We start from the raw sequence: 72,089 nt of genomic DNA on the forward strand, positions 1-72,089 counted from the left end.
TGAATTGTACTCGAAACATTGTGTGCAGTAAGTTAAGTGCTAGTAACCAATAATGTACAACTTCAGTAATGATAATGTACGTTAACAGATTAATAATGCAATAATATCATGTATAAAATGTTGACAGTGGTAATACTAATAAGACAAAGACAACGATGTAAATCATAAGACTAATCCGAAAAACAAAACCAAAAATGTTGTAAGGTGCAAAATACATCAACTTTTCCTCTTGCCCTTCTGCAGCTCATTCTCCATCGCCATCTCTTTAAGCATTGGACAATTTCTAGAGTCGTGATGGCCCATCTCATTGCACGCCTTACACCGTCTAAGAGGCCTAGTAGCCTCCTTTACAGCCTTTTCTCTGTTGGAAATCAGACGGCTCGCTGAGCTACTAGCGTGGCCCTTGGTCTTGACAACATCTGGAGGATGGACCTCAACTACTTCATGCCTTACTATACCGTAAAACTCTTCAATCATTCGCCTCTTTTCAGAGGCGGACGTTGTAGGAGTTCCAACTTGAAGAGAATTACCAAGTATAACCACCACCACTGTATAAAATCGCAAAAAAAGAGGCTAAGCAAACATTTACATTACAGATCATAAATCGTCCATTAGTGAAAATAAAAAAACCATTGCAGAGTAATATATGTGCATTATGTGTATCAATAAAAACTTCTCCCTAGGTGAATGACTGAAACTCGTGGACTTTGGCGACGGTTTTGTTACTTAATACATGCTACACCCTAGCCCCAAGGTTTCTAAACCCTTGGGGAATACATGAAACGTGCGCCGAACAATCAAACACGGTCAATCTTAAACTAAACTGCTCAGCAAACATTTACATTACAGATCATAAATCGTCCATTACTGAAAATAAAAAAACCATTACAGAGTAATATATGTACATTATGTGTATCAGTAAAAACTACTCCCTAGCCGAGATGATATCTAAACCCTAGATGAATGACTGAAACTCGTGGACTTTGCGACGGTTTTGTTACTGAATACATACTACACCCTAGCCCTAAGGATTGCTAAACCCTTGGGGAATACATGAAACGTATGCCGAACAATCAAACACGACCAATCTTAAACTAAACTGCTCAGTAAACATTTACATTACATATCATAAATCGTCCATTACTGAAAATAAAAAAACATTACAGAGTAATATATGTACATTATGTGTATCAGTAAAAACTACTCCCTAGCCGAGATGATATCTAAACCCTAGATGAATGACTGAAACTCGTGGACTTTGCGACGGTTTTGTTACTGAATACATACTACACCCTAGCCACAAGGACTACGCCCCTGCCTGGACACACACCTTCACAGACGCGCACATACACACATTGCATAATTTCTTTGAATTCAACTTCATATCAATTCTATCAATTTACCGACTAAGGATTTAGAATTGAACTCTTTCAAATTCAATTCCGTAGAATTCTAATTCAATTCAATTCCAATTCTATGTACCGAACGGACCCTAAAGGTCCTAATTAGACTTCCCTTCTCCTTGGATGTCCTAACGTACTTATTCGATTATTAGGTTATACTTCCTCTATACCATTAAAAATATATTTTTTCACAAATATTTTAGAAAAATGATAATTTACTTAAAATGGAAAAATGTAGAGTAAGAGAGAGAATAATGTAAAAGAGGTTTTTCTCTATATTATTCTCTCATCTATATTATTCTTTCTCTTACTTTACTTATTCTCTATTTTAACTACTTCCTCCGTTCCATAATAGTAGATTCATTTTGTCATTTTGGTACGTCTCATAGTAGTGGAGTCATTGCTTTTTTTACTAAAAGTCAACACATTTCTTGTCTCTACTTTTCTCTCTCTCCTACTTTCTTGTCTCTACTTTTCCCTCTGTCATACTTTATTATCTTTTTATTTAATATACATTACATACCTTTTTTTCTTAAATTTCGTATAGAAAAGAAATGTTTCCACTACTATGGAACGGAAGGAGTATTTATTATTATTTTTTTAAAAGATTTTAAAAAGAAATATTTCATTTTGCAGAGGACGTAGTTATTGCATAAAGAGGAATCGATACACGCACACATACCTACGCTTGATATACTTATTGAAAGTCAAAACTTTATCAGTAAGAACTATATTTTTCAAAATAGAAATGATGAGTTATGACTATTGTATGTCAATAATAGTTGCTCTTACAGTTTAATTATAGTCCCGCATTATTTTTTTGGATCCAATTCTTAAATACGCGAATTCTAGATTAAGCTTTGAAATCCATAATAAAAAATAATAATTTACTAAATGAATAACTTAGAGTAGTAGGCACAAAAGTTATAAGAGGAGTAAATATAAAAGAAGTAAGTGAAAGTTGTAAATTCAAATATTTAACATAATTACATAACAAAAAGTTATTGGATATATTGCAATTTTTGAAATACAATAAATTAGTATAGATCTTTATAATAGTCAGTTTATTTAACAACATAGATAGAATAAATAAAATTATACTTATAAATGAACGTTCAAGATTATAAATTTATATAATGTTTCAACATAGATAGAATAAATGATAGTACTACTTAAAAATGACGCTAAATTTGTAAAGTAAGTTTAGGCAGAAAAAAATATGTTAAAAAATTGAGAAATAATTTATCTTTTCATGTAGGTGTAGCCGTGTAGCAGAGGTGATATGCAAATGTCAATAAAAGCAAAAGGAGAAAGGTACAAAACACAAGAAAAAATTAATCGTCCACTAATTAGGGTTGAATAGATTGGGTAATATTGACTTTACCGTCTCAACACACATACTTCAAACTATAGGGTAGAATAGATGTGGTAATATTGACTTTACCGTCCCAACATAGATATTTGAAACTATAAAATTTGTTAGATGATAAATTGTCGTAACTCCTTATTATTCTCTCTCTTATTTTACTATTTTTCCATTTTAATTATTTATTATCATTTTTATAAAACGAGTACAGAAAAGTCAACAGAATTACTAAAGTAGGACGAAAAGAGTATAAAATTTGTCATTATATCCCTCAACTTTTCAAATTAGTACGAAAAATATTAAAATTTGAATTTGCCCACAATTATCCCCAATAATAATTTTTTATAATATTGTATCTGATATACCATCATAAAATTATATATAAATGTTACCTTCGATGAGTTAAACGATGCCATCTATTCATACATGAAAACGAAATTATTTGGTTGAAAAACTTCAATAATATATTACATGTTACAAACACATTAAAGTTAAGGAACAGAACATAATTTAACCAAATTTAAGAATTTTTTCTATCATTTCCCTATAATTTAAATCATTTAAATGAGGATCCGTAATAATATTGAATTTGTTGAAAATAACCAAAAGGCTTAAAAAGTTTTGGTCTTTATTAGACTTTGATCACAATCAAAGGTCATTAATTTTTCAGTTAGTTGTTACCAATATCAGTTGTATAATTAGCTTAATTTCACAATTCTATAAAGTTTATCAGTTTTTAATAAATTTGAAACGCTTCTACACTCTTTTAGCCGACGATGGGTATATAGGCTTGCGTGCAGAGTATTTCTCCTCTGACTTAAACTTGTTATTCTTTTGTTTAATTTGATTTTCATTATTGATTTGTTTTAAATGTTGTTTCATTCTACATTTGTTTCGTTAATTTGTCTACTAGAGAGCGATCCGTTTAAAAATGGAATTATTGATAATTTCTAATAATTTAATATTAAAAGATTTATCCAACAGTATATTCTGTTTTGTAAAAACAAAATTATGTGCCCTGTTACGCGTCAATATATCTAGAACTATCTTCTCACCTAAAATTACCTAGTTAGTCAACCATTGTGAGAAACATCGACAATTGAATTATGTAAATTAAGTATATATTCACATGCTGTAGTAAAATCTCTCCGCCAAAAAATTAAGGATATTTGTGACAATACGAGAATTAATGCATAACTGATAATGCAAGAGAGGTGAGGAGAATGGTAGTTAAAATAATATTAGTAAATAATATGCCCCATATTATTAATATTGTTTAATGGTGGGATCTAGTGATATTAGTTGTAAATAAATTGATGTATATGTGTAACGAGTTCAAGAGAACTTTTCATAAATGGAAATGAGATAAATTTATAGAATGGATAAAAAGGAAAATGTACTTATTTTATTTTTATTGGAAGGTGGGAAAGTTACTATAGAAACAACTTTTATGAATATACTAACATTTTACACATTTTTATTTGAACTCCTAAACTTTGAAATAAGATAGGTTTATGTCTCACACAACAAACAATACAACAATTAATTAAGACAAAACTTTAGATGAATACTAATATTTTATAATTTTATTTTTCATAAGTTAAAGTAGAAATGATAACATATTTGTTGTTAGACCAATAGTATCTCACCTCAAAAGGGTTAGATAATTAACTTTAAATTTTAAAGTTGTTTCATGCCCAAAAATGATACTCCCTCCGTCCACAAAAAGATAGACTAAGTTGTAAATGATACGAGTTTTGTTTCCAATTTAGAAACGTTTCATTTCTAATGAGACAACCCAAAAATGAAAGTGTTTCAATTTTAATGGGACAGATGGAGTATATAAAAGTGGGACTCACATTCCATTAACTTTTTCTACCCACTTTCCCATTATATTCCTAAAACTCGTGTCAAGTCAAACAGTGTCAGTTAATGGGGGACAAAGAGAGTAGTACTTAATTGATTAAAACTTTCCATATTAAGAAATTGGTCTAATTTTGATGGACGGCCCAAAATGTTAAACTAGTCTATTTTTTATGGATGGAGGGAGTACCACATTCTTCCACCAATAAGAGTCTCACTTGGACTTGACATGAGTATTAAAAAATGTAATAAAAAATGAGTGAAAAAATTAAAAAAAATTTAAATATTAAATTTACAATAAAATGTAAGTGAAATAAAGTTTTTTGAATGTGGAACCTATTACCAAATATATAGTAAAAAGTAAATGAGACAATTATTTGCATATATATGAAAATGACAAATTAGGATGATTAATGATGGATGGAGAAAGTAACACTTAAAAATATGGGGTATGTTTGGTATTATAAATGAAGTATCTCTATGAATATGTCTAAACAATGGAATCAATATCTCTTCCTTTTATTGGAATACCTCTTAAAATACTGCTACAAATCATCATGTTCTATGTTATAATTTGGTCAATTAAGGATATACATCTGAAACAAAATAGTTTTTACTTAACTGAAAGGAAACATCTATTTTAGCACCTTAGGACATGAAACAAAGGATGATGTGTTGACTTCATTACCCGAAATACTTACTGTATAGGAAGTGGGAAGACTAATATTTGTAAAGCAATGAATGGCATGAGTAGGTTTAATTCAATAAGAACACAAAACCTAATAAATTTTGATTTAATCCAATTAATGTCAAACGTGTTTTCATATCGCATAAAAAATTATTTTTCAAATCTATTGTACACGACGACTACTAAATTTGGTTGAAAAAACAACCTTTAATGTGGACGGAACAAGAAAATGCGAAAAACAAAATGTCTTTGTGCAATGGTGACAAGTACACGAAAATGTTGACTCTTAGAAATGATATTTGAAAATAACTCCCATTTGAATCAAATTTCACCACGCAATCTTCTACTCTTCCTTATTAAAAACACCTCATTCCATTTCCATTTCCACTTCCACTTCAACTCAAACCAAACAAACAAACAACCATGAAATCCAACCTCTTCTTCATCCTCCTCCCACTCTTCCTCCTCCTCCCTTCCTCCGCCATCCGCTTCGACATCGAAAACAACTGCTCCTACACCCTCTGGCCCGCCGTCCTCCCCCACGGGGGCGGCCGCCGCCTTGACAGCGGGCAGACCTGGACCCTCGACTTCCCCGACGGGCCCAGGCTGGCCAGAATCTGGGCCCGCACCAACTGCTCCTTCGACTCCTCCGGCCGCGGCTCCTGCCTCACCGGAGACTGCGCTGGCCAGCTCAACTGCACCTCCTACGGCGCCCCGCCGCTCTCCAAGGCAGAGTACGGCCTCAACAACTTCGCCCACGAGGACTACTACGACGTCTCCCTCATCGACGGCTTCAACGTCCCCCTTGAGATGACCCCGACCACCAACGGCTGCTCCAAGCCCGTCCGGTGCTCGGCCGACGTCGTCGCCCAGTGCCCCGCCGACCTCAGGGCCCCCGGCGGCTGCCACAACCCGTGCACCGTCTACAAGACGCCCGAGTACTGCTGCCGGGCTGGGAGGTGCCTCCCCACCGATAAGTCGAGGTACTTTAAGGGGCTGTGCCCCGAGACGTTCACCTACCCGGAGGACGACCCCACTAGCACCTTCACGTGCCCGGAGGGAACCAACTATCGGGTCGTCTTCTGTCCCTAAAGCTCCCTCCTCCGCACGTGAATAAATTAAAAGAGACATTTTGATTTGGCACGAGACTTATCTAATAATGGGAGTACTATTTTATGTACAATTCCAAAATATGTCTAGGACACATGTATTTTTCATTGATGAATATTTTAATTCGCGTATCTAGGATTTGTGTTACTCACTATTTCAGTAAAATATAAATTTAAGTAAAATTTTCTTCAATTTTATTGGATCTTAAATAGTGTTTTTATAAAATTTATCTGCGAGACTAATTTTCAATACTATACAATGTTTTAGAATGAAGAAAGGCGAAGAATGTAGAAGGTAATAAATAGTTTAGCATATTTCTACATGATGACTTTGGCACTTTGCTATTGGTGCCCCGCAACCACTACGCGAACTACAAATATACAAGTAGTGCAAAATAAAATAAAAAATTCGTTAATTTGGCTTTTGAAAATTCTACCATTCTCGAAACCGGAGCCATTAGATTTAAATTTTTAACTGCTTTTATATAAATTAATTATATAATTAACATATATAAAAATCAGTTTAATTCATAAAAATTATACTTTTAAATAATTAATAATGACAAAAATTTCACAATAGTCCAGAAGGGTGTTCCTTTTTATAGCTATATAGTACTTTATTCTTATTTTTTCAATGTGGGATATAAACCTTATTTTTGCATCACCTGTACCTTTTTTCCATCAATTCCACAATAATACTTTGTCTTTCATCTTCAATTTGTGTGGTTATTCTTTTACTGCATATATTAATCACACCTATAAATATATGAAATTATTGCATGCGTATATATTGTAAATTTTATAATTAAAATGTAATTCGTCTTAATTAGACACGCCATAAATTTCAAATAGAGTGAACTGCACCTTTAGGGTTGTTGCATCACAGACCCTATGATACGGCTCATTTCATGCATTGGATTAAGGGTAAAATGTACGTTGTTTGATCGGTTTATCGCGCAAAACAAGTGTTAAATGTGTAGGAATGCCACTTGACCAAGGCAGCAAGGTCAAACTGATCAAGCAAGTACAAAAGGCGATAAAAGGCCAAGAATCGGGGGAGTTGATCAAGGGGAGTGATCAAGCAATTAGGGGGGGACCGCTGGCTTCTAGAAGAAGAACACGTGAGGAAATGAGCTGGATGTGGCGCACCATTCTGTTATCAAGGACAACGTTCTAGAAGGGGACACGTGCTAGCTTATGAGACGCAAGGACGGGACCTGAGTCATGAATCTGTTACTCAAAAGCGTCGTCATTTTAGAAGAAAGGCACGTAGCAATCAATGAGTCGTTCATTCTCAGCATGAGCGAATATTCCCTGTCAGGATCGTTATCCAGCAGGAGGCCGAATCGAGCTTATAAATAGAGGGTGTGCCATCACAAGAAAGAGGAGATCCTTTACTTTCCGTCTAGTTTAGATTAGTTTAGCTTAGTCCAGTTCTCTAGAATAGCTTAGCTTAGATAAAGTAATGCGTAGTTAGAAAGGGGAATTAAAGAAGCGCTGCAGAATACTTGTTTTCTGTCGGCGTATTCCTAAATTACCCACCGAGATTCTTCTCAGTTTTACTTGCTTCTTATTTTCCGAAGTATTAGCTTAGTTCTAATTCCACGCTGTATTGCTCTCAGTTTAGTTTAATCAAAGTTATTTCATTTTCATCCTCGCATTTACTTTTCTGCTGTTACCTGCAATTTACTTGACCCAGTAGTTAAATCTTCGTTGATCAAGCTAGCTAGTTTAATTCTGCCCAGAGTAAAAACAGTAGTTAAAAACTCATAAGTTAAAGCGTGGCAGCAGCCAACCCCCCCCCCCCCCCCTCTGTTCACTACTCACACACTCAACACACCAACTTCTCTGTGGGATCGAGCCCGAACTTGCCGCTTTACTGTTAAAGTTGTGCAAAATTGGGAGTTTACAAATTACTTTGGTAAGGAAGAAAGAGCTAGAGCAAGACTGCATTGATTAAGTGGCAACGACATTTGCTAACTGATCCGACCGGTTCGGTTATCATTCCATATAACTTGATCCGCATTCTAATCGCGTTTTCGTCTCTTTACAAGTCCTTCCACCCTAACAAAAAAAAATCTCAGATAACCTTAACGTTTTATATGGTCACGAATGCGATTTTTTAGCCAGTTTTCAGATGGAAATGCCCAAATCTTGAAGGGCATTTTTGGTAATCCCTAAATTCGCCGACATATGAAATTTGTCACATTTATTTCAACAACTTCTTATGTGATTTCTAATAAGTTCTTATACTTTATACGTAATTAAAGTTTTATAATTTTTTGTACTGTAAAAGCATCTCATGTCCATCTATTTCTAGTTAATGATAACAATATACTATGGTCACAATAGAGGAATGATATGCTACATATCTTATGCAAGCTCCACTCTCATTTGACGCACGTTTAGCGTTATTCGTTTCGATTTATATATTTAGTTTATTCTAATACATTTTTTAATGTTATTGAAATTTTTAATTTCACAAAATTCATAAAAATCAAAGGTCGATTTGCTAGTTTTCTCTATAATTTCAAATAAATTAATAAAATAATAAAACACGCTTTGATTTCTATGAATTTTGTGAAATTAAAATTTTCAGCAACATTAAAAAATATATTAGAATCAAACTAAATATATAAATCGAAAAGAACAACGCTAAACGTGCTCAAACGAGAATAGTACTCACATAAGAGCTCAAATAATGTATGTAGCACATTATTCCTCGGTAACAATATAGTACTAGTTATATTATGTAGGGAAGTTGAGAAACAACAAAAATTATGGAAAAGTGAAGTTATTTATGCAACAAAATATGGATCAATACTACACAGAATCAAATATTTCACATTAATTAAATGATACAGTAATTATTTTCTTGAATACACTGACATTTAAAATATTATTTCATTATATATTACTACTAAACTAATTTGTTACTCTAAGCCTAACTTTAAGACGATTTTTACGATTGATATTTTGTTTGAAATTTTAATTTTGCTCAAACTGAAATTTTCAACATCATATACATTCAATATTTGGATATAAATTTGCATAGTTTCTTGCCATTCATGATAAAATTGAAACATGAGTAATATTTTAAAAATAGTATTTGAAATTAAGAGGCTGTAAATTCATAAATTAACACCGAAAAATTAGGATATTTTCATAATAAATAAAATTGATCATAAATCAAGGTAAAAAAAATTAAAAAAATTAGGGGAAATAGAAACACAGAAAAATACAAGAAAATGAGTTTTATAAGGAAGAAAGGGTTTTATGTTATTATCTTCATATTAGTAAATGCCCATAATGATATATCTTATATTATAAAAATTTACAAAGTGTGAATAATGACAAAACTTTAATCACGTATGGAGTACCGAACTTATTAGGAAATCATATAAGAAGTTGCTGACAAAAATGTGGCAAAAATTATATGTCAACTATATAATGGAGTGACAAAAATGCCCTTATAGTGTTTGAGGGTGTTTTAGTCCGAAAAATCCTCATTTGTGATTATATAAAATGTTAGGGTTATATGAGAATATTTTTTTTGTTAGGGATTTGTGCAACAACCCTAAAGATTGAGGACTAATAGCACAGTTCACCCTTTTAAATACAATAATATATCGTTCGCAAACTCTACATATAATTCAAAAATTGTACACCCTCCATCCCCATGTAGCTATATTGTATTTTTTTTTTGTCCCATTGTAGTTGAGTCATTTTTTTGGTAGAAAGCAGTACATTTCGTATCTCTTACTTTATTCTCTCTTCATCCTCTTTTTTCCATTTCTACTTTATTCTCTCTTTACTTAACTTACTTAAAATCATTTTTCTTAAATTATGTACTGAAAAGAAACGCCTCTACTACAGACGGATAGTGTTGTCCGTCCACGAAAAATAGTTTTAAATGGCCCACAAAAATTAGTCTATATCTTTATTACTCCCTTCGTCCTACGAAAATAAGCACTTTTGGTTGGGCAGGGATTTTAAGGCACAGTTGGTAAAGCAAGAGAGATAGAAAGAAAAAGTAAATAAATTATTGTTAGTGGAGAATGAGTCTCACCTTATTAAGAAATAAGTTTCGAAAATAAGAAAGTGCATATTCTTGTGGGACAGTGATAAGTCTCATTTTAAGCCTTGGTTACTGGTGCAGAAATAACGTGTGCAGGATGAGGTACTAGTCAGGAGGAAATGGTCGGAAGAAATTCAACTGGAAAGAATGTAGAAAGGGTGCTATACTGGTTAGAATGCAAGCCATGAAGCGTGAGCCCAAGAGGAGTGAATTGCCACAAGTGATCATCTATCTAGAAGGGGCAAAATCGTCAACTCAAAAGGAGGATCAGCCCTATGGAGTGGGGCAGACCTATCTATAAATAAAGGATCAACCTTGAAGAAAAATTGTCCATGCTTAGACCATTTCTTATATAATTTTACTGCACTCTCTTAGATAACTTACTGCACTCTCTTAGATAGCTTAGCCAGTTAGTTTCCAGTTGAAGTTTCCGACCACCCGCTGGGAGAAGGAGTCCACCATCCATTCCAGCCTGTTGCACAATTGTAATTCCGGAAGTTCCACCACTCCGAAGAGCACAGCAACACCCTTTACTTGCTTTCTTTTCATGCTTTCTTAAGTTTCAACACTTGTTTGGTCTGTATTCACATTGTTCTTAGTTAAACTCCTGTTGGAAACATCTTTTGGTTTGAAGATCTTGAGTGTTTCAGCTTGTCTTTGCCTTTCAATCTGCCTAGTTAGATAGATCTGGTAGTTTTACGTGAATTGTTGTTGGTCAAGCGTTTGGATATGTTTTGTTTAGTTAGATCTAGTGTTTCTTCAAGTTTCGTTAAGTTTAGTGGTTGTTTTCTTTGAAAATGCATAGATCTGAGTTTTCTGCCACCTTGCATGTTGACCTGTTGCACGCCTGCTTATTTATGCTTGATTAGCGTCCTAGCTTGCGTTTCTAGCATGGATCTGGACTTTGTGACATGCATTTGTGTTAGTTTTGAGTAGTTGGGTGTTGATTTCAAGCATTCATCAATGGAGTCTTGATTTTATGTCATTTTTCGTTGCTTGGTGAAGAAGAGAACGTCGCATTCCAATCTGGGACCACCTTGTTGCTTTTCTATTGCCCTTTCACTTTTTTCAGCTTTGTCTGCATGTTCAGGTAGTCGTTAGCCAGTGAGTTTATTATTCATTTTCCCTTGTCTAGCCATTTAGGGTAATATCTCACTTTTCACATGCACACACTAGTAGTCCAACCTTCACCTTTTCATGTACACATCCCACAGCATGCAACATTTAGTTACTTACTAGTCGGGATAGGTAGTGTCACGACCGCCCTTACTAAGGATAGTAAAGACGGGGAAATCGTGACTAGGGGAGGAACTAAGAACCGGGGAAGAAGTGGGGGAAATAATAAAGGACAATATTTAACTCGAAACCTAATTAAACTTCAAAAGGAATATTTCATACTATTAAATAGTCAAACAGCGGAATAATATCTCAAAGTAGTTAATGTCATAAAAGCAGTCTAGAGTAGAGCGGAAGACTTTAGGAAAACAATTCAAAACAAGACAGCGGAAATAAGGAATCTAGAGAGACATGGGGTAATGCCTATGTGTGACGACACGACGCATCCGGAAATTATCAAGGCTCGACTCAACATCCGCCGCAACATCACACTCAACCTGCACATAGGGAAAACACATGCAGGGCTGAGTACTTGATATACTCAGTGGCCTCATGCCGAAAACATTTGATAAAAGTTATGTCATCCATACCACGATGAACTCGAGTTTTAACTTGAGTAAAATAATCGAGAACACACAAAACAATAACATAGACTGGCCAGTCAAATAATCTCTTCCTTACCTTAACAACCAAATAATCACAACCTCTTACCATAGTGCGACGAAAGTGTGGCCACACTATTCGCCCACGAGACCGGCCGAGTAGCAAGGACGGCTCACGATCCCACATGTGTACACTAGCCTGATAGGGTTTGCGACCCTACTCATACCCGAATTCGTTTAACATAGCCCTGTAGCCTAATGGAACGAACTCACAAACTAAGCATCAGGCACAATCTCATCACCAAAACAAACATGGCATGACATAACAATTTAAACCACCCTTATTACACCATAATCATACTTTTGAAAGCGTAAAAGAGTTTAGTAAAAGAAAGCCCACCTCTCTTGCTTATAATTCACAGTTCACAACTTTATTGCAACCCTTGCTTCTTCGTACTCACGTACGCCCAATAACCCTTGTCATCACCATAAGCACATAACACAATCAGTTTTCCACCATCCCATTAAACATGCATGCCCTATCGTTCCTTTCATCGTTTTCTTATATTGTCCATCATAATCGCTCGCAATCATAAAAGAAACTATCACTTTAGCATACATCAACGTGCAAAACATAACCACTTCATAAGATCAGAGCCTTACCCATACATGTATCATGTACTTCATTCAAAACTCGTCATCAAGGACTATCACAACCATAACATGAATCTGACAAAATAGCGCAGTCCTTTTGTAAAAATCATCAAAATTCCATCCGATATCATTTGAAGCTAAAATTCGGTCACCACACAGTAGGCACATAAGGGTTTATCCAGTTAAAATTTCACGCCAAAATCATATCTTTTGGTCGGTCAAACCAAAGACGAAACTCACTTAACGAAACACAAATCTGGCAGGGCTGCGCAGTTCAATTGAAAAATTGTTAAAAATTCATCCGTCATCGATTGAAGCTGAAATTTGGACACAACACAGAAGACATCTAAAACTTCATCCAGTTAAAAATTCGTACCAAAATAAGATTGTTTAATTGGTCTAACAGACTTCGGAACCTACTGCCCGTACACAACAGTTTTCATACTCAACACCCACAAATAAGGAATCGCATTGGAGACCTTTTTTTCTCTAAGTTTGTCAGACTGCTACCTGGCCATCCAAGCCCGAACGAAGTCGGCCTAGAACGATCATCTACTGCACCATTAGTTAGAAACCCGACTCGAGGTTGTACGCGAAGTTTAGCGAGTGTGAGTTTTAGCTGAACAAAGTAAATTTTCTTGGACATATCGTAACAGTTGAATGAAGGGGTTGGCAGTGGAAGCGCATCATAAATCAATTACACGATAATTCTGATCTATTTAGCAGATTATTTAGACAAATTCTATTCGCGCAATTATCACATATATCATGCTCATAACTTGAATCAAATCATGCTTTAAGCGTAATTGAAACCTAAAACATGCTTTTCTACGGATTAGCCATTTTACCTTGATAATTCTCCAAAGAATCGAAGATAGCTCCCGCCTTCTCCTCGTGAAGATGTTGAATACTATGCACAGATCTTCTGACTGGTTCCTGAACTGTATGCTGATATCAGTGTGGGCTTATCTCACCAGGAGAAGACAGAATTCTCTCTCCCGGAGGAGAGAAATATCGCCCCTATGTGTATAAGGAGGGGGGCGAAAATTTTAGAGAAAATAATTAAGTTTTTCTATCTCCTTTATTCTCCTATTTATATTAATTTACATATTGGGCTCAGTCAGGGCTCTATGGAAGGTTTTGGATATAACCTCCCCCAATTAGTTTTTTACTAATTAAATTGAACACACAATTTAATACAAGCTTATATTGGAATATTATTAGCAGCCACTACAGAAATAATATTACACTGTCAATCCAAATCCGAAATTACAAGTAATCCGAGTTTCCGTTGTTTGTCGTTCATTTCCCGTGCTTAAGATAGAAATGTTCATTAATTAATTAGAGTCTGCTATGGACTTAATTAATTAACATCTTATTAATTCCAAGAGTGGACTTAGCAAGAAACGTTTATTTATTATCCATAGAATAATCAAACTCCAACTAACTAGGTTCCGGATAATATAGCCTTGTTTCGAGCTTCTCTTGAGGACATTATCAAATGAGACTCACCTCGCGCACGATTCAATATAATAGCCATCCTATCACCGCTAGATATTAATCACCACTACCCAATATACCAGGATTATTGGGTTGTGAAAAACCCGCACTATTTGGTAAGTCAAAGTAGTGCATAATCAATATCGTGTGGTCAATGCTAACTATATTGATTAAGAAATAAATAATTATCAAGACCTCGTCTTTCAGTAGATAGCATAAAGACTTGTCTTGCTGTTAGATTCAATTCAGTGCTCTACCACACCAATGTCATCTAATTTCAGTAAGGCTTAGAAATATGCAGACTAACATTGCAACCTTTCGCGACAGGTAGTCTGGGCCTATCTGGGTTGTGAAATTCTTATTTTCTTTGTTCAGAACTAACCGTGTTACCTTAAAGTGATCCACACCCACAACTGGTCTACTAAAATAAAGACTTAGACTTTGTTAAGTTTCTTATACATTTAAATATGGAATAAACATCCATTAAATGTAAAACATAACAACATTATGACAAAAATAATCTGTTTCATTCCTTCGAAAATAAAATCAGAGTTTTTACAGTATTCAATCACTCGAAAGGTGATTTCTAGTATACAAACTCTAACACTTAAGGCATCCAAGTAGACTCAAATTGGCAAAAACCCCGTACAAGATTCGTAGTTTCTTAAGGTTGGTTGGATACTACCGACGCTTTATCGAGGGATTCTCAAAGATTGCTAGACCCATGACGCAGTTGTTGAGGAAATAAGTCAAGGTAGATTGGATGTCCGAATGCGAGGCGAGTTTCTAAATACTGAAGGAAGTCACAGTGCCGGAACCCGACAAGGACTTCGCCATCTATACCGACGCTTTGAAGGTAGGACTTGTGCGTACTGATGCAAGATGGAAATGTGATATCATATGCGTCTGGACAATTGAGACCGAATGAGTTGAATTTTCCAATCCATGACTTGGATACGTTAAAGATTTAAAGAAATCATCTCTATGGAGTGAGATGTGAAAGCATTACGGGCCAAAAAAATCTCAAGTACTTCTTCGAGCAAAAAGGAACTGAACATGAGACAACAACATTGAATCGAGATCGTGAAGCATTACGACTGCGGTATTCACTACCACACAAGTGTTGGGTTAGGGCTCCCAACTAGTGGAAAAAAGACTCATATATTATTGGCCCATTTATTTACTTAAATAGGTCAGTGGAGAACTTATAAATACCTACCAAGAGTGTAGGAGCTGACACAATAGAGAAGAAAGAGAGAAAAACGTGTAGAATGAAAGAAGGGAGAAAAGAGTGTTCTCCAAGTTTCTGCACTGCGCAGTCTCGGTTTTTGTCTTGATCGGAGGTCCATACGTTGTCCAATCGACTTGAAATTTTAACTGGAGGTAGAAGACTAGTGGTTCTTCATTCTGACCGAAGGAATTTAAATTTGAACGGTTAGATCTTTAGTTATGAATTTCTGAAGTGACTGCAGTTTTTGAGATGTTTATTTCATCTATTTTGAAGTTGTATTGATTATCTAGTGCCTTAGTTGTGTTGTTAGGGGTTAGATATCATTGTAAACTTCTTGGTTGTATTCTCTCCTTGGTGATAGTGGATTTGGTAGACTAGTGGATCTCGTGGTTTTTATCTCTTCACATTGAAGAGAGTTTTCCACGTAAAATCTTGGTGTTGATATTTTTCATATCGTCTCTCATTATCATATTATTGATTCGTCCACATTAGGTGCTATTATATTGTGCTCCTATCATATTCTTGCAATTGAGGAGGTTTGTTTATCCGCTGCGTCTCAGAATTAGGTCATTCCTCCCAATAGACAGGAAAGGCGAACGTAGTAGCTTACTCTTTAAGTAGAAAGAACCAACCAGATGACTATTTCTCCAATGCAAGAGAGAGGAGTTGATACGCAAATTCAATATAATGCAATTAGAAATAATGAAAGTGCATGAGATGGTAGGAGGTAGAATAACAAGGCTAGTAATCAATCCGGACTTGAGAACTAGGATTGTAGAATCTCAACGACAAGATGAGAAGCTAGAGGAGATTCGTGTGAGAGTAAGGTCTGAGAGAAATGAGAATTTCCGAGAAGAGTTGGATAATGCTCTAACGTTTGATGGACGATTGTGTGTACCGAACGACAAAACGTTTAGGACCGAAATCTTGAATGAAGCGCACGATACGCCGTATAATTATCATCCTGGAACAACCAAGATGTATCATGATTTGAAGCAACGATTTTGGAGGAATGAAATGAAGGGCATAGCATTGTTCGTGGAGAGATGTTTAGTGTGCCAACAAGTGAAAGACTTACCTCAACAACCATATGAAAAGTTGCAACCGCTCGAAATTTCGAAATGGAAGTGGGAATATTATGGCTATGAACTTCGTGATGGGACTGTCAAAGTTGCAACGAGGAAATAATGCAATTTGGGTGATTATCGATCACCTCACCAAAAGCAATCATTTTTCTTACCAATTAGAATTACATATCGTTCAGATAGATTACTTGCGCTATACATGAGTGAGATTATACGTTCACATAGAGTGCCAAAGACGATAGTACCTGATAGATTCAAAGTTTACGTCTAGCCCTATCGTCTGTATTTTAGTTAAATCTTGGCTTGATTTCAGACTTGGGAAAACCATCTTACATTCCATATCACCTTTTGTTTTTCTCAACACACAACACATGTGGACTGAAATGTACAGTGATGAACCAAACACAAAACAAGGAATAAACACAGAGATAGTCATAATGCGTCATCATAACCATTCCAAATACGACTATCCAAACATAAACATACATTAAACATAGTCTACAACAACAGAGAGTTGGACTATTCTATTCACAGAGAAAACTATAGTACCAACCAGTTTAATTCAAATCATCAAATTCGACCATTTTTCTCCACATCCTAGTGGTTATGAGAAACGAAACGGTATTCTATTTATGCAACTTAGCCGTAAGCAAAAGCACTAGTCCAAAAAATTCAACACCAAACCTTCTGCTTAGACCCACAAAAGTTCTAGCAATTTAACCTTTGGTCCAGGTTGCTGTTTCTTCTAAGGGTTAAATTTGGTCTGTGAATCCTTCTTCCTGACCTCTGCACTCGGCTGCAAGTTGAAGCCACCGCTACAACTGGAGCCGAGGGCAGAGAATGAAGATGGTGCAGTGGCTGGCCCCGGATCAACAGCATTTTGTTTCTTTGAAGATTCAGATTGGCACGGAAATTCCCTTTGGAAGTTGACGGGAACATGAAACTGCGATTGCTTCAAGCATCCATCAATCTGGCTGAAAGTGGTGCCGAGCGGCTCCCTGAAGCAACTCGGAAATGTCAGGGCATCCTCAATTGGTAACTCCCCCTTGAGAGTCTTTAAGGCGAATTCCAACGGATCAGTCCAAGAGTCCCCAAAATCATAACAAAGCTGTGATGCATGTGATTGTTGACCATCAACGAGTGGATTTGTACTAGCTGTCGCTGTCGCACCTGACTGCTCTTCTGGAACAGTTGAACCCTCTGTAAGAGGAGGCTTTTCGACTTCTTTCGGTTGATTAACATCCTGACGAGTTTCCTCACCGCATATATCAGCTTTCTCTACCACCTCTTTCGCTGGCTGGATATTTGATGTCTCATGAATATATGAAGCCTCATTTGGAACAATTGGAGAAGCATCGACTTCTTTAGCAGTGGACCCTCTTAGCGGATGTTCATTCAAATCCAAGTTCAGTTGCATCTCAGGTTCAGAACCAGCAAGCCTTCTTGAAATCCGTAATGGCGTGCTCGGCTCCCTTCTTTTCTTGGATTTTCTTGAGCCGACCTTATTTCTACCCCTACTTTCTGGAAGCTGCTGATTTGTTAAGGGATCAGACCCAGCTGAGCTTGTAGATGCATCTACGATAACTTTAACTTCTGCTTCAGGGTTATTTCCCATTTCGGCACTCATGTTAGAATTTTCTTGGTCAACTTGCTCTCTTTTCATAGTATTGGTGCCCGATTCAGCTGGACTCTTCACACCCGAAATTTCTGCACAAGACAATTATACGAACCGTCAGAGCTACACAAGTTTGTTAAAAGGGTAACAAGAAGCATTATATATAATTTGGTCTTAAAGTAGATTATTCTTACCACCATTTGATTCTTCACCAAGAAGAGGCTGTCCCTTGAGCTTAGCTTGAGTTGAAGACTGGAGAGAAAATAGATAATTCAAAATTTTATAGGAAAAGGCATGAAAATATGGAAAAACCAACTCAAAGATGCACATAAAAAGCATATGACAATTTTAGCTTATTTTCTTGTTTTATAAAGTGGAGTATTATAACATCCTCTTCACTCTTTATTCATGCTGAAATGAAAAATAATGCACAATATGCAATATATGAAAATTTCAAATATAGCAAGAAAATATCAGAGGAAATATACAACAAAGAGTATGTGCACATTTGGTGCAGATTAAAATTAGTGTTATTTTTTAATTATAGTCTGAATTTTGACCTAATGATGAGTTTTTAGCTCAAACTTAAAATGTTACAAGTGTCGCATTTATCTTCGGTGTTACAAACATATTTCTTCAGCTGCAACTTATGATACTGACCAGTTTGACTATCAACAGGAAAACATTCATGCCAAAGAAAAACCATCACTTCATCACCAACTTTAAAACAGGTTCACAAAATGGTGAAACCACAATGTGCTTTGAAGGCTTTTTGATAAGCAGCACTAAAAGGTGACCTCCCCTTGGAGGCGGAGCTATGAACAATATTATTTAAAGCAAATTCAGCATGCGGCAAGGCATTATGTCACTGTTTTCGTCGACCCCCCGACCCCCAAAAAAAATGCATAAAACAAGTAAGGTAAAGGCTTGAAGAGGCCAGTATCCCCTTTAGCCCCATTTGACAGACATAACGGCTCATAAACCTCCTTACTTCACACTTTAATTGCGGCCAGTAATATCTCTTCTTCAAGCTTAGACTGTTTGCTCTCTAACCTAACCCCGCTTAAACCTCTACCATGCAGATGAACAAATTTCGTGGGTTGCACAGTCGATTTCAAGTCAATTTCCTTTTAAGTGGTATCCTGCATGCGCATAAAAATCCTCAAAAAGAAGTTTGGCTCATTCATGCAAAAAAAATGGAAGTGAAGTTTTGATCGATCCCGGTACTTGGGATCCTATGGATGAAGACATGGCCTCCCTTGATCCCATTGGATTTCATTTGGAAAGGTTCTTAAATAGCCTGCAACTCGTCCTTTCTTCCTTCACCACAAACAACTAGTTCATAAAACCTTGTTGCCAAGGCTTGAACTTTGCTAAACACATCATTGATCATAAAACCAAGGCTCTTAATACCAACTAATACAGGACGACTTAAGTAGAAGACAACAAATGCTCTTCAACAAAAAAATGGAATCTATTGAAAACTCAATTAACAAATAAATGAACTTTAATGAAAACTCAATTACTTATATCAAAGTGATGCAATGCCTGCCTCATAAAACATCTAAACCGGTGCTTAGACATAAAAGGGATCTTACTTGAAAAGAAATTAAAATCCTAACTGAAAGCAAGTTAAACAACTATAAGAAGGGCAGAAAAGGGCCTAAAACAATGGAATTTGGGCTTATAAGCCCATGTCAGGGTCAAGCCATGAGTCTTGTTTGTCTCATTGTTTGCTGTCGAAAACATCTTAGAATAGAGATTCCTAGCTCCACATCAGAATTTAAGCACATTTTAGATAGTGCCGGCAGCCGAACTTTGCTTTAGCCTTAGCTAGCCATCAAGTATGCATCAGCTAGATGCATTCCTAGAACTTTGCCTCATCAATACAAAATCGCCAATCAATACAAAATCGCCAATCGATACAAGCTCAATCAAAGCTAGAAACAAGATTCTCGTATCACAATTACATAAGCTCCTTCGGTATTTAACAGTTAACTTTTTTATTTGTTATGCTCTTACATTTCTAACCTTTTTGTATTTAGTGGTCAAATTTCATGGATCTATTTTTGGCATTTCAATGAAATCTGTATAGCTTTCTTCTTCATATATGACAGGTAATCTATTATGCAAGCACATACATCAATCCTTGTAATCCGTCATCACAAACTCACTTTGATTAACCTTGGAATACATACGAAAGCAGCTTGTAAAATATAGCCTCGACTGATTCCATTGATAAATGGGAGCAATTTGTCATGTATGTCAACATCAATCCATGTTCCTATAGATCTATATATGGACAGAGTGTACCATGTAACTGAAGAATGAACCAAGGAAATGCATTAAAAGGGTAAAATAGCTCTATAGAGGAGGATGGCCAAGCAAGAAAACTCACATGGTTTCTCTTCTCCATCGATTTGATGCCATCAAGTTCCCTTTTCAGTGGTTTGCAAGCACAGCTACGAATGTCATTGGTTTTCAGAAACCGCAAGGCATCTGGTTTAGAACGAAACATGTAACCACTGACTGGATCTGTATAAAACTGTGGCAACCACACAAGCCTTTTAAGATGGATGAGTAAATGCGGGAACTAATCCCAACTAAAATATGCGTAACAAATTCGATATAAGCATTAAAAGACACTATTTTCAAAATGCAAATAGGAAATCATAGAAAATAATTCCAAAATTCTCATAAAGAAGGATTTGAGCTTTTTTGTTAAAGCCCTAATTAAAGGATAAACAAATCAATTACCGGATCTTTTCTTATCTTATTCCCACATTTGCTTGTCCTGATTTCTTTTATCCAGCCCTTAGGCAGGTCATCATCAGTTGTGCACTCAACTGCCACCTACTTAACCTCGAAATGTCAAAAGCAAAATTCACCAGATAGTTTTATCAAATTTAGAACAAGAAATGAACTGAGCACAGTACAAACCGTCACAAAAGAGCTGATCTTCTTTTTCATTTTATGAATGCCGTCCTTATTGGTTGTGGATAGAACTTGTGGTGACATGTCTGGAAAAGGTTCAACCACATTGTCTATCTGAAAGAATGAGTATCAAAGAATCAGTACGACAAGAAGAATTTTCAAATGGAACATAAAATAAAGCTAAACAACCTCAAACTAAACTACTATCTCTTACCTCAAGTAACAATAACCAAAGAAAAATAAAATCATAAAAAAAACCATATTTTACATAAAAACAAATAATTTCACAACCGAGGCAGGTAACAGGCATTTGAGCTCCCAAAGTTAACCTTGAAATCTCTAATGCATCAGGAGCTAAACTGTAGTTAATGATTATATTAAATCTAGGATGCATATAGAGCTCATCAACGCACAAACCTTTTTTACAAGCGAGTTTCCGTTCGTTCTCTGTTCATGAGTGCCATCAGTATTTGTCGTGGACAGGATCTGTGGCAACTTCTCCGTGACTGTCTCATCCACGTTATTAATCTGAAAAAAGATGATCGCCCAAGCGGATATTATTAGAAGAGAACAGAGTAATACATATTCAATGCACTGAAAATATTACCAAAAGGAATCATAAAGCGAACACAACAATGAAGAATCCATCTAGTGCCTCTTAAGGATGTAACACTTAAAAACAGAACCGTCCACAGTCCATCATCTATCTTCTACTTCAAGTACAATAAATAAAGAAATAACTTTGATTTGAAACAAACTTTAAGTAAATCGGTTATAATCCAAAATGTTCAGTTCCCAGACGTTGAGCTTTCAAAGGCTAATCTGGAAATATAGAAATCTCAAAAGCTTATTATTTAATATACATGTTTCAGTCAGAACTATAGTATTTGAGGTATGACAGCACAAACCTTTATGGGAGAGTCGGCCTTCCTTTTCTTTAAAGAAATGCTACGAGTATTTCTCGTGGGTGATATCTGCAGGGACGTGTCTGGAAGCGGATCGCCCACTTTGTCAATCTGATGAGATTATTGCAATTTAGATGAAAACTATAAACATAAAGAATCAATACTTTACGAATTATGCATATATCTAGTGTCTCCTAAAATCAACTATAACCAAACAACTAATAAATCGAAAAATTGGGATGGTTTGAAAATAAATCAATAACATTTGCTATATTTTGCACATTTGACTTTTAAAGCATTGTAATATTGCAGCCTTTTGATTATTTTTAGCAAATTCAACATCTCCATTTTTTCAGAAAATTTTGTCCGTGAAACAACGTAGTTTTGGTCATGAAATGCCATAGTTCTAACGCATCCATTTTGCTTCCAATAGAAAGTTGGTGCAGGGGTGGGGTATTTTTTTAAACATTTTAAATGGGGTGTGAATTTACAGAATATGGAAAAGCTAATGATTTATTTAGCAACTATAAAAAAAAATAGTTATACATAAGCTTATTAGTTTGCCACTGTAAAGCAAATATATTATGTGTAACAACTTCATAGAGTAACATGAACTATATTTATCAAGGGCAACACCTTCAAAAAACATTTTGGGAGATTGGTCACCAAGATTGACCTTATCAAGTTATAAATTGTTCCCCCATGTTTTTGCTTATCTTTTTCGCAGAAGTGTAGGCAACAAATCCAATTCAATATTGACAAAATGGAAAATAGGATAAAATCAATTCAAGAGCAGTGATTTACTAAAAGATCCAGTGCATACACTATTTTGATTAGTAATGACGTCACTACGGGCTACGTCATCCAAGTATCGAGTGACAGATGCCTTAGAATAAAATTTGCTTCCAGTTGACATTTCAGTATATACCTGCAAGAGTACAAGAATGAGCAAAGAAAAATAGCATATGTATTATGTAACAGATTTAATGTTTATACTATAGTAAGTGATTAAAAGATAAAGATGAAAGATAAGTAGTAGCTGGACTTCATAACAAAACAGCAATTATATTAAGAAATCCTCAGAAGAATGCTTACAAAATAGCTTTACACCAGTAAGGGAAGGAGAGATGAAATCTAATAGAACAATAGAGCGATAGAAGGTGCAGGGTAGTCTAATTAATTGATCACAGTATAAAAAAATCGTAATCAAGAAGCTGGACATAAAGATTGTAAAATATTTTTTAGTTTAAATGATGCCCCTAGTCCAAAAAACTGCTGAGTTCATCAGATGCATATATTCAAAAAGAAACTTCAACCACACAGACACAGGAGTGGCAGCTAAATAAGGCATGTGACAAAGGAGATTTGACCAGTAGCTGTATTAACCAGAAAGCCAGCATTCTTTATAAATTTATACTAGTTTGTTGTGTGTGCCAACGGAGCATCACTATGTAGACATAGAAATCCAACCTTAGGTTTATTCAAAAGATATAAAATGACTAATTGCATAAATTTGGTAATTTGGTGACCTCAATTGTGTTCTTTCAAGAATCAGAGATTACATTATAGGGAATACACTGGTAATGATTGAAAAAAAGAATTACTCCTTATGTATATTACAGACCTTGTAAGATAATCCCGCTGCTGAGCCGCTCTTTCTTCTTCTTTCTTCCACTGTCCATCCATTAGGCAACCGTGCAGAATCATTTGTTTTTTCTGATACCTATAAAAGATAAACATTTTTTAACATTTAAGCACAAAACAAATGTGCAGAACAAGTGAACGAGAATAAATTAGAGTGAAATTTTACCGCATCAACTTTGTTAACTGAAGAGGGCCCATTGACATCAGCATTTTTCGTTAAAGGTGTAACAAGCGGATTTTTGTTGTTTTCTTCGGCACAACGAATGACCTCATTCTTGGAATTATATTTTTTACCAGTTGCAACATGGAGATAGTACTGCAGCAATAAGACACAAAATAAGTGAAGAGTTCTTTTATTTTTAATTTTGTTACTCCCTCCGTCCCATAAAAATATGGGCGGATGAGATGGCACGGGAATTAAGACAAAATTGGTAAAGTAAGAGAGAGGAGAGAATGGTGTGGTAAAGTAAGAGAGAGGAGGAGAATGGTAGTTAAAGTAGAGTTAGTAGATAGTGGGACCTACATTATTAAATTGATATAACTTTTCAAAAATGGAATGCACATATTTTTGTGGGACGGACGAAAATGGAAAGTGCACATATTTTTATGGGACGGAGGGAGTATTATGTTTTTCAAATATTTGAATCCTTATACAGTGGAAGAAGTGGATGGGTGAGGGTCCAAGCCCCCAGCCATCACATGACCCATCAGTTGTAATTGTTCAAATTGACATCACCTTTTCCTTCTTCAGGACTATGTGTACAATATGCCTAAAATATCTTTTCAAATTGATCATTTCTTGAATTTTTGTAATTTGGGGAACACACGATAAAAGAATAGCAGCAAATTCGTTCCAAGAGTCGTATCTAACTGAGAACAATTGATCTCATACTTATAATTCCTTCCTTTTAATCAGTCCTCTATTTTCTATGCTTTTATCGACTGTCAGTTGCACATCTTGAAGCTCCTTTAAAATTTAAATTATGTTTCATTGTATTCTTCTAGTTCAGTGTACTCGCATCCAAAAAAGGAGTTTTAAACACCAAGTTAAATGTACACTGATCTGAGTTTTAAAGCCTATTACTTCCACTTCTGTTTCGCGTCTCTCAGTTATCCACTCATTTAGGAAAATAAAAAACAAGTTTCTGTAGAAAGTACAATCTCATAAGGGAAAGGAATCACCAGATCTTGCTTCACGTCAGCTATTCATCCAAAATGCTAGTAAGAAGAATGATGTTGGTAGTGATTATTGAGTCCTAAATTTAATCCATTATTCGCTGATCGTATGAAGCAGGCACTCCATTTTGGGAAATAAGTTGCCATTAGTCCACTCCATATCCACCGACATTTAATGCAATTTTACAGTGCTGTTTGGCTAATCCAGAATCTTATGGGATCAATATGTTGCTAATGAGATTCTAATACACGATGCATATCCCAATGGCGTCCCTAAACTCGGATGTCATGGGATTCTCTAAGAGTCAAAGCCCACTTACAAATTAAACCACTCATTCTTCTGTGTTCATGGCCATCATCTTTAAAATAAAATACTAATGGTACCATAAGATTTTCAGCTCAAAGGAAGAGCCACCAACTTCCCAAACTCATACCAATCTATGATCACAACAGCTAAAAAATCTTTCTTAAATTACCCAATCCACCAATTATCTCTCAGCATGCAACCCCAACACAAGAGAAAACAGGATCAAAGTTTCGCCTTAACGCTCTACAATACGTACGAGCCCGTAAAAATCACAACATTACACAAAATGAAACATTCATATGTCCCCAGTCTTATCCCACTTCAACATGCAGTCATTCAATAAACAATACGAAACCCAATTTTGATCGGAAGATTCCAGAAGTCATCTAACGAGCACCACAGATTGAACAACCAAATTGCAAAATCCAAGATTCCTTTCTATTCATCAAGCAAATTCAGCAACTCAAAGTAAGAAATTAACTTTATTTCCTAAAGCAGCTGAGAACAGAAAAGGGAAATTAATTAAGCAAGTGATTACCTTAAGTTTCTTCCCAGACCTGTGCTTGATCTTCACCGCAAAGCCGGGAGGAAGCCACTCCGGCGAGACCACCATTTGATTGTCTGATTTTGAGAATTGGGCAAAATATTTTGTTTGTGTGCGAGAGAAAAGAGGAAATTCAATATTTATATCGGTTGAATTGAAAAAGAGTGTATGGGTACACGTGTTCACATATTCAACTACAGTTGGATCATCGGAAACACTAATTTTTTTTTTCTTTTTCTTTTGGCTTTTCAGATGAAGATTTGATAGGAATTATGCGTTGCTTCGTTCCACTTCGCATATTCTATCTCTGACTAGCAGACTTTATCTGTAATTATGATTTCTATTTGAGTTCTAAAATTGATGATTTCGAATATTTCCCTATAATATTTGCCCCTTTAATTTGGCCTAATATTTCTTTGAGCTTCCCCATCTAGAAATTTTTTTTTTTTTAATTCGGATTGGTGAGTACGTGTCTCTTGCATAAATATATTCAATCGGGCAGATTAGGCATACACAAACCGACCCTGCCCGGCGGTTAACCGCCGGTTCGGGCCCGCCGGTTCATGAACCGGAACCGGGCCCGGAACCGGCGGGTTGAACCGGCAGAAGGGTTGAAGGGTCGGAAGGGCCGGTTCAGGTTCGGCAATATATTGAACCTGAACCGGCGGTTCAAAACCGGCGGTTCGAACCGGCGGTTCAAAGGGTTAAATAGTGTTTCGTAGGTTAGGGGTTCGTAGGGTTCGCGTAGGGGTTTAGTATAGCCGTTGGAACCGGCGGTTCGCGGGGTAAACCGCCGGTTTGAGGGGTAAACCGCCGGTTCGGGAGCCGGTTTCTGACGGTTCCGGCAACTTTTCAGAGGCTAGGCCGTAGGGTCAGTGTGTAGGCCTGCAAAACCGGTCAGAAACCGCCGGTTTTCGGTCAGAAACCGGCGGTTTTCTGACGGAAAACCGTGGACAACCCGCCGGTTTAGGGTTGAACAGCCATATGTTTTTGTATATGCAAAAACAATTACATAATTGTATTTGTATATACTCTAGTCGATGAAATATATTTCTCTATACGGCTAAATGAGGGAAACTTTTGACAATTCTACTATATTTGTTGATTGTTAGACGAAACTCAACATTTAAAGTTGAATTGCTAAAGGTGTCCTTAATTTAGTTATGTAGAAAGATCTTCTTCGCCGGTTAAGAGTATATATATAATACACTTATACGTTTAAGAACTTCAACATCGTTTCTTGTCATTTGTAATTAGTTCTTCACTAGTAGTCTCATTTGTATTTAAATTTTGTTTAAGACTTCAAGACCGCCATATGTTTTCAATTTGTAATTGTTGTAACTTGTAACGTGTAATTTGTAATCATGCAATTTCAATAAAATTGCAACTTTATCCGTATTTTTTTCAATTTTATTTACTCACATTTAATAAAAAAACAAACTTGAAAAGTGTAAAGTAAGTTGATTAAAATTGAAAAGTTGAAAAATGAAAAAAAAAAAAAAAAAATTCGTCGAACCGGCCCGGAACCGGCGGTTCAAGCCGAAAACCGGCGGTTTTGAACCGCCCCGTAACCCGCCGGTTTTTTGAACCGGAACCGGAACCGCCGGGAGCTAGGCGGGCCGGTTCAGGTTCATACATTCCCCGACCCTTGAACCGCCGGTTCATGACCCTGAACCGGCGGTTTTCGACCCTTGTGCATGCCTAGGGCAGATGCAGCCGCATGCGAGAACACTTCTCCATTTTCATTCTCCTGTTCTTGGCAATTTTCTGATTCCAGCAACTTATCAGCGATTGTACTGTCTAATTGTTGTTTTTATTGATGTTTTTTTATGTAGAAATTAGAGCATCCACAACCGTGCTCTTGCCAGCGGCACGGTTGTGGGTCCGGCCCCACTTTTTCTGTCTGGTCTCTGGCAAGAGCACAACACTCATAGATGTGCTCTTGCGCAAGGACGAGCACAATTAATTTAAAATTCAATTAAACAATAACATTTCAATAATACTAAAATTCATTAAAAAAAACCTAAATAAGCCGATTCGTGGGCTCCCTCCCGGTCATGATGAATGTAGCGCCGATTTGATCTGGTTCGTTGAGGAGGAGGAGCGGGGGTATTCGCCGCGACATATGCTTCGTAAGCGGCACGATGTTGTTCGTAGTATTCTTGTTCTTCGCGTTCCGCTTCCGCCATAATATGGGTGAAATCCATTTGAGGTTTTGAATGAGGGATGAATGTGTTGATAGCTTGTATGAGAATTAAGAATGAGAGATGAATGAGAGATGAATGAATGTGATAAATGGATGATGAATGTGTGTATTTATAGATGATTTTGGGGAAAAAAAATAAAAAATATTCAGAAAAAATGGGAAAAAAACGGCCATATTTTTGGGATTTGGAAAAAAAAATTTAATCATTTTATATAACTTAAAAATGATTTTTAAAATAAAAAATAATAATTCAAAGGCAACGGCTATGCCGTTGCCCAATCATAAGCCGCCACGTCGCCTGCTCGCTGGCACGGAGCGAGCGCAGCGGCGGCGGTCCTCGTCCTCGCCGCTGGCACGGACAGCGGCCTTCACTCCCACCACCGTTGTGGATGCTCTTATGCTAATATTCGTGAGTTTATATTAAGCAGTAGTAAAATAGTTCTAATCTCTAGTTGGGTATTGGTTATGACCTACCCTCATGCCAGATATGACATTATATTGGATTCGTGTGTTTCATATTTTGAATAATAAGGTGAAAATAGCTATGAATCAACTCGTACATATCATGAAGGCATAGTCTAATCTATTAGAAATGGGCCACTCACCCCTTAAAAGGCCTTGTAAGGGGAGGGTTATCCATACTTGTAAGGGGGAGGGTTATCTGATAGGGCTCGTTACAAGCATGGTTTTATAGGGGTTTATTACACTAGCAGGGGTGATAATGTGCGAAAAAATGGTAAATTTGAGTGTGCAGAGGCTAAAAAGTGTTGAAGCGGCAGAATGCAGGAACAACTTGATCAACTCGGAAAAGGAGCAAGAAATAGCCAAATCTAAAGACAAACTGATCAGTTCCGGACAAGCAATGGAGCATGTCCAACCAGCAAGTTGATCAAGTGGAATTCACCACATGAGATATGAGTCATAGGAGAGAGAAAAGAAGATGATATCTCAAGGGCATTAATGTCAAGACAGGATGAGCTTAACCTAGGGATTTGGGCCCAATGTCATCCTATAAATAGTGGAGAGAATGCACAGCAGGAGAGTTTTTCGGTTGGGTATCATCATCTTCAGTCACTTCACTCTTTACACTTTAATTCGTAGCATGGAGCAAGGAAGCTAGGAGCCACCAGAGTCACCGTTCTACCTCAACTTTCCTCTCTTCTTCCTCACCAAGGAAGAAGAGATTCGGATCTGCCAAGAAGCCTTCGTAGTTTGTTTTTCTTTAAACCCCGAGGGGTCAAAACAATTGTTATTTCATTTGTAGTTCATGTTTTTCCGAAGTCTAGTTGTTCTTATGTTTTTTCTCTTAGTTGCTACTCTAGTTATTTTTCGTTGTTGATCGATTTTCAAATCTGAGTTGGGAATTCTGTTCTGTTTTGCCTGTTGAAGATCGTTTATGAAATGAAATTTTTAGTTCAAGTTGTTTTGGATTTGATGTTCTCTGATTTTGTTTCTTTTGTTTGGCTTAGTTCTGTTCTGATTTGGAAGGTAGTTCTGCATAGTTCAGTCGTTTGTGATTAGATCTGATGTTTAGATGGATTATGCGATGCATGTAGGTTTGAATTGATTGATCTCTGCATTAGATTATGTTCAGATAATCGTTCGTGGTTCTATTTTTGATTTCTCGTAGTTAGATCTAAGTTCTAGTTCGTCAACTTGCATGAAAATTAGGATAGCTGCTTTAGATCTGTTTTCCTCCCGTCTGAATTACATGAATCTGTGTTTTAATTTGTACGTTTCCTACTTTCATGTCATCTGCTCTGTTTTTATCTGTCGTGGGTGTTTTATTTAGTTGCTTAGCGAAGAAGAAGGCCGCAGTTCGTTAGAGTCGCAGTCTCTGTCACCTTTTTGTTGTTTACAGCTTTTTAGTAGTGCGTAGTGGTGTCAGTGGTCCCGGTCTCCTTTATGTTGTCGTGTTGTTTCCTATTTGAGTTGATCCGTTTGTGGCATACTATTTTTCATCATGTTTAGTTTAGTTGATCAAGTTAACTCTGTGACTTGAGTGGTCCAGATCTTAGTTGTAGTTAACCCACCTTAGTGAAGTGTGGCAGCAGCCAACCCCAAAACATGTCTCAAACACAACTCGGCACGCTTCTGTCCCTGTGGGATTCAACCCTTACTTCCATATACTAGTCTATAGTATTGTGGGTTAAGGTTTTGAAAGCCCTATGTCTCTCCGTTTACATAACCAACGACCGGATAGTTGCCTACTTGATCCATTCATCATCTAACTTGATCAGTTGCGCGAGCTCTGCATGTTTTTAATATGTATTGCAAACCAGAGTGCTTAGTCGTATGGCTTTCATTATCCATACTTATATAGACAAGCTAGGATCATCACCAAGTTGATGTGAGACAAGATTTAGAGTTTTAACATGCCCCCTCACGTGTGAGTCGGAATGACACATCGAACTTCCATCACGTGGGTAGGCAAGAGAAGAGATAAAGAGATAAATCCATCATCGACTTGGGCCCGCTCTGATACCATATTAGAAATGAGCCACTCACCCCTTAAAAGGCCTTGTAAGGGGAGGGTTATCCATACTTATATAGACAAGCTATGATAATCACCAAGTCGATGTGGGATAAGATTTAAGAGTGATAAGTTGATAAAGTGTTTGTTGAAGAGTAAACGGTGTTGAAATTAGAAAAATCAAATGTAATTAGTTAGGCATTTTATTAGTTAGTTATCCTTTTACTTAGCCTATATATACGATATATAAGGCTCTTAATTGTAATTTGCTGTAACTTCTTCCAAAATATAGTCATTAATGAAAATTTTCTTTTCTTTTGTTTTCTCATTGTCGATGGTTTCTCTCTACTTCCATGGCAGTTACTTCATCCTCCTTCAATGGAGTTTTCTCCATCCATTTCAATTCTTCATTTTTAACATGGTATCAAAGCGCAAATCCGGTGCGCGCCTCTGATTACCTCTATCTCTTTTTTATAAAATTTTTGTTTGGTTTCCGCTAGGGTTTGTCATTTTTGATTTGTGACTTGTGAGATGATTTTGCTTTACCGAGTGTTAATAAAGCAGATTTGTTGTTTTGTGCCGCAGTTTTACGAAAATTATCAGGTTCTATCCTCTTTCGGATCTCTTTATTTCCGATCTGAAAATCATCAGGTTATGTTCTCTCTCTGATATGTTTTTCTTCAATTCTGATTTTCAATCGGTCCTCTTGTTTTAAATTCTCTAGTTTTATTCGTCGAGTATCGATTGAATTCATCTCATTTTTTTATCTCTCTTCGGCGTTAATTTCCGCCGTTGAAATGTCAAATCTATTTTCTCTCTCGTTTTCCTTTGTTCATTGGATTTGTATGATCCAAGTCTGTATCATTTGTTCATTGGATTTGTATGATCCAAGTTTGTATCTCTCATTTTAGTCACCGATTAAATCGGTTGAATGTTTCAGTTTGAGATATTTGAAATCTCAAAATTGTTGTTGAATTTGAATATGTTTTCAGATCTGTCTCTATTTTCAGATTTGTCTTTGTTTTCCGATTGTATCAGATGAATTTTTTTGGGGGGGTTTTGTTGCCCCCTCGCTGTATACAGCTCATCTCAAGAGAGGTTTTAATTAGGCATCGCGGTGAAATTATATTTGTGTAGCAGATATCAGTCGATTGAACTTTCGTAGACGGCAATGTCATCATTTCACGGCGCCATAGCCGCCTTCGGTATCGAGTCACCGTTTGTCTCTGAGATTGAGACGTGAGTGTGGTAGGGTTTATGTGCTTGTAAGGAGTGATACTCAGAACCTTGGCTTTGTTTGATGCCTCTTGATTGGTGTTCTGGAAGAACATTTGTTTGTGTTTGATGAGGCTCGTTTCACGCATGTTTCCTACCTTAAAACTGCATCAAATTCTGTAAACTAACGTCTAATTTTGAGCCAGGTGTGTGTAAGTCCGCCATGTTCAGAAACTGAGTTGATCAACTGGGCGGACGAATGGATCGGGAGAAGGAGCCAAATTGCAGCACAAATGGATCAAGTTGAAGCAAATGACACGCACCGGAGCACCCAATGAGAAGACTAATGCGTCGCACAAGAAAAAATCCTCAAGGGTAAAGATGACCTTTCAAAGAACAAATGCCCTAAGGATCCAGACCTCAAGCCTTCCTATAAATGGACATAGAGAAGGAGGAATGAGAGAGCTCGGTGTCACTCATTAGTTTTCAGCTCTCTTCTAGAGTTGGAATTGGGAGCTCCAAACACTTCATCTTCCTGCTTTCGCACACACACTTGGTCCTATTCTACTTTAGTTTAGTTTAGTTTAGTTGGTTTTTGGTGGTAGTTTTCTGCACTGTTATCGTTCTGTTCTTGCAATTCCACTTCGAGAAGAAATGATGAAACAATTCCCTGCTTTCATAAACTTGCTTTCATAGTTTATCTTCAGTTTACTTTTGGGATGTTATCGACTTTTGATGTTTTGATTTAGTATATTTGAAGTTATGCTTTCATTTCTAGCCGATGTGTTCTGTTTCATGCATGATACTTCTAATCTGCCATCGATTTCTATTTTTTGACTCATGTCTTAGCTAAGAATGTTTCGTTGTGCTTTGATTGGGTCAGATTTGATGTTTATATATGAGTTGTCTTGAGATGTTTAGATCTAATAGCTATTGTTTTATTTTTGCATGAGTATGGGTTAGTTTCTTGTTTACGTAGTCGTAGTTTAGATCTTAGGTGTGGATTCAATTCTATGGGTTGTTTGGTGTTTCGTCTTCCGTAGCATTTTCATTTTTGTTCTTTGCTCTGTCTGTGAAGAAGATGAAGTTGTTAAAAAGTTTATACTTTATCGCACACTTTGCAGGGGACTGACATTCCCCGTTTATTTTGTTTGTCTATTTATGGAAAGTTCAATTAAGTTGATTAAGTAGACTAGTTAAGCTTTCATGAGTTGATCAGTTGAGTAGTTTTAATTTCTCAAGTCCCATAGTTAACTTAACCCACCGTAGTAAAGCGTGGCAGCAGCCATTCTCATTTCGTGTCTCGCATGTAAATGTTAAACACGACATATCTGTGGGATCGATCCTTACTTCCTAATACTAATTAATAGTATTGTGGGTTAAGGTTTTGAAAACACGCTTTCAAGTTCTTCTTTTCATCTCACTCGAGTAGGAGTAGGTCTAGTTGATTAGGCCAAATCTTTACTGGATCCATTAACCTGTCCTCACAAGTAGAAGGGCACACAATTGGCTAGCCGGATCAGTTCGACAATCCAACTTGAGCAAGCCACAACGATAATAAAAGAGAGAAGAGATGCGAGAGTCGTGGCACATTTCAGTGTTCAAGGTGAATTTTGCAAGAGTCGTGGTATAGCATTGGGAATTGGTTTCCTGTGTAGAGATTGATCTGGTCGTTTGGAGAGAGGTGATGAGCCTACTCAAAGATTGAAGGTCATGTATCTGTGAAGCTTTAGAGAAGTATAGAATTTTTGGAAAGCGACGACTATTAAAGGGGAGTTAGTATAGAATTCATTGAGAAGTATGCATTATAGCTGGATTTGTTGTTGTTTTTGCTGAGAAAGGGTTTCCATATAATTGCAAGATAACAGCTGGTCCAAATTGTTGTCGGTTTCTATTGCTCTGTTGTTTAGCCGATTTAGCTTTCTTGCCTTTGTTTGTGAAGGATGGGAGAAGGGTAAAGTTCTACAGAAGGTGTTTTGTGAGATACTTGATCACCGTTGTGATTATTTTGATGCTCAGGATGGAGTTTCTGCCGAAGAAGAGTTTTTGAAAGATGATCAATCACAAGCTGCTCCACCTCAGGTCCTCAACCATATGTGGAATTTGGGTGAATTAGTTTTGTAGTTTGATGCATCATTTTGATGTTTCTTATGTAGTTTGATGTTTGTTGTTAAGATGGCAGCAATTGTTTTGCTTCCATCTTGAGGGGGAGGCTGAAATTAGAAAAATCAAATATAATTAGTTAGGCATTTTATTAGTTAGTTATCCTTTTACTTAGCCTATAGGTGTACACTAATCCACGTAGGGTTTGTGGCCCTACGAGGACCCTGGCGCTAGGTCGATTGTGAACTCCAATTGTCGATCTAGCGGTGGTCCAGGTAAAGCTTCGGAAAAAATGTCCGGAAATTCCCGTACGACGGCTACGTCTTCCATTTTCCTTTCTCCTTTCTCCTCCCTTGTAGATAGACAAGATAAGCAAGACGTCCTTTCCTCACCATCGTACTAGCTTGGAGCGCGGAGATGATAGAGGTTCGCCGGTTCATCGAGATTCCATGGTATATGGTGGGTTCCTTGTCTGGGGCCTGTAGAGATATTTGTCTCTCCTTACAACGAATCATCGCAAAATTCGAGGTCAACCAATCCATTCCTAAAATTACGTCAAAGTCTCCTATCGCCATAACTTGCAGATCATGAGCGACTATCTTAAGACCTCCCATAACAATTTCTACGTTCGGGCATGTTCGTGAGATTTCTATTGTCCCACCCACTGGTGAAGACACTACCATCTTATGTTCGGATTTGTTAACAGGCAAGCTCAAAGTATCCACACACAAGTCAGATATGAATGAATGCGATGCGCCCGTATCAAACAACACAACGATATGAGTGTCGAGGATTTTACCCACACCTGCCAGGTTTCCGTTTTCTTGATTCCCTTGTTCGATCTTGGGTTGTTTCCGACTCAAGGCATATGCTCTACCCTGAGAAGGAAGTCTTGGGCGATAGGGTTGTTGCTGTCGAGGAGGTTGATCGCGATTTCCCCTTGACTCTATTTGCGGCGCCCTTGGCTGCATGCGGGGTCCTTGAGTGTTCTGCCTCGACTCCATCGCCACCCTCTTGCTCGGACACTCTCTAGAGAAGTGACCGTTTCCACCACAGTTAAAGCACTTAGTGACGTTCTGGATTCTACGCTCTCCAAAGTGGTACTTGGAGCACACGTTGCATTGGGGTGGCTTGGGTCGGAAGTCGCCTCTCTGGTTAGATGAGTTTTGCCCTCCCCCATACTGCGGTTGGTTCTGGGTATGCTGATACCTCTTGTTGTCATTTGGGATTCTGTTTCCCTCCCACTTCCTCTTCTCTCGGGAGTAGTGTGGTGGAGGTGGTGCCAAAGCGGTGTTATCCTTCACCCTCTCATAGGGCATAGCTGCCTCAATGTCTAGTGCAAGGGCCAAAGCTTCCGCGTAGGGTAGTTTTCCACGACTAGCCAACGACATCCTTATCTCAGGCCTTAGTCCTCCACGGAACTTTTCGGCCAGCTTTTCGTCGGTATCGGCCTGATCAGGTGCGTATCGAGTCATGCTGTTGAAAGGACGATCGTACTCGGTCACAGTCATGCGTCCTTAGGTCAGATTGTAGAATTCGGACGCCTTCGCCTTCCGATAGCTTTTGGGTACATACTTATTTTATATCTCGGCCTTGAAACCTTCCCAAGTCATCCCCGCTGCTTGCTCTCGGGGCAATGTCTTCATCCGGGTATCTCACCAGAAGTCGGCGGCCTCGGTTAGTTGATAGGCCACACAGGTTAACCGTTCTCTATCGTTGCACCCCAGGATTGCGAAAATGGGTTCCACTGAGCGTATCCATGATTCGGCCCTGGCCGGCTCTCCCATTCCATTAAAGACGGGAGGTTTCTGACCTAAGAACAACTTCACGATCTCACGGTCGACCGGAGGTGAAGGAGGTGGTGGCGAAGGGATGGGTTGTGTCACACTTCCTTCTACCGTCTGAGGGGTAGGTTCCGGGTTCTCACGCCTTATGTTACGTCTTGTCGGCATTCAGATTTATTATCACAAGAATTATTATTGCATGAAATCCCAAGAATGGTTATGTGGTATGGTTGAAAAGTGGGGATCAAGGGACAATTGCATCATAGAATAATGAGGAGCTTTTGCAAAACAGGGTATCAAAATACAACTGTACAAAGTGATAGCAAGAGAGTAATTGCAGAGTAGGATAGCAAGAGGCAATTGTGTCACAAGATGGCAAAAGAGGGACTGCTCCACAGAATAATAGAAGGTAATCGATCAATAGTGTAATAGGAGACAATTTGTACAATAGAATGGCAAATCACCAGTATTCAATAGAACGTAAAAGACAACGATAGTATGGCAGTTTATGATTGTGCAATCGGATAGCAAAAGACAGTTTGCATAATGGAATAGTTAGGATGATTTCAACTTATGGCAGGAAGCAATTGTACAATCGAGTGGCAAAGGTAGTATGTCAAAGGTAAATTGTGCAATTAGGAAAAGGACAATTACAATTCAGTATAGCGAAAGGTAATTGCGCCACAAGTTAGCAAAAAGGAAATCGCACAATTGGATAATAAGGAATGGTACCAAAACATTGCACAATAGGATAGCAAAGACAAAATTTCCATAGAATTATCAAACGTCGCCTCCAAGAGGTCTTAGTTCCATCATGATGAAAACAAAAGAGTAAAACAATGTGGAAAAAGAAATGCCAAAGTCAAGCAAAACGGTAAAGTATTAAAACGAGGGACATCGTAATAAGGTATTCTAGAACCATCATGTCTAATCCTTTCCACCCCCATCCTCTTTCCCTTCGGTTTCTCCAACACCTTCTTCATTTGGGTCCTCCCCCTCCTCACTTTTCTCCTCGGCACCTACGAGTGGAGGGGTCATCCCGAGCATCCCATCGACCTCTCTGTCTATTCTTAGAGGGGCTGAGATACGCATCCCGAGTCTCATTCTCTTAGGAACATGGGAGACATGTGGCTCCTTGTCGCAGCGATTCTTCCGCATGCGGGCTTGAATCGGCGGATAGATATGTGGTGGTGGGTCACGTGACGGTCCGTCAAATGCAGCTGTCATGGCCGGAAGTAGCACCTTCATAAGGCCAACCAAATCCCCCCGCGCGGTGTATTCGGGCGGGCTATACCATATGAAAAACTGAGATGCCTGAGCGGTCCACTCGCTCCAAGGAGGTGGTAGAGTGTGGATGAGCTTTTGGATCCCCTCGTGATGGGTGACTCCCCCATACGCATAGGCATTCATCCATCTATCATAAAATTCGGTGACGTAGGACATAAGGAAGCGCTTCTCATCCCACTCATAGTCTTGGTAGCGCTCAACTGGGTGGTCCCTATTGCTGGAGTAACGATTACGCATCGGGGCATAGTAATGATGGACCATCTAAAGGGAAAAACAAAGAAAACTCAGCATCAGTCTAAGGATAAAAGGAAACAATAGGGTTTAAGCTTCAAAAAGATGCTGAGAACATGATGCCTATGAAGATGGTTATATATCAAAAGACTTAGGTATGTAAGTAGCATCATGCCAAGAATTTATATCCCAAGGTTATTTGTTCGCGCGTTTTCACGTTTCGTCGAGTCGTAGTATGCCGACTTCCCCATAGGCCGCTCGCCTTGCACTAAGCATTTCGCATCTCTACGTTCATTATTATCGCAAGGTTTACATTCATCGCACAAGTCACAACTGGGTGCAGTAGCATGCTCAAGTTCACTATCATAGGTATTGTTTCATAATGCAATCGCATAACAATCATCATTTAATCTCATCCAACTCATATGGGTTTAACATGTATTCGAGTAACATATACAATGTATTTTTTTTTAAAATTAACTCCTATATAAGGGAGGAAATTACAACTGATCTCAAGAGGGCTCGAACTCGGCACCTCGTGCAATAATGTCTAAGCTCCTTGCCGCTAGGACAAAGGCTCTGGACTTCGAGTAACATATACAAGTTCATTGTCATAACAACATTCGTCATCTTGGGCATAAGCGCAAATATCAATTTCATATCCATGCATTTTCATCAATTCATATTCCAAGCAAAATTTTCAACATGATATATATATAATTTTTTATTCCCATAGAAGTACTTTCATTCACACATGAGTAATATTCCCATCGATATTTCCAACATTTCATAGTTCATAACAAAATCCATCAGAATACTTGTTATCTCATTCTTCGTGGTTGAGCAGGGACGAGTTGTGGTGTTGAGCTCTCGACGTTTTTCATTTAGCCAATTTACACGTTAAATAAAAAAATAGTAAAGAAAATATCACAGCGGAAGCATCCAAGAGGAGAGTGAAGTCATGTGTGAAGACACAACGACACTCGGAGTTTCAAAACAACCATAGTATATTATTAATTCTGCTCAACACCACCAACCGCTCGTCGCCGCTCAACCTGCACATAGGGAAAACACATGCAGGGCTGAGTACTATAAAAATACTCAGTGGCTCATGCCGAAAACATTTTAAATAAGAGTATATGTTATCATGTCATACGTAAGTAACCATACGGTTTGAACTTTAGAAAGGCCCGAGGCACCCAAAATATTTTCCATTGTTCAAAATAGCGACTACGCAGTCATTTTCCCATAGACGTCAACCATATCTGCCAATACATGACTTGGAATGTGGCCACAAACCAAGCCACTAGACCAGCCAGCCCGTACGCTAGCACACAGTCTACCATAGGTGTACACTAATCCACGTAGGGTTTGCGGCCCTACGAGGACCCGAATTCGATTTATATAATAGTGGCAAAAGCCACATCAGATAGGCACGTTAAAACAAATCACAACATGATAATCATAGAAATTTTTCATCAATAAACCATTTAGGACATCGTCCTTTTTTAAAAGAGAGCTCACCTCGACCGTTTAGATTTCAAGTACTGCTTTCCCTTTGTTATCACGCTTTGCGCACGAGTTATCACCTTTAGATAATAAATATTATCAATCAGTCACAAACATCGACTTAATATTATGCATGTCCCTAACATTTCTCTTTTTCCCATCTTTGAATAACACATCACGTCATCACATATATAAATCATGTATATCAATTATAACAACATAGTTGTTTTTGTAAAGATAGAAATCTGGCAGCACTGCGCAACCATTTTATAAAATTTATTAAAAACTCACCCGACTTCCGTTGGGGTTAAAAATTTACCCCAATGCAGTAGATTCATCAAATAACTTCCAGTTAAAAATTCATATCAAAATAAACTTTTTAGGTCGGTCAAATCGAAAACGTAACCTACTGGTCGAGAAAACATTTTCCGGCAGAATTGCATAGTCAACTTCAAAAATTCACCAACAATTCATCTATTGTCCAAATGAGTTGAAATTCACACACAACACAGAAGACACCATGAAGTTTACTCCGAAAAAAGAATCGAATAAAAAGGAGTTCATTCGGTCAGTCAAAAACGTGTTGGAATCTACTGTCCGAATCAGCAGTTTTCAATGCTTAAAAATTCGAAATAGGGATTTATCCCCATTCATTCAAACACAACCTTTTCATGGGTTTAACACTCAAACATGCTTAAAAGAGTCCTCACACTCATGTTTTCATATAATCATACATCATTCACCAATGATTCATTAAATCTTCATACAATTTCATTCGAAACGCATACACACATACAAATACAAATTCCCGGCCGATTAAATCCTTAGATTTGAAATCCCCACACTCACTATATGCATGAGGGAGTCAAAAGAATGTTTAGATGGAGAGGAATGAAGAATAGAGGTTTGGTTGTACCTTCTTTGAACGAAATAATCGGTAGAAACGAATATAACTCTTGATTCTTCAACAAACTCTTGGCGAATCGAAAGGATCTTGAGTAGAGTAGAAGAACAAGTGTGGGAGGAGTGGGGAAGAGAGAATGGGCGTGTAAGAGAGTGTAGGCGTGTGGGATTGGGTGGCTAGGGTTTAGGTTTTAGTTTAGTCTCTATTTATAGAGTTGAAAATAAAATATCCCACAATTAATTTGAAGATTTGGGAGAATAAATTAAATAAAGATTTGAGGGGATTTGAGGGAGATGATTGGCGTGAATTTGAGGGGGGAAATAAGGAGGAATTTTCGAAAATCTTGGCTATTTAATTAGCCTTTGATTTAATTTGGTATTTTCACGGAGCAGAATAAAATAATACAGAGCAGAAAATTAATAAAAATCATCCCAGATTATATGGTAGTAGGCGTGTGATTTATTTCTCCCACAAGGAATAATTTCCAAAACTTTAATAAATTGAGGTAAGGTAAGATTTGCTAGGATATTCCAATTAAATCATGGAAAGAAATAAATAAGGGATCAAAATAAACATTGAATAATTCCCACCTCCCAAAAATTGGGAGATTTCGAAATCCCCCTTAGAAAAATCATAGGGATCGATTTTTCCTCATGAAGAAATAGGATAATTAGGCTTTGGATTTAATTTGGATAATTATCACAAGACAAATAATTAAATCCAAGAAAACAGAATCCCTCTCCAATAATTAGTAGTGGTCGAATTTTCCTCAATAAAAGGGCAATGTAATTATTTATGATCCTAATTAAATCTCACTCCCCTTAAAATATAATTTACCGCAATATATATCATTCCGCATTATATAATTAAAGCCACGTCATAAAATCAACGAATTTGACTCGGTCAAATCAAAATTAGGTCACCAAAGCAAACACATAACTATTCGTCATTTAATTCGTGACAATAAAAGAAAATAAATGCAATCGTCTTAGGGTTCGGAAATTAGGGTTCGAAATGTGGGGCGTTACATCCTACCACCCTTAAAAGAAATTTCATCCCGAAATTTTGGTACTCTCATGGGAAGAGTTCTGGGTATAACTCCATCATCTTGTCCTCGAGCTCCCACGTGGCTTCTTCATGCCCGTGATTTCTCCAATGTACTTTCACATAAGTAACTGGTTTATTTCTCACGTTCTGGACCTTTCGGTCCAATATCATTTGGGGTCTCCCTTCGTAGCTCAAGTCCGGGTTCAACGCGACTTCTTTGTAGTGAATCACGTGCTTCAGGTCAAACACGTATTTCCGCAATTGCGACACATGAAAGACGTTATGCACGTTTCCAAGGCTTGGGGGTAGCGCCAAACGGTATGCAACAGGACCCACACCTTCAAGGATTTCATAAGGCCCAATAAATCGCGGTTTCAATTTTCCATTGACACCAAAACGCGTTATCCCTTTCGACGGGGATACTTTGAGAAAAACCTTGTCGCCAACTTGAAATTGTAAGTCGGTTCGTCGTGCATCCGCGTATGACTTCTGTCTGTCTTGAGCTTCTTTTATCCTCTCACGAATTTGTCGGACGATTCCAACCATCTCTTCAACTGCATCGGGTCCAAGTACTCTTCTCTCGCCAACTTCGTCCCAGTAGAGCGGGAATCTACACTTTCTCCGTACAAGGCTTCATACGGCGCCATGTTTTTTGTTGCCTGGAAACTGTTGTTGTAGGCGAATTCGATCAATGGGAGTGCGGACTCCCAACTCCCTCCTTGGTCCAACACCACAGCTCTCAACATATCCTCGAGGGTTTGGATCGTTCTTTCGGATTGCCCGTCTGTCTGTGGGTGAAACACGGTGCTAAAATTTAGTCGAGTGCCTAGCTCACGTTGCAAGCTGATCCAAAATCTTGACGTGAATTTCGGGTCACGGTCAGACGTGATCGTCACTGGGACTCCATGCAGTCGCACTATTTCCTTTATATACACTTGAGCTAGCTTGTAAGATCCATAGGTTATGGGTATCGGTATGAAGTGTGCACTCTTGGTGAGTCAATCTATAATCACCCATATGGCAGTATTCCCTCTTTGCGTCTTTGGCAATGCTGTCACAAAATCCATGGCGATGTGCTCCCATTTCCACTCGGGAATTCCTAGTGGTTGCAACTTCCCGTACGGTCGTTGATGTAGAGCCTTCACCTGTTGGCAGGCTAAGCAGCGCTTCACGAAGGCCGCTATATCCCTCTTCATACCATTCCACCAAAAGGACTTCTTTAAGTCTTGGTACATCTTCGTACTTCCTGGGTGGGCGGTGTAAGGAGTCTCATGTGCCTCGCTCATCACTTCGTTTTTGAGCTCCCCGTTGTCCGGCATGCATAGTCTTCCTTTGAAAGTAAGAGCGTTGTCACCTTCTTCACTAAAGTTTCCAGATTCGCCGGTTCGCACCTCTACACGTATTTCCTCTAGTTTCGCATCCATCCGTTGTGCTTCAACAATTCTCGACCTTAGATCATGTTCAACAACTAAAGTGGCGATTCGCGCTTCCACCGTTTCAGGTGCTCTCACTACCTCCAAACGCATCTTACTAAACTCGCGGACCAGACTTTCTTTGTTGGTGAGAAAAGTGGCCAGTTGGGAATGACTCTTCCGGCTCAAGGCATCTGCCACTACATTTGCCTTGTCGGGGTGGTAATTGATGCCACAATCGTAGTCCTTCACCAATTCGAGCCACCTTCGTTGTCGCATGTTTAAATCCTTTTGCTCAAAGAAATATTTCAGGCTTTTGTGGTCCGTAAATATCTCACATTGAACTCCGTAGAGATTATGTCTCCAATTCTTTAAGGCGTGTACCACTGTTGCTAACTACAAGTCGTGGGTTAGATAGTTCAACTCGTGTGGCCTCAATTGCCGGGATGCGTACGCAATCACCTTATTGTTTTGCATCAAAACACATCCAAGTCCCACCAAGCGTCCGTGTATACCACGTAGTTCACTCCAGGTTCTGGCATAGCTAAGATCGGTGCACTAGTTAGCTTTTCCTTCAAGAGTTGAAAACTTGCCTCGCACTCGGGAGTCCAATTGACTTTCACCCCCTTCTTGAGTTGTTGTGTCATGGGTCTCGCTATCTTGGAGAACCCCTCTATAAACCTTCGGTAGTACCCCGCCAAACCTAGGAAACTCTGAATCTCGTTTAGCGGGATCTACTCAAATTCCTTCTGCCGACACGATGTGACCAAAGAAATTTACTTCCTTAAGCCAAAACTCGGACTTGCTGAATTTGGCGTACAACTTTTCGCTCCTCAAAGTCTCCAAGGTGATTCGCAGATGTTCCTTGTGCTCTTTCTTATTCTTCGAATAAACAAGTACGTCATCTATGAACACCAAAACGAACTTATCCAAGTACTGATGAAACACTCGATTCATCAAGTCCATGAATACCGCAGGTGCGTTTGTCAAACCAAACGGCATCACGACAAACTCATAGTGGCCATATCTCGTTCGAAAGACCGTCTTGGGTATATCCTCTCGTCGGACTCTCAACTGATGGTATCCGGACCTTAAGTCCATCTTCGAGAACACACCGGCTCCTCGAAGTTAATCGAATAGGTCATCTATCCTTGGCAGCGGATATTTGTTCTTGAGAGTCATCTTGTTCAGCTCCCTATAATCAATGCACATTCTCATCGATCCATCCTTCTTTTTCACAAAAAAGCACAGGCGCGCCCCACGGTGAAACACTGGGTCTAATAAAACCCGGGTCCATAAGCTCTTGGAGCAGTATCTTGAGTTCCTCCAACTCCTTAGGCGCCATTCAGTATGGTGCCTTGGACACAGGCGCCGACCCTGGCGCTAGGTCCATTGTGAACTCCAATTGTCGATCTGGCGGTGGTCTAGGTAAAGCTTCGGGAAAAACGTCCGGAAATTCCCGTACGACGGCTACGTCTTCCATTTTCCTTTCTCCTTTCTCCTCTCCTTGTAGATAGATAAGTTAAGCAGGACGTCCTTTCCAGACCATCGTACTAGCTTGGAGTGCGGAGATGATAGAGGTTCGCCGGTTCATCGAGATTCCATGGTATATGGTGGGTTCCTTGCCTGTGGCCTGTAGAGATATTTGTCTCTCCTTACAACGAATCGTCGCAAAATTCGAGGTCAACCAATCCATTCCTAATATTACGTCAAAGACTCCGATCACCATAACTTGCAGATCATGAGTGACTATCTTAAGACCTCCCATAACAATTTCTACGTTCGGGCATGTTCGTGAGATTTCTATTGTCCCACCCACTGGTGAAGACACTACCATCTTATGTTCGGATTTGTTAACAGGCAAGATCAAAGTATCCACACACAAGTCAGATATGAATGAATGCGATGCGCCCGTATCAAACAACACAACGATAGGAGTGTCGAGGAGTTTGCCCATACCTGCCAGGTTTCCGTTTTCTTGATTCCCTTGTTCGATCTTGGGTTGTTTCCGACTCAAGGCATATGCTCTACCCTGAGAAGGAAGTCTTGGGATATAGGGTTGTTGCTGTCGAGGAGGTTGGTCGCGATTTCCCCTTGACTCTATTTGCGGCGCCCTTGGCTGCATACGGGGTCCTTGAGTGTTCTGCCTCGACTCCATCGCCACCCTCTTGCTCGGACAATCTCTAGAGAAGTGACTGTTTCCCCCACAGTTAAAGCACTTAGTGGCGTTCTGGATTCTACGCTCTCCAAAGTGGTACTTGAAGCACACGTTCCATTGGGGTGGCTTGGGTCAGAAGTTGCCTCTCTGGTTAGATGAGTTTTGCCCTCCCCCATACTACGGTTGGTTCTGGGTGTGCTGATACCTCTTGTTGTCATATGGGATTCTGTTTCCCTCCCACTTCCTCTTCTCTCGGGAGTGGTGTGGTGGAGGTGGTGCCAAAGCGGTGTTATCCTTCACCCTCTCATGGGGCATAGCTGCCTCACTGTCTAGTGCAAGGGCCAAAGCTTCCGCGTAGGGTAGTTTCCCACGACTAGCCAACGACATCCTTATCTCAGGCCTTAGTCCTCCACGAAACTTTTCGGCCAGCTTTTAGTCGGTATCGGCCTGATCAGGTGCGTATCGAGTCATGCTGTTGAAAGGACGATCGTACTCGGTCACAGTCATGCGTCCTTGGGTCAGATTGTAGAATTCGGACGCCTTTGCCTTCCTATAGCTTTTGGGTACATACTTATTGTATATCTTGGTCTTGAAACCTTCCCAAGTCATCCCCGCTGCTTGCTCTCAGGGCATTGTCTTCATCCGGGTATCCCACCAGAAGTCGGCGGCCTCGGTTAGTTGATAGGTCACACAGGTTAACCGTTCTCTATCGTTGCACCCTAGGATAGCGAAAATGCGTTCCACTGAGCGTATCCATGATTCGGCCCTGGCCGGCTCTCACCTTCCATCAAAGACGGGAGGTTTCTGACCTAAGAACAACTTCACGATCTCACGGTCGATCCGAGGTGGAGGAGGTGGTGGCGGAGGGATGGGTTGTGTCACACTTCCTTCTACCGTCTGAGGGGTAGGTTCCGGGTTCTCACGCCTTATGTTACGTCTTGACGGCATTCAGATTTATTATCACAAGAATTATTATTGCATGAAATCCCAAGAATGGTTATGTGGTATGGTTGAAAAGTGGGGATCAAGGGACAATTGCATCATAGAATAATGAGGAGCTTTTGCAAAACAGGGTATCAAAATACAACTGTACAAAGTGATAGCAAGAGAGTAATTGCAGAGTAGCATAGCAAGAGGCAATTGTGTCACAAGATGGCAAAAGAGGGACTGCTCCACAGAATAATAGAAGGTAATCGTTCAATAGTGTAATAAGAGACAATTTGTACAATAGAATGGCAAATCACCAGTATTCAATAGAACGTAAAAGATAACGATAGTATGGCAGTGTATGATTTTGCAATCGGATAGCAAAAGACAGTTGGCATAATGGAATAGTTAGGATGATTTCAACTTATGGCAGGAAGCAATTGTACAATCGAGTAGCAAAGGTAGTATGTCAAAGGTAAATTGTGCAATTGGGAAAAGGACAATTACAATACAATATAGAGAAAGGTAATTGCGCCACAAGTTAGCAAAAAGGAAATCGCACAATTGGATAATAAGGATGGTACCAAAACATTATACAATAGGATAGCAAAGACAAAATTTCCGTAGAATTATCATACGTCGCCTCCAAGAGGTCTTAGTTCCATCATGATGAAAACAAAAGAGTAAAACAACGTGGAAAAAGAAATGCCAAAGTCAAGCAAAACGGTAAAGTATCAAAACGTGGGACATCGTAATAAGGTATTCTAGAACCGTCATGTCTAATCCTTTCCACCCCCATCCTCTTTCCCTTCGGTTTCTCCAACACCTTCTTCATTTGGGTCCTCCTCCTCGTCTGTATCCTCCTCCTCACTTTCCTCCCCGGCACCTACGAGTGGAGGGGTCATCCCAAGCATCCCATCGACCTCTCTGTCTATTCTTAGAGGGGCTGAGATACGCATCCCGAGTCTCATTCTCTTAGGAACACGGGAGACATGTGGCTCCTTGTCGCAGCGATTCTTCCGCATGCGGGCTTGAATCGGCAGATAGATATGTGGAGGTGGGTCACATGGCGGTCCGTCAAATGCAGCTGTCATGGCCGGAAGTAGCACCTTTATAAGGCCAACCAAATCCCCCGCGCGGTGTATTCGGGCGGGCTATACCATATGAAAAACTGAGATGCCTGAGCGGTCCACTCGCTCCAAGGAGGTGGTAGAGTGTGGATGAGCTTTTGGATCCCCTCGTGATGGGTGACTCCCCCATACGCATAGGCGTTCATCCATATATCGTAAAATTCGGTGACGTAGGACATAAGGAAGCGCTTCCCATCCCACTCATAGTCTTGGTAGCGCTCAACTGGGTGGTCCCTATTGCTGGAGTAGCGATTACGCATCGGGGCATAGTAATGATGGACCATATAAAGGGAACAACAAAGAACACTCAGCATCAGTCCAAGGATAGAAGGAAACAATGGGGTTTAAACTTCAAAAAGATGCTGAGAACATGATGCCTACGAAGATGGTTATATATCAAAAGACTTAGGTATGTAAGTAGCATCATGCCAAGAATTTATATCCCAAGGTTATTTGTTCGCGCATTTTCGCGTTTCGTCTAGTCGTAGTATGCCGATTTCCCCATGGGCCGCTCGCCTTGCACTAAGCATTTCGCATATTTACGTTCATTATTATCGCAAGGTTTACATTCATCGCACAAGTCACAACTGGGTACAGTAGCATGCTCAAGTTCACTATCATAGGTATTGTTTCATAATTTAATCGCATAACAATCATCATATAATCTCATCCAACTCATATGGGTTTAACACGTATTCGAGTAACATATACAAGTTCATTGTCATAACAACATACGTCATCTTGGGCATAAGCGCAAATATCAATTTCATATCCATGAATTTTCATCAATTCATATTCCAAGCAAAATTTTCGACATGATATATATATAATCTTTGATTCCCATAGAAGTGCTTTCATTCACACATGAGTAATATTCCCATCGATATTTCCAACATTTCATAGTTCATAACAAAATCCATCAGAATACTTGTTACCTCATTCTTCGTGGTTGAGCAGGGACGAGTTGTGGTGTTGAGCTCTCGACGTTTTTCATTTAGCCAATCTACACGTGAATAGATTTTTTACTTAAACAAGACTCTTGGGTCCAGAGTGGAAAGAACTGAGGCTCTTATACCAAACTGTCACGACCGCCTTTTAGGGTTAATAAAAGCGAGCGATCGTGATAAAAAGGACTTAATGAACAGACATAGAAGACTAGAGTTTCAATAAAAGTCTGACCAAGAATTTAAGTTTAATAAATAAAAAGACTAAAGGTTTAGCATTTATTCAAAAGATAATAAATTTTCAAACATCCCAACAAACAGTTTCATAGTTAAATAAAAAAATAGTAAAGAAAATATCACAGCGGAAGACTCAACGACACTCGGAGTTTCAAAATAACCATAGTATATTATTAATTCTACTCAATACCACCAACCGCTCGTCGCCGCTCAACCTGCACATAGGGAAAACACATGCAGGGCTGAGTACTATAAAAATACTCAGTGGCTCATGCCGAAAATATTTTAAATAAGAGTATATGTTATCATGCCATACGTAAGTAACAATCGGGGTTTGAGCTTTAGAAAGGCCCGAGGCACCCAAAATATTTTCCATTGTTCAAAATAGCGACTGCGCAGTCATTTTCCCATAGACATCAACCACATCTGCCAATACATGACTTGGAATGTGGCCACAAACCAAGCCACTAGACTGGCCAGCCCGTACGCTAGCACACAGTCTACCATAGGTGTACACTAATCCACGTAGGGTTTGCGGCCCTACGAGGAACCGAATTCGATTTATATAACAGTGGCAAAAGCCACATCAGATAGGCACGTTAAAACAAATCACGGCATGATAATCATAGAAATTTTTCATCAATAAGGCATTTAGGACATCGTCCTTATTTAAAAGAGAGTCCACCTCGACCGTTTAGATTTCAAGTACTACTTTCCCTTTGTTATCACGCTTTGCGCACGAGTTATCACCTTTAGATAATATATATTATCAATCAGTCACAAACATCGACTTAATATTTTGCATGTCCCTAACGTTTCCCTTTTTCCCATCTTTGAATAACACATCACGTCATCACATATATAAATCATGTATATCACTTATAACAACATAGTTGTTTTTGTAAAGATAGAAATCTGGCAGCACTGCGCAACTATTTTATAAAAATTATTAAAAACTCACCCGACTTCCGTTGGGGCTAAAATTTTACCCCAATGCAGTAGACTCATCAAATAACTTCTAGTTAAAAATTCATGTCTAAATAACCTTTTCAGGTTGGTCAAATCGAAAACGTAACCTACTGGTCGAGAAAACATTTTTCCGGCAGAATTGCTCAGTCAACTTCAAAAATTCACCAACAATTCATCTTTTGTCCAAATGAGTTGAAATTCACACACAAAACAAAAGACACCATGAAGTTTACTTCGGAAAAAGAATCGAATAAAAAGGAGTTCATTTGATCGGTCAAAAACGTGTTAGAATCTACAGTCGGAATCCACAGTTTTCAATGCTTGAAAATTCGAATTAGGGTTTTATCCCCATTCATTCAAACACAACCTTTTCATGGTTTTAACACACAAACATGCTTAAAAGAGTCCTCACACTCATGTTTTCATATAATCATACATCATTCACCAATGATTCATTAAATCTTCATACAATTTCATTCAAAACGCATACACACATACAAATACAAATTCCCACCGATTAAATCCTTAGATTTGAAATCCCCATACTCACTATATGCATGAGGGAGTCAAAAGAATGTTTAGATGGAGAGGAATGAAGAATAGAGGTTTGATTGTACCTTCTTTGAACGAAACAATCGGTAGAAACGAATATAACTCTTGATTCTTCAACAAACTCTTGGCGAATCGAAAGGATCTTGAGTAGAGTAGAAGAACAAGTGTGGGAGGAGTGGGGAAGAGAGAATGGGCGTGTGAGAGAGTGTAGGCATGTGGGATTGGGTGGCTAGGGTTTAGGTTTTAGTTTAGTCTCTATTTATAGAGTTGAAAATAAAATATCCCACAATTAATTTGGAGATTTGGGAGAATAAATTAAATAAAGATTTGAGGGGATTTGAGGGAGCACTACTAAAAAAATTGCCTATTATTACACCTAGTTTATCACACTTATCAAAAGGTGTCATTATATATAGTCATTCATTACACCCATCTTTGGTCACATTTTTATCAAATGCTAATACTGCACTTCAAATGAATGTAACAACGAGATGCATTTCCTTACACTTATTGAAGTGTTAAAATTTTATAATAATAATAATCCTATTACTGTATATTTAAATAATAAAATATAAAAACTTAATTAATAGAAAATGTAAAGCTTTTACCACACACCACAACTATTTGATTACTTCACTTCCCCCCATCCCTAATTCACGTCTCTCTCTCAGTTTCAAATCCCCCAAAACCCCTCTATTCAAATCCCCCAAAATTCACGTTCCCTACTTCTCAATTTTAAAAATCCCTTCAACAACATCCTTTCCCTAATTCTCTCAATCCGAGCAGGAGATTGGATTTTCATTGCTAACAGGATTTGTTGCAGAGAAACACCTTTGGGTTTTCGGAGGATAGAGTTTAGAAGCAGAAAATTCCAGGTTGAAATTTTGTGATTCAAGAAATATTTATATCTCTTGTTCCATCAATTTTGTAGTTAGTATATGGTCATTTTGATTTTATTAAGTGTTGATATACTGCAATTTTCCTTCAGATTCTCTCATCCAAAACTGAAACTACAATTTATTCATTTACATTCCCAAACTTTGGTTATTTTCATGTGGATTGTCATTAGAATGCTACCCCAGCCCCTCATTTGTTTTAGTTTTATTTGAATGTCTTTGCTTTTAGTATTTGTTAGTTGGGTATCTTGAATTTCTTAATAATTGTACGTCCTATTACACATTTAAGATTTCAATGTTTGATTTATGTTTGTGGCTTGAGCATAATTGAATTTTACATTGAAACCTTCTTCCTAGAAATTGTGTGAGTTTAGCCATGGGTGTGATGAGATACTATATTTTAGTTTGTTCAGGTTGGAATAAAGTATTAAGGTTCTATGATGCACTGCTTGATTGATTTGCTTATTATGTTATAACAATAGTGAGGCCAGTGTTGTTAAAATCGCGCCCCGAGAGCGCTTGGGTCGCGGGTCGCAAGGGTCGAGACCGACGTCGCCCCATTGTGGGTGGGTGGGTCGAGATTCAGGGGTCGCCGTCGGGGCGGCTGGGTCGAGCTGCTGGGCGAGCGACTGGAAGAAGAAGATCCTCGGCCATGGCTGCTCAGAAATGGGTCTGTGACTCTGTGAGAATGAAGAGAGAAGAAGGGATGGGAATGAAGAGAGAAGACGGGGGGTTTACCGAGACAAGAAATTTTAAAAGTAAAGTAGGCAGAAGCTATAGCTAGGGCTTCTAGGACCTATAAAAGTTAATAATCATTTTCTTCCACCTTCATTTTTTAATATTAGTATTAATATTGGTTGTCAAGATTCTCTATTCTTTATATATGATTAGTTCCTATTTAAATAAAAAAATACCTTTAATTACCAATCAAAATTACATTCAAATCTAATTAAATATATTGTGATGTTCTAATTAAATTAAATATATGTTCATTTTTATTTAGCTATATAACTAATTTCTTAGAGAATTGCAGATGCGCTTTATCTATTTGTTTAATTTAAAATTGCATTTTATAAATTACTATATTAATTTGAGAATTATAATTAAATTTATTAATTTTGCATCTAAATAGTTATAAATTTAGGTTTTAATTTGTAATTTATGATTTTTTGAATATGAGTGGAGATTTATTGATTTTCATTATTTATTATTATTATTATTATTATTATTATTATTATTATTATTATTATTATTATTATTATTATTGTTATCTAAAGTCTCTAAAAGATATTAATTTAAGACAATTGTTTCAATTATTTATTGTGTTATGACTTATGAATTGTTTTGATATTTTGATCATTTCTATTTTCCATTTTATCTATATTCACATGAATTGCATCTACATTTATATTATTTGATATATTATAAACATTAGAGCAATATATTTATTTTATTTAATATTAAAAGGCAAAAAAATTAACCTAGCTTTGTGGGTCTCTCGACCCCGTCGACTCGTCGACCCGCGACCCGAATTTTCACCTCATCGACCCGATGCGCCCCGCGACCCTAACAACACTGAGTGAGGCCAATGAAATAACAAAATTCACTCAATGAAAGGTTCACACACCACACCAGGTATTCTGTCTCTTGTAATTTATCCTCTAGCAAATTTAAACTTGTTGCATAAGCTGAATGTATTGAATCTACTCGTAAGATCATTTTACATTTGCATGTTAGTTCATATGGATACATGTGATAATGAATGATAGTATTAACGAATTACTGTTGCCTGATATGATTACCAGTGATCAAAATCACTTGATGCCTTTATGTGAATTTATTCGTGCTTAAAGTGTAATTCTTCTTCTCGACTAGTTGACTCTTTGTAACTTATTAGTTTGACAGAAACTTACCCTTCTTGAGAGTTTTGGTTTGTTCCACTTCGCGAGTATTGCTCTGATTATTGTTATTTAGCCAATTAATTGTGCAGACATAGTCACATGTTGCAAGCTCTATTTTTTCTTCACTAGTTAGGAATGCCGTAGAGATGCAAGTTTTTAACCAAGTCAGCAATAAAAGTGCAATGTCCTTGCTACAGGGTTGAGGGTTAGTTTATGTAAGTAGAATCTGATATTGTCTTTCTCTCCGTTGTTCATTTTGAAATATTTAATAAGATTCCATTTTTTCTTATTTTGCATCAGAGCATACAAATTAAGCTTTGCAAATTAAGTTTGAAGAACATTGTGTTCCTTCTTTGGGGTCTAAAAATATGAGTTTTGTGAATCAATGGCTTCATATGTTGAAGTATATATCTAAAATTGTTATTACTGTAATTCTGAAACTTTTTCCATTTATTGAAGTGCATATTACTTCTATCAGTCTGAGCACTTCGCTCTCGAGTCTCAACTTGTTTGTGATTGGTTACTTCACAAGTTTGGCTAGTCTCAGATTTTCTTGTGTTTATTATGTTTGTCCGACCGATTTGCAGGTCCAAACCACAAGTCAATCTTTGCTAATGCGGGCATTTAATCAGGCTATCAGATCGACAAGGAACTCGATCATTTGAAGAACGCGTTTGAGGTAATACTATCTTCCTAGTGCTTTTAGCTGTAGAATTAGTGATACATCCCTTGTCAAATATTTCTCATGTTTTTTAAGTATGAATGTTTGAATTCTGTTTGGAAATAGACAAGGAAAAGGGTGATGGTAAATTCGTTCATAATTTGAGCTTTGAGCAGGTAAAGCCTTAGTTCTTTTCTAGACTTTATATTATCAATTTTGCTAGCTTAGTGGAGTATTTATCTTGAACATAGTATCAAATTTTGTTTTGATATGTTAAATAATATATTGCATTTCTATTGCATTAACAGGAACATATGAAGTTATTGTGGACATGAAGATGTGATGTTTGTCAAAAGGAGCTCAAACGAAAAAAAAATGCTAGATGAATGTTAGATCTAGAATTTTATATTTGTATACATTGATTTTCATTTTACATTGTATATATTGATTATTTTAAAATTATTATGCAAATTTTTTATGTAACAGTCCTTTTATATTTGAGGCATTTTAAATATTATATTTAATTTATGGTTATGTATTTAAGTTAACATTCTATTATAAAAGTGACTAAGAGTATGTTGATATCTAAAGAAAAATTTTAATATTTAAATTATCAAAAAATATAAATAATTAAAGGGGGAAAATGTAATATTTTGATTTTTAATTGTAGGTGGAAAATGTAAATTATGAATATTTGTAGGAGAAAATGTAATTTCAATTATTTATAGGGAAGCTTTTGTAATTCAGTTGTTGTAAATGAGTGTAATCTATATTTGCGTTTTGTTTCACTTAAGTGACATTAGACGGGCTTTGACTTAACAGTCTTAGATGTGGTAATAGAGACTTTATTGCTACACGTCACCTATTATTACATCTACTAATATCACATTTGCACCAAATGCCACTATAGATAAAGTGTAATAAGAACATATTTATGTTGACAGTTCCAGGTGTGATTATAAGCCTATTTTCTAGTAGTGGAGATGATTGACGTGAATTTGAGGGGGGAAATAAGGAGGAATTTTTGAAAATCTTGGCTATTTAATTAGCCTTTGATTTAATTTGGTATTTTCACGGAGCAGAATAAAATAATACAGAGCAGAAAATTAATAAAAATCCTCCCAGATTATATGGTAGTAGGCGTGTGATTTTATTTCTCCCACAAGGAATAATTTCCAAAACTTTAATAAATTAAGGTAAGGTAAGATTTGCTAGGATATTCCAATTAAATCATGGAAAGAAATAAATAAGGGATCAAAATAAACAATGAATAATTCCCACCTCCCAAAAATTGGGAGATTTCGAAATCCCCCTTAGAAAAATCATAGGGATCGATTTTTCCTCATGAAGAAATAGGATAATTAGGCTTTGGATTTAATTTGGATAATTATCACAAGACAAATAATTAAATCCAAGAAAACAGAATCTCTCTCCAATAATTAGTAGTGGTCGAATTTTCGTCAATAAAAGGGCAAGATAATTATTTATGATCCTAATTAAATCTCACTCCCCTTAAAATATAATTTACCGCAATATATATCATTCCGCATTAATTAATTAAAGCCACGTCATAAAATCAACGAATTTGACTCGGTCAAATCAAAATTAGGTCACCAAAGCAAACACATAACAATTCGTCATTTAATTCGTGACAATAAAAGAAAATAAATGCAATCGTCTTAGGGTTCGGAAATTAGGGTTCGAAATGTGGGGCGTCACAATGAATGAGCAAGTAGATGTTGCAGATGTTGGAATGAATGACCAAGTAGATGTTGTAGATGTTTGTAATGATGCCTGTGAAACATAACATCGTAATGAATTATCGTTGGTACCGTCTGAGGCAGACACTAATTGTAATGTGAAGACTGCTATATATTTGTGGCATTTGAGGGTTGTACGACGATATAAGGTCATTGAGAGCAAATTAAAAAGGTGGCGTGTAATGTGTAAATATCCATTAGGGACAAGTGAGTAATCGTCGGGAATTACACTAATTTGATCCCAAAATACATAAACACGAACCCTAAATTCTACTAATTCAACCCCAAATTTATCAACATCATGAACCATAATCTACTAAGTAATCCCAAAATTCTAAACAAGAACCCTATTCTACTACTTTACCTTACAAACACATAAAAATAATACAATAGGGTGAAATTGGCCGTGAAAAACAAACTACAATTATAATTACCACGAATAAAATTAACAATTTTCCTATAAACCCTAAATAATGAAATTGGAAAAAACTACACAATCTAAGGAACTAATATAGAATACGCACAGAAACGAGAACTATATATCAAAGTAGAACACAATTTACTTTTAATTGTCGAGAAGTCGCTGAGTCACTGGAAATCTGTTTTCGCGTGGGAGGCTGCTTCTTCCTGATGGAGTATATTCGCGTGATAGACAGATAAGGCATAGGAGACTATACGTCTCCTCACAAATTCAGATTGAAATTAAAGTTTACTTGATCGGGATTCGGGAAGCTGATAAACTCACATTTTTGTCGATTTTATTGGTTATTTGATGGGTCTATTGTCCGGGGTTTTATAGCTCCATTTATTTATTAGTTTGCAACCAATTTTATATCAATTGAGGAATTTGATGAGTTCGTTAAAAATGTAAAAAATAGTCCTACCAAGATAGAACCCAAAATGCTCTTTCAAGACCACCATTCTCTTCGTCTTCGAAAGAGACTCCCCTAGGTACCTAGCAAGTCTCAATCAAAGGAAAAAAAAATTTCCATCGACCCGTTGACGTTTTCCAACAACCCTGGTCGCGATATTTTGCCCATTTTCGAGCCCAACTCTTCCACACTTCAAATATCCTTTACAGAATAAAAACACTACGAACTCTTAGCCCCCAAAATACTAAATAATCGTCCCATGAGGATGAGAAGAAGATGGACTTCCTGATTAGGATTTTATCACCAAGGGTGTTTTCTGCTTAGTCATGTTCATGTTTTCTTCCAATTATTTTATTAATGTTGTTTAGAACATGATGAATTAAGATTTAGTGGAATTCTATGAATCTGATACTTTGATTGCTATGTCTACGTAATACTTTGACTGTCTATGCCTAGCTCATGTCATGGTTTTAATAATCCTTACACCTCTAAAGAATCATATCTTAAATGAATAGATAAACAAAATGTGATTCCTTTTTTTCCAAATCATAGTTTGGAGTTTATAGGAAATATGCACTTTGCAATTTATCACTACCATGTGTGTGTATATATGTATAAATACAAGATAGGAATTGTATTTTGGATGATAACTAGCGTAATGTGTTAACTTTGATAACTCGTGAACACAATGTATAAAAAAATATCAACACAATGGCACATAAGTATGTCAACTTACTACGTCTTTGTGTTGACATTTATTTCTGCAACAAATAAATACAACAAAAACTAAACTCAGATGGGATTCCAACAACAAAAGCAAAAAATGAGGGAAATGCTATAAATTTTAGTGTCCCCTAATTTGCAACTTCTTCTTTTGGTGATCCACTAGGTTGATCATCAAGCTCAGGCTCGGGCTCAGGCTCGGGGTCTGTATCGGGATCAGCCTCTGTTGGCAATTGAAACATAAAAATGAATATAATAATATCCCACATCAGTGTACACAAAGAGTTTAATCCACTATATAAGTCTCAAGGGCCTCTCCTCTTATCACCAATTGGTTTTAAGATGGAACGCATTGATTTCTATCATGGTATCAGAGCGGGTCGCCGACTATGGGTCATATTTAGCTGACCCAGCAGTATATCTGGGTTGAAACCGAAAAAAATGACTGACCCAGCAGTATAACTGGGCTGAAATTTGGGTCAGTGGTCCAACCGATCGGAAAAACAATTGGGCCGATTGTCCAATCGATCATAAAAAAAGTCCAACCCCTCCAAGATTCACCTTGAAGGGTTTGAGGGAGGGTGTTGGCAATTGAAACATAAAAATGAATATAATAATATCTCACATCGGTGTACACAAAGAGCTTAATCCACTATATAAGTCTCATGGGTCTCTCCTCTTATCACCAATTGGTTTTAAGATAGAACCCATGGATTTCTATCAGCCTCAGAGTCGTTGGGCGTGGTATCTCCAACATTCTTCTTCTTGGTGATATTAGAGTAGCTACCTTTCTGCTTGAAGAGTTGAGCAAAGTGGATTTTGCAGTAGACTATTCCATCCAAAGCAGCATAAGATGAGGGTGTAATGAGGCACCCTCCATGAGCACACTTGAAGCAGTTTTTGTGGCAGAAATCACCCTCCACCGTTATCTGTATAACAATTCCCGAATTTTATACAAAACTCCCTCTGTCTCACTAAAAGTGACTACATTCCTTTTTTATCGTTCCACTATAAGTAATCAATTTTCCTTTTTAGCAAAAAAATAACACATTTATACTCGCCTATGTTATTCTATTTCTATCTCCAACTTTATTCCTTCTCTAATTTTTTTCTATCTCCATTATTATTATTTTAAATGTTGTCTCTAAAAGAATTTCATTACTTATAGTAGGACAGAGTACACCATAATAATGCATAGAGAATCCAAACTATACTAGTATTAAAAATAATAGAAATTACCTTCTCCAATGAATAGACTGTCTTCCTGCATGTTGCACATTTTTCTTGGGTGCCAGAGAAAAATGAGGACATTTTACTAGGGGGAGTCTTGTTCTACAATTAGTTACTTCATCAAACAACCAAAATATAACTATTCATTTATTAGAAAATTGTAGTTTATGTATGTACCTGTGTTTCAGCTGGTTTTGCTGCAGGCATTCCGACGCTCAACTTGCAACATTCTTTAATTTCATAAATAATTTATCCTCGTATTTAGGAGTTATTTAATTTTCATTGATAGTTTATGTTTGTATCAAATAGCTTCTTCAATTTATCATTGCTAGTTTCGGTTTCTATCAAAGAGCTATTTCATTCTTTTGTTGACAGTTTTGACTCGAGTCAATGAGCTAATCTAGACAGTTTGTGCTCGTATGAAAGGAGTCAATTTAGTTCATTTATGCTCATATCTAGGAGCTAATCTAAACAAAAAAAATTTTTATGTATGGGTAAGATGTTTTGAAAAACGTCAACTTTAGGGTTTATATTTGTAGCATATATATCATGATAGAAAATAGAATGCAGTAAATAAAAGACTAGTACACAAATAAAAAATTCAAAAAATTGTAAAGACTACAATACATAACCTGTCATGTGAGAGGGTTTATATTTGTACCATATATATCAACTTGCAAAATATACAAGTATTATTATCAAAACTGGATAACCTCCCTCTTTGTTAATACCTCTTCCTTTACAAGGGGCTCAATTCTAACATGCCAAAAAATCTTTTCATATAAGCTTTCTCCTATATCTGTAATGTAAAATTTCTTAATTGAAATATGCAAACTAAACGAAATTTTTCTAGCCAATTTGATGATTGGACCAGACAATTTATAATATACTAGATGAAATAATATTTGCATATAATTAATATATGAGATGAAGAATCATACAGAGAGACGACCACTACATTGATTGCATTTGAAGCATGACTTATGATATGGTACTCCATTAACAGTCATCATCTCCACAAAATGTACAGTTTTATCACAGCACTTGCATTTCTGAGTCGTTCCAAAACTTGTCATTTTTTTTGTTCAACAATAAAAAAATTAATAATCAAAACTTGGATAAATCAATAAATTTATGAAAAGAACATATTCTGGATTTCTCAAGTGCTTAGAAAAGTATGTTGAAAACTAGATTAATCTCTTTTTGTTCCTAAAATGTTAGAAAAATATTAGTGGATCAAACGAATTTAGCCTGATATTAAGGAAATGGAGCGGAAGAGCTAATTCTATTGAAACTTGAGAAAAAAATATAAAAATAGATGTTTTAAATTATAAACAAAAAAATGGTGAATTTTGAGTGGACCAAAATAGAAAAAATGGAACTGAAATGTAACGCCCCACTTTTTGAACCCTAATTTTTCGAACCCTAAGTCGAGTGCTTTTATTTCTTGATGGTCGCGAATTAAATGACAAATAGTTATGTGACTTCCTTGATGACCTAATTTTGTTTTGACTGAGTCAAATTCGTTGATTTTATGACGTGGCTTTTAAATAATTGATGCGGGTTGAAATATATTGCGGTGAATTATTTCTTTCTAAGGGTGAGTGGGATTTAAATAGGATCATCAATAATTACCTTGCCCTTTGGTTGAGAAATTTTCGACCACTATTAATTGTTGGAGAGGAATTCTATTTTCTTGGATTTAATTATTTGCTTGGGATAATTATCCAATTAAATCCAAAGCCTAATTACTTTATTTCTTCATGAGAAAATCGACTCCTATTGTTGTACTAAGGGAGATTTCGAAATCTTTCAAATTTTGTGAGAGGGAGGAATTATTTATTATTTATTTGGATCCCTTCTTTATTTCTCTCCATGAATGAATTGGAATATCCTAGCAAATCTTACCTTACTTTATTTTATTAAAGATTTGGAAATTTTTCCTTGTGGGAGGGCCAAATCACACGACTACTTCCTTATAATGTGGGAGGATTTTTATTAATTTTCTGCTCCGTATTATTTTATTCTACTCCGTGAAATACAAATTTAATCATAGGCTAATTAAATAGCCTATGATTTTTGAAATTTCCTCCTTATTCCTCCCCCTTCAAATCTCCCCAAATCCTCATCTAATTAATTCTCCCAAATCTTTCATTAATTGTGGGGTATTCTATTCTTAACTCTATAAATAAGAGACTAAACCCCTAACCCTAGCCACCACAATCTCACACGCATACTCCCTCTTTCCACACGCCCATTCCCTCCCCTCCACTCCTCTCACACTTGTTCTTCTACTCCTCTCAAAATCCTTTGCACCCTTGCCAAGAGTTTGTTGAAGAATCAAGATTTCTACCGATTGTTTCAATCAAAGAAGGTACAATCCTCTATTCTTCATCCTCTCCATTCAAACATTCTTTTGACTCCCTCATGCATATAGTGAGTGTAGGGATCTCAAATCTAAGGATCTAATCGGTGGGGAATTTGTGTTTGTATGTGTGTATGCGTTTGAATACAATTGCGTGAAGTCTAAATAGATCATTGGTGAATGATGTGTGATTATATGAAAACATGAGTGTGAGGACTCTTTTAAGCATGTTTGTGTGTTAGAAGCATGAAAAGGGTGTGTTTGAATGAATGGGGATAAAACCCTAATTCGAATTTTGAAACATGAAAAAACGGCGAGTTCGGACAGTAGGCTCCGACGCGTATTTGACCGACCAAATGAATTCCTTTTTGTTCGATTCCTTTTTCTGAGTAAACTTCATGGTGTCTTCTATGTTGTGTGTTAGTTTAAACCCTTTTGGACAAAGGATGATTTTTTGGTAAATTTTTGAAGTTAACTGCGCAGTTCTGCCCGAAAATGTTTTCTCGACCAGTAGGTTACGTTTTCGATTTGACCAACCTAAAAAGGTTATTTTGACGTGAAATCTTAACTGGAAGTTATTTGATGAGTCTAATGCATTGTGGTAAAAGTTTAGCCCCAACGAAAGTCGGGTGAAATTTTGATGATTTTTACAAAATGATTTCGTAGAGCTGCCAGATTTCTATCTTTACAAAAAAAATAACTATGTTGTTATGTGAAGTGATATACGTGATTTATATATGTGTTAAAGAACCACTCTATGATGAAGTGATGTGTTATTCAAGGATGTATGCTATGGTGTGTTTCCTTTTGTTGATGGGGAAAAATGAAAAACGTGGGGACATGCATAATTATGAGTCAATGTTTGTGACTGATTGGTATTACATATTATCTAAAGGTGATAACTCGTGCGCGAAAATGACTGCGCAGTCGCGATTTTTGAACAATGGAATATTTTGGTGTCTCGGGGTCTTTCTAAAGCTAAAACCCAAATAGTTACTTACATATGGCATGATAAAATATACTCTTATCTAAAATGTTTTCGGCATGAGCCACTAAGTATTTTAAAGTACTCAGCCTTGCATGTGTTTTCCCTATGTGCAGGTTGAGCGGCAACGAGTGGTTGGTGGTGTTGAGCAGAAATAAATGAATTACTATGATTGTCTTGAAACTCCGAGTGTCGTGGTGTCTTCACACATGACTTCACTCTTCTCTTGGATGCTTCCGTTGTGACATTTTCTTTACTTATCTTTCATTAAACTTTGAAACTGTTTAATTGGATGTGGAAAACCCGTCATCTTTTGGATAATGTCAAACCTTTAAGTCTTTTCCTTTATTAAACATAAATACCCTTGGTCGTTTATTTATTTAACTTAAATTATTGGTCAAACCGTTATTGAAACCCTAGTTTACTATGTCTGTTCATCAAGTCCCTTAATCACGATCGCCGCTTTTACTAACCCTAAAGGGCGGCCGTGACATGAAATCCCAGTAAATAATTACTTTACCACATTTGCAAGCCAACTATCTGTAGTTTTTCTACTTTGGATGGAAATTAGGTACCACATAATATTAAACGTTAAAATATGAATTCAGATATATGATTTTCCGTCTTTGATTTCATTAGAGTTTATCAATCCCCCTTAAATTTTATTGGAGTATTTTTTATTATAATTTATATCTTATAGGTGAAATTATATATGAATAATTAACATTTAATTATAACTGATGCGATGAACATTTGAATCTAGGAAGTGATAAATTAGTCCAAATACGTTTTTAGGCCCTTCTTGGTATAATGGAATGAAATATGATTTTTATGTCCATTCTATTTATTTGTTTGGAACAATAGAATGAAATAGATGATGGAATGAAAATGAGAAGGAAATGCAAAGAAATTGTCAGTTCATTAACTTCATTCCTACCTTATTTCTTTCATCCTCATTTTATTGTATCAAACCAAGAAAGAAAAGTACTACTCCCTCCGTCCCACAATAGAAGTTATATTTAGTGTGGATACAAGTTTTAATAAATATAAAAAATTGTGGGTCGTAAAAGATAGTGGAATATGTGGTCCAATTTTTATATTGATTTTATAATAAAATGTGAGTGAAGTTAGTTACTAGATTGTCAATTATGAGACCTACTCACCATTTATGATAAAAGTGAAATGTGACTCTTATTATGGGACAGGTCGGAATGACAAAATGTGACTCATATCGTGGGACAGCGGGAATAATAAACAAATTTGAGATTTTATTTATTTGAACACAAAATTGAATTGTCACCAATTTCAGTATCCTCCAAAATTGACATGGCAACTTGACCTGACGAATCCGGTCAAAGAAAAAAAACAATTTAATATTGTGTAAACAGAGTGCATGAATTTGACATGACCAAGTTTGTCGCCCATCATTTTGTATCTTTAACAAACATTAAACAAATTGCACTAAAAATCAAAACTAGGTTTTTACCTATGAAAAAAGTCGGTCAATAATCCCTAAAATTTTGCCGGTATTCATTTTTATTAACGGATTAACAACGGATTAAAACTGTCAGTGCAAACAATTACGCTGAAAATGTTATTGACGGATAAAGTTCGACGGTAAATTTTACTATCGAAGTACCAGTGGCAACTATTCCACTACTGTCAATGGCCTACAGTACAAAAGTTAATGATAAAATAAATTAAATAATATATTATTGACGAATTTTGTCTGTCGGTAATCACCAACGAAAATTTTCACCAGTAATTTTGTTAAAAAAATTATCAAAAGAAAAATCAGAATTAATATTCAATTTCAATGACAACAAATCAATATTATAATTATTTAATAATTAGTTTCATTCTCTTCAATTGGGAAGTTTAATATTAAAATTATGTACAACCATTATGCACACAAAATTATATAAATGTATCCATGAAAATTGAAACAATACTTTTTCTTTGAACAACTACTATTATTTACACAGATTACATTAATGTGTCCATGGGAATCGAAATGAGAGTATTTTTCTTTAAACAAATGCTCCAGCCTTATCTGCAAAATTAAAAACATCTTTCCCACAACTGTCCCTTCAAGTTTTTCCAATGATTTCTTTTCCAAAATCTATGGAGTATATAATTTGGAAAGTACAAGAGCATCCACATCCGTGCTCTTGCCAACAAGTACGGATGTGGACTCGGACCCACTTTTACTCCCTGCTATTAGGCAAGAGCATAACACCCACATCTGTGTTCTTCCGCAAGGACAAGCTCAAGGGTCCCACCATTCTATTATTCAATTTAAATAAAAACATTTCTACAAAATTAAAATGCATTAAAAATATCTGGAATACTATTACAAATTATAAAAAAAATAAAAATTACATAATTAAAATCCTAAAAATTAAAAGTACATAATTAAAATCCTAAAAATTACATAATTAAATTCATAAAATTTAAAAAACCCACTACTCGTGGCCGAATTTCGCCCTAATGTGTTTGATTAGGTCTTCTTGTAGCTCAATGAGGGCTCGGGTATCGCGCATTGTGTTCCTTATTTCGATCCTCTCGCCCACCGTCGTATGCACACCTCGACGTGGGGGAGACCTCGCGGTTGAGCTTCCGGCTTCATCCTCGTCGTAAAAATTAGCCGCCATCGGTCTTTCGTCAGCTATAATCCTGCTGTGCAAGATAATACACGTGTACATGATGTCGGCGATATTTTTCACGTACCACAGCCGAGACGGGGCCTTCACAATGTTGAATCTGGCTTGAAGGCCTCCAAAAGCTCTTTCGACGTCTTTCCGAGCGGACTCTTGACGCTTGCAAAAAGAACCCGTCTCGGGTCTTGCTGGTTACTGAGCGTCTTCACGAAAGTCGACCACCTTGGGTAGATACCATCGGCGAGATAGTAACCAATGTGGTATGCATTTCCGTTGATGGTGAAGTCGATCGCCGGTGCTACACCATTCAAAACATCATTGAAGAGTGGTGAAGAATAGAGCACGTTCAAGTCGTTGTTGGATCCGGCAATGAGATTGGTGAAATCCATTTGAGAGGGTTTGAGTGAGAGATGAAGATGTAGATAAGTTGTATGAAAAATATGAATGAGAGATGAATGGGAGATGATTTGATGTGAAAAATGGATGATAAATGTGTGTATTTATAGATGATTTTGGGAATAAAAAAAATTAAAAAAATTTCAGAAAAACGGTAAAAAAACGGCCATATTTTTGGGAATCTGAAAATATTTTTTTTTAATTTTTGGTATTATTTTTGATTTTTTTAAAAAAATAATTTTCAACGGAAATGTCGTTGGCCAATCAGAACGCGCCACGTCAGCTGCTCGCTGGCACGGACATGCTCGATGCATCGAGCAGCGCAGCGTCAGTGGCGGACAGCGGGTGCCGTGCCGCTGGCAAGGACGGACAGACGCCGTCCTTCAACCGCTGCGGATGCTCTAAGTAACCAAATACTTTATCTTGTTTTTCATTATAAAAAAATTATTTCTAAACATAAGCATCTCAGCGTGTCTGTCTTAAATATTCTTAACTAATTTAAAGAAGAAAAAACCAAGTATTATATGACCCCTAAAAGCTTATACACATGCAGGTAGTTATTATAAATATCAAATGCAGTAAGTTATAGTTAAGGTCAATCATAAATCACCCATAATCATCTTTATATCAAGAATCATCTTATTATTGAATTGTTTGTCAAAAAATCAAACGCATTATCTCCAATGATATATAAAATAAAAGCAGACTTGATATAAAAAATAAATAATTAAAAGAACATAAGAGTAGCAACTATCAAATTCTAAAATTCAATAATTTAGTTACCCATATACAAGTAAACAAAACAATACTAATAAACAAACATAAAAAAAAATACTAGACAAAACTCATTGATTCAGTCTTGAGTCCCCCACCCCCAGTCTTTCTTTTGTGCCTTGAACTTCCTTGGGTGTTTGAGCTTTGATTGATATCTAATGTAGCATTATGTTCTTTAATTGAGTATTTATAGGGATGGTATTGATTGTTTGGGCTGTTAAGTTGGTGGACTATTATTTGTTGAGCCTGGGATTATTTTTGCCCAGGTACTATTTGGGATGTGTGCTTGCCCTAGCCCACTACTGCGGATGATATACCCCCTCACTCCCTCAACCGTTTCAATTTCATTCTCATTCTGATATTTTTTCTCACTCCTCTCTCTCTCGAGTCTTTTGAGTTTCCCTTGAGTTCTTCTTCTCTGATGATTCTCTGAGTGTTACACAATGGTTGTTTGAGTGATTAAACCTGTGTGTGGGTGGAGATAAGCAACTGCTTCGGTTGCTTGGGTTCTAGAGAAGTTAGGGTTTCTTGTTGAGAGGTTTCTTGTGGTTGTGAGGTCTGGGAGTGGTCAGATCTGGTGTTGTGGAGTGGTTTGGGGTTGTAATCCGTGGTGTGTGAAGGATTTTACGGTTGGATTCAACGTTGCTCCCTTGGATCGTTGATTTGGTGAATAGATCTGTACTATTAGCTGGTGGCTGAGCCATAGCTACAAGATCTATGCGATTCCTTTGTTATCTCTCATTTTACTGCATGTTTTGTTTAGATCCGAAAGGATCTTTCATCCTTTACTAACTAGGGTTTCTAGTGACAGGGTTCTCGGTGGTTTCTGAGGATTCTGGTCCAGGAGTGCGGTGTCTGAGTTCATTAGTTGGCTTCAATTGTAATAGCTAGTGTTCCTGTAATATCAGTCGCTTGGTTGATAGTTTGACTGAGCTATCTTGTAACAAGACCAAAGAGGTCTCGGTAAATAGTGAATCCAAAGCTAGTCTGATCCCTACATATGGAAATCCTCATATTCGATTTGAGACCTGCTTGGACTGCAGAGGATAAGATAGCTTCGATCTTGGGCGAAATCTGATATATTTGACCGACTTGGCAGACCGCTGAGTTCACCACGCCACCAACTAGCAGGTCGTTGGGTTGGATCTCACCAGCAGACCATCCAACTTTGTCAAATCGTTGGTTCGATCTTCGTCTCTTCACCTCTTAAAAAACATTTCAAAAAACTTAAAGAATATAGACTAAAGCTCACGTAAAATACATGAATTCCATTCAAAACAACTTAAGTCTAACCCTTTAAAACTTTTAATTTTCATTAAATAAGTTAACATTCATTTACAAAGACAAGTGACATGTCATTAGTTAGGGTTTTTTCTCTCTCTCCACCTCTCTCTCTCCAAATCAGTTATGTACTATTGAGGGAGACGCACAAGATTTCAAGTATCAAATTGAATTTGGGAGGGTAAAGCAAGGGCTTGTAGGGCAGTACATCGCTTTGGCTCTTCTAAACAACACATGAGAATGAAATTTACTAAAAATAAGAAAACAACTAAAGTTTTAGTTGAATGAATATGTTTTCCACAGTTATTTCTATAACAAATACTCTAATTGTTGTGAAGTTTAACGGATCGTATCGATTCCGAACGTAGGGAAGTGGAAGGAGTTGGCGCACTTCGTCGTGTATATCATCGTTCCATGCTTGCCGCTTATGTTAAACGTAGACTAAATCCACACAACATTCCTACAAGCCACGAAGGCTAAATATGTCACCTAATCGAATGGTTAGGAAATTAACATCCCGACCTATGTTAATTTATAGGGAAATTGGTCCCTAAAATCATAAACTTTGCCTAAAATTTGGTATCTCCCATGAACTTTAAATTAGTATATATTATCACAAACTTTGCATTTTGTTTGGTATTTCTCACGGCATGTCTATTACTATATTTGACTAACTTACGAGGCTTTTTTTTATCATACTTGACACAATTAAATCAACGTGGTTTTCAACGTGACTTTTTATCCTATATGATATGAACTTGAAAAGTGGTTTAAAATATCATAAAACGTATCACGGTTGCTTACGTAAAATAAGATTTTAATGAAAAAATTAGGGGTGTCGAAACGGGTAGCGGGTAACGGGTAATCCCGAACCCGATCCGATACCCGGCAGGTATCGAGTACCCGTTACCCAACGGAATCGGGAAATGGGGCGGGGTCGGGTATAATTATTTTGGGTTTTGCGGGTATCGGGTATCCCGATACCCGAACGGGTAATCCCGATAGTCTCGAAATACCCGATATGCATATTGATATTTATAATTTTTTATTTTTTATTTTAATACTTGCTGACTAGACTGGCTTACAAATCATAATGTAATTGTTTATTAATAATATATTACAAAACGTATTTTAAAGTTTTTAACATTCAATTAGCTAGGGTTAAGTGTTTTTATCGTTTTTCCATCTTTTCTCTTACTCTACTATTCAAGACCTTGTCTCCTTCCACCTGTCTCCTCCTTCCACCCGTATTTGCCGCCACTGATTCAGTCCATTCAGGTAACTATGAGTTTTTATTTAATTGTTTTCATATTTAGATTTTTGAATGGTGATTTGGAGTTTGGATTTTTTGGCATTGTAATTAAATTTGGATTACAATTTACGGGTGGTAACATGAAAATTTAACGAAGATATTTCAAATTATTATTTTTAAAATATAAGTTCTCAATTATTCTTAAAATTTATTCAAATGAGCATTTGTGCAGCTCATATGATTATTTAATCTTCTAATTCCTTATTTGTTCTTGAATTCAGATGTATAACTGTAACAATATAAATTTAACTTAAAAATTAGAAATAGACGAAGACAAAGAATCAAGGATTACATTGCTTCATCTCAATTCTCAACAAAATTAAATAATAAAAATAAAGTTTCAAGTGAGACTATTACATTAAGCAAGTAGTATTTTTAAAAAATCATCTAAAATATACAAATAATAATAATAAAAGAAGATTTGAAAAATAAAAATAAAAAAAATGTTTCGGGTCGGGTACCGGCGGTGTCGGGTGCGGGATACCCGACTTGGGTATCAGGTAATACCCGACTAACTGCGGGACAGTTATCGTGACTAACTTTTCGGCCGAAATCGGGTGCATGTACCCACGGGTACCCGTTTCAACATCCCTAGAAAATATCTTACTTGAGTGAGTTTGGGAAATGCCAAACAAAATGCAAAGTTTGTGATATTATATACCAATTTCAAAGTTCATGAGAAATACTAAATTTTAGGCAAAGTTCATAATTTTAGACACCAGTATCCTTAATTTATATACCAAGTTGAAAGTTTGTGAAATAAACTAATATTTTCGAAAGTTACAACGCAATAATCCTAATTATTTAATAAATAAAATAAAAGGTTATTAATTCAAAATTAAATTGGTTGGCCAAAACAATGTTATTTTGGTCCATTATAAATTTGCTGCATCCACATAGATTTATCGGCTTTAACGTAGCTAAATTTCATCGAAAAACGGTGAGCCAGGACGGGTTAGGAATATTACATAAAACACCAAAATTTGTGATTTAATTGACTTTCACGTGGGAAATTATCAATAATATTAGCGGCTATTACTCATTATTATATACTTATAATGTCATTTTATCTGTAAGAATACTAAATTCATAATTTGTATATATATCTAACTTAGGTATTATTTTACTATTATATTGAAAAACAAAAGAATATATATGCATAAAAAACAATTAATAGCTCAATACCAAACTGGCAAACTCAATATATCAAAATCAAAAGAAAATATAATACTTATTTTTAAAGTAGAGAGAATATTCAATGAATCAACATGATCTTAAAATATTCCAAGCATTTGTTAAAGGAAATAAGGTCCCCCCAACACACACACTAAAAATATACTCCTTTATAATGATAATTTTATAGGCGTAGGTAATATAATAAATAAATGCCCCCTTAATTAATACTTGACGAATAAGTCAAACTGTAAATTTAATGTGAAAATCAGATATACATGCGTCATTGTTTAAGACTTTAAGCACAAAAGTATAAATCAAAACATTTTTTAGCATTAATGTCATTTTTATAAATCGCTCCAAAATTCGGGCATTAGACTAAATAATACTAATAATTGTACCAATATGTGAAAGCACAATTTGGTTTTGAAGGTGGTCTGATCGATAAAAGAGTGGGTATTGGAGGAGGTTTAGTGATGTTCGGGAGAAAGAACGATACAATCACATGTTGGAATCGTGTTTATTCAAATGATTTTTGACTAATAATAGATGTTACAAGACATTTAATTTTGTGAAATTAAATGCAATAACGTCGATCTACGTTCCAAGTAGATGACTGTAGTATATTCATTTTCTCAAATCCGATTCCCGGTGAGTGAGAAATAATATATTAAAGTTGGTCACAATAAAGCTAGAAATGAGCTATGTGAAAAGGCTAAGGGATTAATTAACTAAATGTTAATTATCCCACATCGGGGATGATAGACTTCTTTGATGAAGTATTTAATCAGATGAATTATCATGTGTAATAATTATCGTGGAATAAGACGGGTGACAGAGCCCACACGCGCGAACACGCGCGCACCGTCGCTCGCCCTGGACCCGCGACCCGTGCACCGGGTGCCTGGTGCCTTGTGCCTTGTGCATTGGCAATTGGTCTTTGGGTGGTCTTTGGGCTGTTCTTTGGAGCTGGTCGTGCACCGTGCTTTAGACCACCCCAAACTCCACGCTATCCCCGACGGGTCCTGGTTCACGTCATGGTCCCGTTGGACCCCGACGCACAACGGGAGACAAAAGGTCCCCGCTGGACCCCGACGCATAACAGGAGACCAAAGGTCCTTGTTGGACTCCGGCTCACAACGTGAGTCAAAAGGTCCCCGCTGGACCCCGACCCATACCCCGGCTCACAACAGGAGTCAAAAGGTCCCCGCTGGACCCCGACCCATAACGGGAGATAAAAGGTCCCCGATGGACCCCGACGGGTCCATGGTGTATCCCGTCGTTTAGCGTGTCCAGGAGCGTCGTGTCTCTTCAGCTCTCACTGGCTAGTGCACCAGTCAATAACCCCCGGCGGTTACAGTCAAACCATCTATACCCTACAGTTGGACTTCGCCTATAAATAGGCATGCATCCTCTGCATTCTAGGTGCAACACTACACAAGCATTTTTGCATACTCCATCTCTGCATAACTTCCTGTCGAAGCTCTGCCCCCGCCTCACTCCCGTTCGCCAGAGCTCTGTTGCTAGCGGTGCTGCTACTCCAGAGACGAAGTCGTTTTATCTTTGGGGACGACACGCCAAACCGAGAGCACTACCGGGGCGTATCTCGTCTTGCGGAAAGAGGACTCCTCGACTCGGCTTACCGTTTTCCACAACATATTTCCGTGTAATTGTTCAGTTGTTTAACGTGTAATTTTCATTGTTTTCTTTTCCTTATAATTTTCGCCCAACAAGACTTGTATCTCACGTTTATCAACATCCCCGACGGGTCCTGGTTCATGTCATGGTCCTGTTAGATCCCGACGCACAACTGGAGACAAAAGGTCCCCGCTGGACCCCGACGCATAACGGGAAACCAAAGGTCCCCGTTGGACCCCAACTCACAACGGGAGTCAAAAGGTCCCTGCTGGACCCCGACCCATAACGGGAGACAAAAGGTCCCCGATGGAACCCGACGGGTCCATGGTGTATCCCGTCGTGCAGCGTGTCCAGGTGCGTCGTGTCTCTTCAGCTCCCACTGGCTAGTGCACCAGTCAATAACCCCCGGCGGTTACAGTCAAGCCATCATGGCACACATAATGGCTGTTGACTCCATCAATACCCTGCAGGTGGACTTGGCCTATAAATAGGCATGCATCCTCTGCATTCTAGGTACAACACTACACAAGCATTTTTGCATACTCCTTATCTGCATAGCTTCCCGTCGAAGCTCTGCCCCCGCCTCACTCCCGTTCGTCGGAGCTCTGTTGCTAGCGGTGCTGCTACTCCAGTGACGAAGTTGTTTTATCTTTGGGGACGACACGCCAAACCGAGAGCACTACGGGGCGTATCTCGTCTTGCGGAAAGAGGACTACTCGACTTGGCTTACCGCTTTCCACAACATATTTCCGTGTAATTGTTCAGTTGTTTAACTTGTAATTTTCATTGTTTTCTTTTCCTTGTAATTTTCGCCCGGCAAAACATGTATCTCACGTTTGTCAACAATCGCAAGACGAGATATTCTTGCCATTAAATGACTTTACACACACCAACTGAACTGAAATCAACACCTTTGCTTGGAGATGTCGACTGACCCGTCTACCGCCCCGTGGGTGTTTGACAACCCCTTCGGGACGGTTACCGGATTCACCTCGAGTGGATCGGTCGGTTCCACTTTCAGTGGTTCCATTGGATCCTTAATTGGGTCGAGTGTCGGGGCTTTGAGGCACGGCACGGGTGCTGGACTCTTCGGGGTCAACACGGGTGCTAGCTTCTTCGGGGGCAGCACGGGTGCTAGACCCTCCGGGGTCGGCACGAGTGCTAGCTCCTTCGGGGGCAGCACGGGTGCTGGATCCTCCGGGGTCGGCACGGGTGCTGGATCCTCCGGGGTCGGCACGGGTGCTGGATCCATCGGGATCGGTACAAATGCGGGGGGCTCCATGCTCCACTCAACTGTGGGGGGTACTGTGCCCCAACCAATTGTTAGCTCCTACGGGGGCAACGGACTTGGTCTCTTTCATGGGACAAGCTCGGCACCAATGGCACCAAGGATGATGCCACCCGCCGAGAAGCCGTCGAAGTTCACTGTAACGGACTTCAAGAGATGGCAACAGAAAATGTTGTTCTACCTAACAACGTTGGGCGTCGTGAACTTCCTCAAGGAGAACGAGCCAACCCCGCCAAGCGAGGACGAGGCACGTGTCGAGATGTACGTCGAGTATGACGCTTGGCGCAAATGAGACTATTTTTGTAAAAACTTTATTTTAAGTGCTTTAGATGATAGTCTCTATAACGTATATTGTACTATTCCCACATCAAAACAAGTGTGGGAAATGCTAGATAAGAAGTACCGTAGTGATGATGCGGGTACTAAGAAATTTGTAATAGCCAAGTACTTGGACTACAAAATGGTCGACTCCCGACCGATCATGGACCAAGTGCAAGAGTTCCAGCTGATCATCCACGACCTCGCTGCCGAGGGAATGGCCATGCCTGAAACCTTCACGGCGGGCACGGTCATTGAAAAACTTCCACCCGGCTGGAAGGACTTCAAGAGCTACCTTAAGCACAAGCGAAAGGAGATGAATCTTGAAGACTTGATCGTGAAGCTGCGCATCGAGTCAGACGTGCGCAAACGCGATGGTTTGGCTAAGGGCCATGGCCCACCTGTTGCTAAAGCCAATCTGTTGGAGCAGGGCGGTCCCTCCAACAAACGCTCCCGTCCAATTGCAAAGGACAAGGGCAAGAAGAAGCAGCCTGCGAGGAAGGTTGAAGGCAACTGCTACAACTGTGGCAAACCTGGCCATTTTTCCAAGGACTGTCGCAAGCCGAAGAAGAAGCCGGCTGCCCACGTTGTTGAAAAAGAGTTCAAGGACTGGGATGAAAGTGACCTTGTTGCTGTGGTCACGGGAGAAGTCAACCTTGTTGATAACAAAGGTGGCTGCTATATCGACACTGGAGCTACTGCCCACGTCTGTGCCGATAAGAGCAAGTTCGCCTCCTACACCGCTGTTGAAGGGAGGAAAATCAACAAGGGGAATCAAGCCTCGTCTCAAGTCCTCGGCATTGGAGACGTCGTTCTCATGATGACGTCCGACGTCACCATCACTTTGAAGGATGTGCTGCACGTCCCGGACATCCACAAGAACCTAGTGTCAGGATCAATACTAGTGAATAAGGGATTTAAACTTGTATTTGAATCTGATAGGTTTTC

The 72,089-nt window shown here is 37.7% G+C and overlaps 2 protein-coding genes, 1 long non-coding RNA gene and 1 pseudogene across 6 annotated transcripts; 2 read left to right on the top strand and 2 right to left on the bottom strand.

Moving 5' to 3' along the window:
* Positions 1–5,678: 5,678 nt before the first annotated feature.
* Positions 5,679–6,632, top strand: LOC121753814 (protein P21-like). Its single transcript, XM_042149070.1, has one exon. It carries the CDS (start codon positions 5,744–5,746, stop codon positions 6,410–6,412), a length of 669 nt encoding a protein of 222 aa, XP_042005004.1. The 5' UTR covers positions 5,679–5,743; the 3' UTR covers positions 6,413–6,632.
* A 10,492-nt stretch (positions 6,633–17,124) lies between these two features.
* LOC121756281 lies at positions 17,125–26,132 on the bottom strand. 2 transcript variants are annotated; one of them, XM_042151782.1, is made up of 11 exons: positions 25,815–26,131; positions 23,960–24,109; positions 23,774–23,872; positions 22,973–23,077; positions 22,153–22,260; positions 21,662–21,772; positions 21,251–21,358; positions 21,068–21,163; positions 20,709–20,855; positions 18,505–18,562; positions 17,125–18,402 (listed from the first exon to the last, which is right to left on the bottom strand). In XM_042151782.1, exons 1-11 carry the CDS (start codon positions 25,887–25,889, stop codon positions 17,441–17,443), a joined length of 2,019 nt encoding a protein of 672 aa, XP_042007716.1. In that variant the 5' UTR covers positions 25,890–26,131; the 3' UTR covers positions 17,125–17,440. The 2 variants fall into 2 exon arrangements, with proteins under 2 accessions (XP_042007716.1, XP_042007717.1); XM_042151783.1 differs by lacking the exon at positions 22,973–23,077 and having other exon boundaries at positions 25,815–26,132.
* A 23,408-nt stretch (positions 26,133–49,540) lies between these two features.
* On the top strand, positions 49,541–52,871 carry LOC121755174. 3 transcript variants are annotated; one of them, XR_006040652.1, is made up of 3 exons: positions 49,541–49,783; positions 51,795–51,920; positions 52,293–52,871. It is a non-coding gene; the product is annotated as an uncharacterized LOC121755174 (long non-coding RNA). The 3 variants fall into 3 exon arrangements; XR_006040650.1 differs by lacking the exon at positions 51,795–51,920; XR_006040651.1 differs by lacking the exon at positions 49,541–49,783 and having other exon boundaries at positions 51,446–51,920.
* A 2,981-nt stretch (positions 52,872–55,852) lies between these two features.
* On the bottom strand, positions 55,853–58,027 carry LOC121754462 (annotated as a pseudogene).
* Between the last annotated feature and the right edge of the window lie 14,062 nt (positions 58,028–72,089).

Source organism: Salvia splendens, chromosome 11 (assembly GCF_004379255.2).
Source record: "Salvia splendens isolate huo1 chromosome 11, SspV2, whole genome shotgun sequence".
Taxonomy (NCBI): Eukaryota; Viridiplantae; Streptophyta; class Magnoliopsida; order Lamiales; family Lamiaceae; genus Salvia; species Salvia splendens.

What these genes read in the sequence shown, in the direction of transcription:
- LOC121753814 (XM_042149070.1), top strand. Translation starts at nt 5,744, where the DNA reads ATGAAATCCAACCTCTTCTTCATCCTCCTCCCACTCTTCCTCCTCCTC.
- LOC121756281 (XM_042151782.1), bottom strand. Translation starts at nt 25,889, where the DNA reads ATGGTGGTCTCGCCGGAGTGGCTTCCTCCCGGCTTTGCGGTGAAGATC. An exon ending in CGATGGAGAAGAGAAACCAT is followed by an intron (nt 18,563 to 20,708) that starts GTGAGTTTTCTT and finishes TTTTCTCTCCAG; the next exon opens with TCTTCAACTCAAGCTAAGCT. An exon ending in TGGTGAAGAATCAAATGGTG is followed by an intron (nt 18,403 to 18,504) that starts GTAAGAATAATC and finishes TGTCTTGTGCAG; the next exon opens with AAATTTCGGGTGTGAAGAGT.